Source organism: Mastacembelus armatus, chromosome 22 (assembly GCF_900324485.2).
Source record: "Mastacembelus armatus chromosome 22, fMasArm1.2, whole genome shotgun sequence".
Taxonomy (NCBI): domain Eukaryota; kingdom Metazoa; phylum Chordata; class Actinopteri; order Synbranchiformes; family Mastacembelidae; genus Mastacembelus; species Mastacembelus armatus.
The window spans coordinates 15,656,963-15,729,051 of NC_046654.1; the positions used below are offsets into that span (position 1 = coordinate 15,656,963).

A 72,089-nucleotide genomic window follows, 5' to 3' on the forward strand; every position below is an offset into this window, starting at 1 on the left:
GTTTGTGAATGAAAAAAAAATTCAAAGGGGGTGAACTTACAACGAATTGACTTGAACAAGATCAATAGGGGATTTGTGCAGTTTACAGTAACTCCAATAACTATTCAGATCTTCTGCTCTAGCATTTTGATCCTAAAAATGCTTTTCTGCCCTGTTAACAGTTCAGCTGCTGTACATTCATAGTTGGCAGTGAAACAAATCAGCTGTGTATACAGCCATTGAGACAGCTTCAATTTGAGATGTTAGTGCCTGAAATTTCACCTGTGAATGGAAGATAACCGATAACAATAACTTATATAATAATAACTGATAGGAAATCAAAAATTCTTATTTAATTTGTGATTACAATTTTTATTATTACAAATATGCCACAATAAATCATCTTTGTGTGAAAGTGGGAGCAGGTCACCACTTCACTTAAAGGGGCACAAACATGATAAAATAAAGAAAAAATAATGCTTCCTTCATTATGAAGGAAGCATTATTTTTTCTTTACAACTTGTTACAACTTGTTACAACTCATTCTGTATTCACCAGAATACATTGACACTTCTGTGACTTTTTTTAACCAGCCTCTATCTGGTGCCTTAAGTAAGAAAACATGAATATAATTAATAGCTTAGAAGCCATGATGATTATGAAACCCTAGTTAATCCACTGAATTAAATTATTAATTTTGCATTAAGGCATGCATGAGCTGTTGTTAATTTCTGTATAGTCTTGATAATTCATTAAGGATTACCTGCATGGATCCATGATAATCCAAGTACTCTTAATGTAAAGTGTTACCAATGGAGTTCAGTTTGTGATACAGTGACAATTCACATCAACTGTGCACCAATGAACTATTGATGAAATAGTCCACATACCCCTCCTCTCCTCATTTAACGAGCACTTCTGCTGCTTCTCACCAACTGCTTCTCCAATCGAAGCCTTTCACCAGTGGAGTCATATATACAGCAGTATTAGGCATGTATTAGTCAGTATTGCACCATACAATCTGGCAACACATTTCTTTACAGCACCAGCCCCTCAAATGTAAGGGGACAATTACACCAGAAGTGATGCTATTTTTACCCGCGGTTTGTACCCATGCTAATGTCGTTTCGACCTGTGACAGTGTGTTTCCCTGCGGTGATGACGTGCATGCCTGATGTTAACACTGTTGTAATGCAAACATACTGTACTGTACTGACTGTCTGAACTTCTGAGATTCAATCTCCTCCTCAAGTTTCCTTGATTGCATGGCATTCCCACTGCGTGAGTTTCCATCTCATATTTACAGATATTTTTCCTTACCTAGAGAGGCAAGTCAGGCCTGATAGAGATCACATTAGAATACTACTGTAGGTGTAAATAGAGTCAAGGAGAAATGTGCCCTGAAAGAGAACTTGGCTTCATTAAATTTAAATGTTCTCCATTTAATTTTATTTCTCCTTTTCTTTCTTCTCTTCTAAATAGACATCTTTGACTTGAAACCTTTAAACCTAATTTTTCATTGTTACTAGGGTTAAACACCATTTTACAGATCTCAGCACAATGGCCTGGATCAGCATATTGCCCAGCTGATGAAGGACCTTGTCAGTTGTAGTCAATGGACTGGAATACTCAAACTGTTTTTTCCTCTTCTGTATTTGTCTCATCTTGTCTTACCTTGTTACATCATCATTTTTCTTTTAAATATCCAATATATTCAGCTCAGAAGCACAATATTGTATATGTGACAATGTCGCTTTCATATACAGTCAAGCCCGAAATTATTCATACCCCTGGCAAATTCTGACTTAAAGTTACTTTTATTCACTTTTTCTTCAAATGTAAATAAAAAATGAGTAATAATTTTTTCCACAATGATGCCTCTTGTCCATCGTCGTATTTTCTTCTGGGAGAAGCCTGTGTCATTTCTAATCAAGAAAAAACTTGCTGGTTGAATAAAAGTAACTTTAAGTCAGAATTTGCCAGGGGTATGAATAATTTCAGGCTTGACTGTATAGGTTAGTTAATTTTCTTTATCTCTCTACTCCTTCCAGGAATATAATGGACTTTGTTTTACTGTGATTGCAGTTTGTTCCTTTTCTCTCCTGTTTTTACGAGGCTCATGCAGCTGTTTCGTTCCTTTCTGCTCAGCTCTTTCCCATTCTTTCGCTTAGGGAGACACATACAATAATAAGCTGGAACGTTCTCTTCCATTTCACTTGTTTTCAATGAGCAAGCTGGATTTTTTTTTTTTGCTCTGTGTTATGTAATTAGAGAGCAAACATGGGTGAACAGAAAAAGTGTGTGTGTCGGTGTGTGTGTTTGCTATTCAAGTAAATATTGGTAAATAATTGACAATAATTACACTTTTTTTTTTCCTTTTGGCTACTCCTGTTAGAGGTCACCACAGCAAATCAATTTATCCACACGATTGATTTAGCAGAAGTGGATGTCCTTCCTGAACCAACCCTCTCATTTACTCAGGGTTGGGACCAACATAAGACCACTCTAGCTTGTTCAACCTCAGTGACTAAGTCTAGAAGTTGCTGGTCTTCCAAGGCGGTCTCCCATCCAAATAATAACCAGACCATGCCCTGTTTAGCTTCTACGATGTGACCAGGATTGGGCACTCACAGGACAGTGTGGCCCCCAGATAATTAACACACATAATCCCTGTTAATATTTTGTGAGTCATTTTTTGCACCTGGGTACTAAAGGTGTAACTTATGGAGGTGTAAGCTGCACATCAAGACCAGATCTGCTTTTCAGGAATAGGATTTATTTGACTCAGGGAGATATTGATCCAACTGTACAATCCAGTTGAAGGCTCTAGTTTGTGCTGCTGAGTTTCTCATGTTCACTGAAGCCTCACTGGTATAAATAGGGTGGACAAAATAACAGAAACACCTGTTAATATAATGCAAAACAGTTCAACAGCACCACAACAGATTGAGGAAACCACCTATCAGATTTGAAGTTACTCATTTGAGATAACTAATTGGTTCTCTCAAATTAAACAGTAAAAGAAATTTGCACTTATTTCCTTGATCGTTAACAGTTTAATTAGATGTGAAAAATGAACTAAATGTGCAGTAAATGATTACAGATAGACTGGTAGATAAACTGTGTAATTAAAATAGTTTGAAGAGTTTTTCTGTTTAACTTAACTTTAAATTTAATATATTAAACAAATCAAGTTGTGTTGCATAAATCCATATAACCGTGATATTTTACTTAACGTCAAACATGTAACCATGGCCTTAACAAAAAAGAGAATTACTGAGTACTGCATTTGCTTTTAACAGCATACCAATTCATCTGCTGTATTGATTTTTGTTTTACCAAGGTCTAACTCAGTTTAAGTTGGTGTTGCTCAGGGAGTTCACCATCACCGGGGAAAAATACATACGAGAATTATCAATCACATTTGTTTTTATTGCTCTTTCAGGGTGTAATAACAACACAACTCTGTTCAAACTAAACCCATTTAAAGTACATACACTTCTAGCACAACAGCACAGACACTGGTAAGAATTAGAAATCAATACCACAATACTAACTTAAGTTAAAGGGCTGATGAATCTGGAAGAAACGGCAATGGAGCTTCATGCAGTCCAAAACCTGTTAAGGCCAGTCGAACTGTAAGGCAGGCTTTACAGTGGCATGGCCAAGAGTCACTTATTAAGCCTGTTTTGGTCTGCTGAGAGAAAACATTTGAGGTTCAGGTGGTTGCATCCCATACCTCAAAGGAGCAGATGACAGGATGATGAAGGGGCTTATCCTGTGTGTTTGCCCTACATCAGCCCAGGTCACAGGAGATTTTTGGTACCAAGTGTTGAACTGTGAGCATGTGAAAGATAAAAATCCAGTATTAAAGCTTCACCCCTGATAGCAGCAATATAACAGATCTCAGCTTTTCTCAGTGCACTGGACTAAAAGACACACATAAAAAGTTTAGAGTAAGCAATGCAGCAGTGATATAAATGCTCATGTAATGAAACACATGCTGGTATGTCCAAGTGGCTGACAAAATGCAAATGCTGTAGGTAGCTGAAACCAGTAGCTTCATTAAACAGTATATCGAGACATAAGTAGCATTATATAAAATGCCACGATGACGTGCTGAAATATACAATGATAAATGAACATCTAACAAGCATGAAAGAGAAATGTGATAAATAAGCCTATTAAATCTTATTTATATTCATTCCTTCATTCTTTCTATGCTCTTTACAGAAGTGTTTTTGGATTTTACGCCTCAGTGCAAGGGATCATTTGTTTTTGTCTTTCAAAATCATTGCAAATCACCATAAATGACTCAATTTTAAGATGTGCAAGCCCTACAGGTTTGGTTGGATTAGATTTAGGCACAAATACTGCAGATTATGGTTTGGGGTAAAAATAAGTTTATAATTAAGGTCAGGTAGGTTCCAGCAGATCATGGATGTAGATCCATGTAGATAATGGATGGATGGATGGATCTAATTAAGGTTAGGGGATCTTCATTATTATGATTACAATAGGGAACAAGTTGTTAATGTTACGAATGGATTGGGATCATGACTGAAACCCAAAACAAACAGTGATCTCTATAAATTCTGATTCTTTGATCATGACACAACCTTCTCCTCACATTGTTGACTGATGCTCAGTAATAACCGCTCCATGACTTTCTTTTAGCTCAGATTTCCTTTGTCAGCTCTTTGTCAGTTAACAGAAGCATGTTTTGTCTCAGGACACTTGGCTGACACAATAGATGGCGTTTTTCCTCAAACTGCTGGAGGTACAGATTAATGATTTTTTTTTTTAAATGGACAAAGTGTATAAATGAGCTAGTTGTCCACATGAATCAGATTAAGTACAAATGAAACAGGAGATTGCACCTGTTGTATCACCTTTATTCAGCAATGGTTAGCTTTAGAAGATGAGCAGATGATAAAGAGGAAATACAGTAAACACTGGGAAAAGTGCACTATGGAAAATCCTAACCCTATGCTAATGGTCTTAAGTGTACTGCAATACTCAAACACCAAGGTACACAAAGAGAGGGAGTGGAGAGACAAGAAAACAATTAAATGCAGGAGCAAGATAATGACTTGATGAAAATGCTGCACAGATCAATCGATAGACAAATGCCAGACACTTAAGCTTCACTAGTTATTTCTAGGAAAAACATTTAGGAAATGGAGGAAGACTGCAGAGGGGTAATGAGAAATTAAATTAATGCTGATGGACAGATACAGTATAGAAGGATACCGGTCGACGTCATGTGATCCTGCAAGTTTTGAAAAAAAAAGTACAAGAAACAAATGTGACATTAATGTGAGTAAATTGTTTTCTGATGCCAACTTCAGCCAGAATCTTTTGTTCATGGAACAGACAGGACAGAATGACAGTAGTTACTGTTCATGTGACAAACATGTTTCCAACATAATGCATTCCTCTAAAACAGCAGGAATAACTATTGTACAGCCCCAAAAATGGCAATTGTTGGTTAAGAATGTTGGCCTCACAGATAATTGCAGTTGCCACTGCAGTTGGTACAAGGTTAAGACCAGGCTTGTCAACCTCATGGTGAGAGTAGAAACAAAGTTAAGGGTCAGTTAGATTCTTTATGGAAATATGTGAGTTCATTTAGTACTGCTGGAGTCATCAAGATTCATCCTGTTGGCACGATAAATGCCTGCACCAAACTTCAAGGCAACTTTTCCAACAGTGGTTGAGACAATTTACCAAATTCCCAAAACATCAACCTCACGGTGGCACCAGAAATCAAAGCAGCAGATCACCAAAGTCACTGGGATTAGTTCTCTGAGCACCAGAATGTTTGTCCCAAATTTAATGAGATGAGAGATTTTTGCAATAGCTGGTGATCTACTGACTCACAAGCAGCACTGTGGAGCAGGCTCTTCTTAGATATACAATCTTTTATTTATTGATCTATTTGGTAGAAAGTTACTGAGAAAATAAATGGCACTGAGGAGAATAGAAGAAAGGGTGGAGAAAAGAACAATAAATGGTAAAATGTATATGAATACTTTGAAGTGTGAAAAGTGAGCTGAGGAGGAAAGAAAAGCAGCACACAAAGATACTAAAAGGAGGAAGAAGGCAGATAAAACAGGTGCCAAGCTAGTTAATTTTTCTATTTTAACAAAACCTCAACAGCACAGTCCTCATCATCAAACACAACGTATTTACCCATCACACTCTAATTTCTGTGTTTTAGAGATATGCTGATTTTGTAAATCTGGTGTTTCAGGCTTCTACTTCAGATTACACACAAAAGCAACATTGTGCATTTAAGTCCCTAACACACAGACACTGATACACAGACAAAATAAAATATGCTGAGAGAAAGAGAGCGCTGTCAATTCCCAGAAGGTTAGCTGTTGTTTTCCATAAGAGGATTAGTTATAGAGCAGATGGGACAGAGAGATGCAAAAATGACTGAAACAGGACCAACTGCAAAACAGTTATGAAGAGCAGACAATTTAATGCTGTGGCAAAATTGTATTTTCAGCTGTCATATTATTATGAACAGTGCTAAAGACAGAACCTAATTGACAGACAAATATGGATGTCCCACAATTGTTATACAAAGACAGTCTCTGCTTTAAGAAATTTGAAAAAAAAAAAAAAAAAACGTGTTGCTGTGTTTCCTGGGGATGGATGTCAGGACTGGGTTGTAAGTGGATGTTCACTGATGTTATAGACCTCCCCTTCTGTTTAGTTATGTGCCAGTTTGAAGTTGATGGCTCCTTTCACTCCTCTTTCAAAGTATCAGTCTTCTTTGGCCAAAATGTGTATATTGCTGTCTTCAAAGTAGTGTCTCTTGTCCTTCAGATGCAGGTCGACCGCTGAGTCTTGTCCCGAGGAGCTGGCTTTCATGTGTTGCATCATTCATTTATGAGCCATCTGTTTTATTTCTATGGTGTGGTCTTAGTATTCCTCACTGCAGCGAACAACATATACTAATGTTAAAATGTTGCATGATTTTCTTGAAGGTAAAATTTCAAATTCTGAAAAATGTAACCAGACGGTATAAAGACAGCAAAGGTGAGAAGAGGTGAAGAGGACTGGAGAAAAAGGTGGAGGCTGTAGGCCGTCAGAAATATGAAAACTAGATCAGACAACCTAATGTCAAAGGTCAGTGCTCAACAAGACATGAGGACGTTCAGCGCTGCAACTCACCCAACACTGGCACTGACACACACTCACACTTCCTCCCTGAAGCTGATTTGTTATTGCTGCCTCTCCAGGGTCACTGCTTGTGTTTGATTGGCTGCCACACCGTTATTTAGAGGAAGTTGAGTGTTGCTATGCCGACACCATTCAAGGCCAGAAACAGGAGGAAGAAGAGAGCGATATGTCAGAACTATTGATTCTTTCAGCATAACATTTGGCCAGTCGCTGACTTCTGAAGCACTAAGACCCTGCATGGGGAGAGCAGGGTTCCACTGTTAATCACATGATACCACATCTGCACATCTGTATGACTGAATAAAATTTTTAAACTGTAGGTAGCCTATGACTTTGTTTATGAAATGCTCCTCCATTGTGTCAGACACCAGAAACTGGCACAGCAAAATTTAGCACAAGAACACAAACATGTAAACAGTGTTGACAACAAAATAGCTGTATGCTGTTTTGAAAAGTTGCTAGTCACCAGATTAGATAACATATTAATTAGCTTATCCATCACATTGTAATTTTGTTCTCATGAATGTAAAACATTTCATTCTGTAAAGGGTTACTGAAAAGGGGAGCGCTCAGCCAGAATACTAACTTTTTAATTGTAAGTTAACATTCACATTCACAAAACGAGACGAGCCACTGCCTTGACCAGACACTGATAAAGCACATTCCATCAGCTGACAGTGTGTCTTCACGGTGCCCCCGGCTGCTTTTACTTTGGTACTTGAAATTAATTTCCTGTGAAAAAATGAAAACAAACAACAGCATCAGTAAGCTGCAGTTCTCTCCCCTTATCATGCCTGTTGGTGTGAAAAAAAAAACTCAAGTGAGGTGAAGCACTTGCCCCTGTTTGATCTGGCCATGTGTCTGCGAGGAAAATGAGGTCCATATTTGATAATAGGATTACTGAGAGTTTTGCTGGCTTAGGTCCTAACATCAAGCACTACAGGCTTCACCAGAGCATTTCAGTGGGTGTGTGATGCTACTCAAGCTCAAGTCTGGGCCTTGCTTCATCTCACCCAAAAGCAAGGAATTAGAAAAAGATTGTCAGTGTTGACCGACTGACAGACTGCAGTATTAAAAAGCTTGTGTTTTAACATAACAAATTTACTGACGATTTATGCAGAGGTAAAGCATATTTCCTGCCAAAAATATGTGCATGCATACATAGCAAAAAAAATATTGAGCTGCTCTCACAAAAAATTGACAGACTATGACTGTTTTATCATTAACCAGATTCACAAAGTTAAACAAGCAAACATCAAGGAATGATTCTACAGCAGTCAAATAAAACTGGCATTAAAACATTGAAAAAGCATAACAAATACATACTATGCTACTATAAAACAAACACAGATTTGCTTGATTATTTAAATTTTTGCTGTTTGTTGACAATAAAATGCATTTATTGTTTCAGCTATGAAGTGTGTTTTCAAAAAACTATGCCCTAGAGATTAAAATTCCTCTAACATTTTGTTTATTCACAATATACTATTACTATTTGGAGATCTTGTGCCAGGAGGAAATGCACACTGGAAACTCTTATGATTTACAGTAACCAGTAATTACAGTGGGCATGGACACTTGTCTGAAGCATCTCTTTATGGATTAAAGAGCTGAGTTGTTATCCCAAAGCTATTTGAAAAACAGGCTCTGATGGTAAGGTACCATTAGCAATCAGTCTTCTCTGTAAATTCCATTTGATTTAAGTCTTTAAAAAAACAAATATGTAACCTAATTGTGCTTTTATTTTGGTTTTGATCATTTTGTATTGAGTATACAGTGGTGCACAATGGGACTTTTTTCATGTTGCACAAAATAATCAGCATTACTGTAATCCCTCATTTTCTAATCCCTAATCCTGTTCTCTCAATCATATTTTTGATGCTGCCTGAAAAGCATGAACGAAGGACCGAGGGCTGCCTGTGCCAGCAAATATGCAGGCCAAACATTTTATTTACAGCGCTCAAAACAAATTGAGGCAAACAGGAAGGTAATAAGAACGTGTCACACACACTTACAGGCGCATGAACACACTCATCCCAGTGATTCAGTCAGGAGAGAGGCCATGCAAGTGGAATGGCTTGTGCAGAAATCAGTGAATGTGAATATATACAACCTTTACCTGGCCTTTAAACAGAAGAATAGGTATATATGCTTCTCATATTATTTCTTTCTCCTTTCAGACAATACACAGTGTTAGCAAACCTCAAATATTATTATTAAAGTTTACAATGACACTGATTCCGTTTATAGATATTGTGGACAGAGCTGCTCTGTCATAGACTGACAGCAGTTCAGCAGAGTCTTTTCAGTGATTCTGGATACAGCTGAAGGGAATGTATAGGCCTACCCCCCTCTGAGTATAGCAGACACATAGAATCTGCAGAATAAAGAGCACAGAGAGACACAGAATAAAGGCTTGATTGTAGAAAGTCTGCTGTAAACCCAAGACTGTGCAAAGGGCAGCCTATCTGGCCTGAAATCACAGAGGCTGGACAAAAGTCTCACCTGGTATTCTGCTGCAGCTCGCCTAACCCCTGGATCTCAGTAACTGTCTCAGTGTCCTAATTTTCTACCCAAACTCTTTCACATCTACAGCATTTTTTAAAATCCATTTGCACACCCAATTTACTGGCAGAGTTTTCTTCCTTTGGGCAGATTTTGACATATGTAAGCCTCAGATCTGAAAGGTTTAAAAACAGAATAGAGCTGTTTTTGGTATGGGTCGGTATACTCACACCGAGCTGATCCATGAGCAGCTGTGACGTGATTACAGCATAGCACATTTGCGTTAAAAAAAAGAAGCTGTTTACTTGATGACATGTTGTTGGTGTGTTGCTTTGACCAAGTCACAGTAAGAGCCTGTGACCTGCAGCTCTTCATCTAACAAGCTTCTGAGACTGTTTCAGTTTATGCTGTTTCTTCTTAGTACAGCATATGCTGGGCCAACTAGATCACAGTATGTCATGTTCTTCACGTGGGATGACCATTACTGAAGAAGTCTGCTAACAGAGCTCCTCTAACTCAGTACAAAGATGGCATGTTACATAGCTGTGTTACGTCACTTATGACAAGATAGGAGAGGACCCAAAGGCAGACTCAAACAGTGAATCACAGTTTATTTAAACAACAAAAAAATCACTGGCGATCAATCCAAAACACAAAATGCTCCAGGGCAGCTCGGGACACTTCCTCGCTGAGGTACGCAGGCAATGTGCGCCTTGTTGAGGACAGCGTGGCTCGAGGAAAGCAGGGTCAGGCTGACGTGCAGGGACCTGGAGAAGCAAAGAACAGCTAAGTATTCGGCTGATAAGATTCTCTTAAATGAGTGAAGCTGGCGAGATGCTACCACGTGTAGTTAACGGGAAGAACTGGCGATGATGGAGAGATGAACCAGAGCTTTTATTGTAGATGGTGAGTAATTGGATGTAGGTGATGCTCATCAGCAGCTACAGCTACTGCATAACACACACTGAGGTAGAAAGGGAATGGACACACACAAGGTAACTGGGAGGGCCGGAACTGCCGCCTCATGACAAGCTGCTTCAGAATAAAAGCCTTGTGGAAAACCTGAAGCATCACCAGCAGGAAATGTTCTGTTTCCATTAGCAGTCATTTAATACGGCTCATGCACAGCTTTGATATAGCTCTAGAGCAAATAGTATAATAAAGGAGATATGTCTGAGCAGCTACATAGAAGTGAAAGAGATTCAGGTAGAATTTACTGAAGTGCAGACAGAAAATGTGAATTCTCTCTAGTCACCAGCACAGCTACACATGTTGGGCCAAGACCCAGCTGCAGTCAATGGTGCTAACAGGACAGGCTATCCCCTGCTGTGAGGAGTGTAGTGGAAACGTGCATGGCTTGGCACGACTTGCTGCAGCTTGGCTGCCCAGATACCCCTAAGGCTAACCTGGGTAAATTGCAAATAGTCATGTGTCCCTCATTCTGACATAGACCTCGATGGTGACTTACAGTTTGCCTCCAGCTGCTTGAGTACATGCTGAAATGTGTGTTCTTGTTTTGTCTTCTTTTTTTGTGATAAACAAAGCTACAGTAAATATAGTCTGCTGATGAGACAGGGGCATATATATATATATATATATATATATATATATATATATATATATATATATATGTATTACATGTATTTTATACTCTTCTTAAAGATACAGTGACATGTTTTCCGCTATCATTTAAGGTAAGACTGGCAGAGAAAGAGATTGGGAAAGAGAGAAATAACAATTTTAATAAACTGGCTGTAGAAAACCCAGACACAAAAGGTCATTATGTATAATCTTTAGATAAATCCAAACCTAAACTGAGTTATATCATGTAAAGTAAAGGATATTAGTTCATAGTCAAAGAGGAAACCCCAGTGTGTATAAACACAAACGGTGTTCAGTTTTAGGTCCATGTGGTGTGTTTGCTGAGTATTAGTGACAGTTTCTCTGCCAAGATATGATTTTACTCTCCTCTGCTTTCTTCTTTTGTGTGTGCCTGCCTCTTATCCAGTCTCAGTCTTTCTTTGTCCAGTTGCCAGCAGCAGTAATTACATCACTGTTACTGCACTCATAAAGAACACAAGCACACAGATAAGCACACGCAGCTATTAAAACGATGACCTGGCTTAAAGCATCATACCGGTACCTTTCTTTTTTCATGCAGCTAATAGAGCCTATGAAGACTCTAACCTCTCTGCTGTATTTATCACACAGCTCCTACCGTCTGTTGCTGCAGGAGTGACTTACCACAGGCATGTCAGAGGCTCCCATTATTTTCAAAAATCCCTAAAACGGCTCAGACATACCGCAGCACTGTCCTAACATAACAAATTATGATGAACACAATGTGGATGACAACTTTCCTAATTTAGATTCATAGGCTTCCCTCTGAGTGAACCTGTGTTAGGGTTTTATCATCAGGTTGTGCTGGTGCACTGGGATCCTGTGAGGAAAAGTGGAGAATCATGTCTAGTTAGAGAGAGACAAATTTTATTCTTTTAAAATAAAAATAATTGAACTGAAGTTACTGTGGCATTCAGGTGTCATTGTAGAATAATAACCAGAGTTATCTGTATTATAGTGATGGATGATGTTATTCAAGGTTGCAGCGTTTCATGTCCCTGAGTTCTTCTAAATACACCTGTGTTTGACAATACTGGAATATAAAGACAAGTATTGCCCTTAAAGTCATTACCATAGATACATAATGTGTATTTTCCGAAAAAAGAAAAAAATTGTATATTTGTTATATAGATTTTCTGTGAAGTAAAGAAAGCAGGCAGTCACAGCTTGTAATGTTTTCATAATCCATAATGAGGATAAAATATCCATTGCATTCTTGACTACATATTGCAGTTTGTCAAAGATGACCTATATTCATATGTCAAGTTTCACTAACAATTGGACAATTGTCCATCTGTCTAATGTTAATTTCTTATACTTATACTTATGGGAGTATTGAACAAGATTACCTCAACAGAAACGGTATGCTTGAGGGAGCAGTTCAAAAAATAACCTATTTTCTACATGACTTTGCTGAGTGCTATAATCTACCATCATGCTATGCATTATTAAATCTGCATTAATTGATTTTTTTGCCACTGGGGGGTCAGTATAACAAGCTGACATACGGGCACATTAGCACCTTTGTTGAGGTGAATATGTTAGGAAACAAATTGCTTATTTACACATCCCACAGACATGGAGTAGTATTAGTATTCATAGGGAGTCATGTTTATGCTATGGATGTACTGTAAACAGTCAGTCTCCTTTTTTGTGCTGGTCTCCACCAACTACAGTGGGAATTGACTTTTATTGACTAAACTTCTGAGTTTGGTCAATCTGTTTTTTGGTACTTGGCAGGTGGCATTCAGTAGGTTTATATACTGAACATTGAAAAGTGAACAAAATATTAAAGGCTGGAGACCCAAAACAATGAGCTGAAAGATGCCAAAACACTGAGAATGCCATTAAACTGAGGGGGGATGCCTTTGTCCTTTGCCTGTAAAGTGAGATTATATCCGAAAGTCTGGTTGTTCCAGTCTACATCTTTAACTGCTCTTATTTTATATTCCTTATTTATTTTATAATCCAGGACTGGGTTAAGGGTTGGGATTAGGGTTATAGTCAGAGTCAGGGAAAGGGTTAAAAATATTTGATGTTACTATGGTTAAGCTAAGTTTTAAAAGCAGTGTTATAAAATGGTCTTTATATATCCACAATAATCAAAAGGCGTAATAAAAAGAACAAATCTGCAGGAAATCATTAAAGCAGTTAAACGTTTGTCATTTGCAACAATGTTCTGCTGCACAGTGAAACAATAAAGCACACAGAAGTCCAATACAAACAATTAGGCATTTATCTTTTGCTCCATTAACAACTACATCCCATCGAGTTACTATCGTCAACACACACTCAAAATACACACACAACAAAAACTGCTTTTTCGCTCTTCCACCTTCCCTCCACAACCTCCTGCCCTGGAAATGCTGGATTGATAAGATAAATGGCTCAACTCAACACACTTTGATCTTTGTAACACTTCCCTTCCTGTTCTTTCTTTCTGCCACAAATCTTCCTCTTGTAAACTCCCTCCTTTTTTCTCCTGCCATCCCTCACCTTAAACTTCCACACATCTGTTCTTCTATACTTTTTCTCCCTGTCTTCTATACTTTCCATCCCTTAGGTGTACTTCTCAGAAGTGCTGTATGCTGTCATTTCTGAGTTGTTCGCTACCACAGCTCTTCAAGGAAGTGTTTACTTCTGTCCACACCATATCTTCACACGTCTCGTTGTCAGTGAGAGAGCTGGGTAAAATATGAACTGCAGTCAGTGATGGTTGTGGTAGTGTTCATTTGGTTTGTACTCACTGGACAGCTTTGCTTGAAGAGTTCCTTTGTTTTATCTCCACCTTCCGTGAGTGGGTGGTGTGTTGATCACTGCTTTGTGCTCACATGTGGATACGGTTAAGTCAGTGGAGACAAAATATGCAGCCCGATGATTTACAAAGTGCGAGATAGCATACTGAGCATGCATAAATACCCTGAGGGACATATTTAAAACAACTTGAGTCTGTCTCAATGATGACTGATGCTCCACAGTGAGATAAAGTCACATCTGTATAAAAAAAACCCTTTTAAGGTTTTGCAGATGCAAATGTCTCACTCTGACATCTACATGCTGAGCCCTTGGTTTTGGCCCTTTAAAGTGTATGGTTAAGTGGTAATCTGCTAATATAACTGTAAATTCATGTATTGTCTTTGGCCGCTGCCCTTGTCTTTGACCAAATGTAACATGTCATGTTAAATGAAATGCACAGATATTTACTGTCATCCAACAGAATAATTCTCCCAAAAGCTCCTTTATATGAATTCAGTCTCCAGCCCACATGAAGTGGTTTATTGTGTTAATGTAAAATATGCACAGCAGTGATGGTTGTCAAGGCTTATTGGTTAGCACTATTACCTCACAGCACGAAGGTTCCTGGTTTGAAACCCAGCAGGGACCTTTCTGTGTGCATGTTCTCCCTGTGCTTGCGTGAGTTTTCTTCAGGCACTCTGGAGTGAGTGTGAGTGTGTGAGGTTGTTTGTCTCTATGTGGCCCTGTGATGGACTGGTGACCTGTCCAGGGTGGACCCCTGCCTTTCACCCAGAGAGAGCTGGGATGTTTTCCTTTAACTGGGACCACAATATTTCCTTGAACTTAACCAGTTTCTGTCTATACTACTAAACCATAAACCAAGTGTTTCAGTTTCAAATGTGTTTAACCTCTGATAGTGCGGTTGGATGTGGTCAGAAGAGAGCACTCTGGCACCTATAATGACACCCAACAGTGATGTCACAATATAGCGACATAGCCTGGAGTACACTGGTACATGTCAGTACAGTGGAAAGCTGGATAACAGGAAACAGTGGATATCAGGAAAAACATGGTGTTTAAATGCTAGCGACCATGCAGACATTTTGTCTGATAATACAGTCTGTGGATCTGGGTATTTGCTGGCAAGACTGCTAGGAATAAAATACAAGGATCATGAAAACCACACTTTTTTGCAATATTTCCAAAAAACATGTTCCAAAAATGTGTAAATTGCCACAGTGTTTTCACTTTCTGCTAACTTCCCACTTCTCCATCTCCTTTTCTGCCTCTGCACCAAGGTTAAAAAACATTTATTCCTCCTTTCATTTTGCCCTTCTTCCATCCGGGGACTCTCAGTTCTTTGGAATTCAGGGCCGTCCCCTGTCCTTAATACTATAAACATGTATTCATTTTTACACCTCTCTCCTTCTCCCTGTCAGTCTATCAGTGCACCCACCCTCCCCTCCTCAGATACGCTCTCTATTTAAACATCTTTCCACTTATCATTCATTCATCCATTTGCAGAGATGGATTGAAGAGTGCTGTCACAGTGCAGAGTGGAGTAAATTGGCAAATGCTGTCTGCACTGCTGGGGAGGAGGAAATGAGTGCGAAGAAGAACTGGGAGGAGAGGAAAGGAAATTGTAGCAGAATGGAGAGCTTTTGGAATGGAAAACGAGAGGCTGCTTCTATTTACCTTCACCCAGATTTTTAATCCTTCACTGCTGCTTTGCCATCAATTTTGTTCCTTCTATCCTGGGTATGTTTAGCCCCCAGTTCAGTACATTTACCCATGTTTCATCCCTCCGCCTCTTCCACACACTCATTCTTCATCTATCAAAACCACTCTTCCACTAATTCCCTTTGAGGTCGGAACATAAATGTTGTAAAAACCTGCCAGTGTTGTGGGATGATTTTCTAGAAACTCTTGATGATTTCAGTTGACTCATTCTGAGGCACTGGAGCTTGAGTTTAATACATACTGACACATGAAACTGCATAAGAAACAAAAGGAATTATCACATCTCAGTTGAAGTTTTTTTTTCACTTTGTATTTGAGAAAAAGACATCTCTCATTTTTCTACTCTGTCCTCCCCTCTCAAGCTTCTGTTTTCCCAGGGTGTCTGTGTTTATAAGTTTACCTCCATCTCAGCCCTCTAAACATCCACAACACTGAGGAAGCAGGCTCAGGCTAATTGTGTTTCCCAGCATCCAGTTTAGCAGCGGGGTCACAAAGTCAGTCAGTGACCCCAGTTTTCACACGAAACCTTCGTCATCTGCAGTCAGCCATAATGAGAAGTCTGATTCCTCCCAGTCAACATGAGGTGTTTTGAGCGAGAGCCCAAACTATTCACCACTGAGGGCTTACATGTCAACACAGTATTGAGCATTTAATTTACACATTTGCCAGATGGTCTAGACACCTCCAGAAAAAAAGTGTGAAGAGTAGCTAATTCTAAGTAACAACGAATGGTACTGTTACTGCTAAATATTAATAAATGCTTGTACAATATGAGGCTGTATGAGTTTTATAAGTGCAATTACAGCTGTTGTAAAATTTTTCAAGACCAATACATGCAATATAGTAAACAATTCTATATGTATCTTTTAACTGACAAAGATATTTATGACAAGTTCCACCTGTTCCACCTAGGTTATATGTGAAGGTGGCAGAAGGAGAAACATGCATGAGGTGAACGGGATCAGGTGCATAATGATGTTCTAAAGATATGAGGTTATTTTGGGCCACGTATCAACATGATCCAGCTGCAGCAGTAACTCATGTAGCCAAAGCGGAGTACTTTAAAACCCTTAGTACCAAATTTCCTCAACTCAGTCATATTTCAACACACAGACATTCATTTGTGAGTTTCTGAACAGTGTAAACTAAACTTTCCAGTTATATGATTATTAATGCCCATCAACTCACATAGAAATCACAGAAATAAAGCTTTATTTATTGCTTAGAATTTGCCAAGAATTTATTTAGTATTCTTCAGTAAAAACATAATTGATTACTAGTTGCTGTACTGGTGAGAGAACTAAAAAAAAGTGTGACTTATAGTCCAGAAAGAATGTGTGGTAAGAATGTGCATAAACATCCATCCATTATCTATCTGCTGGAGCCTATCCCAGCTCTCTCTGGGTGAAAGGCAGGGGTCCACCCTGGACAGGTCACCAGTCCATCACAGGGCCACATAGAGACAGACAACCTCACACACTCACACTCACTCCTATGGGCAATTTAGAGTCACCAATCAACCTAACATACATGTTTTTGGACTGTGGGAGGAAACCAGAGTACCTGGAGAAAACCCACACAAGCACAGGGAGAACATGCAAACTCCACACAGAAAGGCCTCTGATGGGTTTCAAACCAGGAACCTTCTTGCTGTGAGGCAACAATGCTAACCATCAAACCATCATGCTGCCCACACGTTACCATGTTTACCAAAATTCTGCATTTATTAATTTTCCTTAAGATACAATTTAAATGCATGATCTTTAGGAAAATGTTTTTTCCATTTTGACTTTTTTCACAACTCAAATACACAAAAGAAGTTTATTTGTAACACATTTTTGTACACAAAGGCAATTCAGAGTATTTTACATAACGCAAGAAAGAAAACATCACAAGCAAGTGCATTTTAAAAGAATAAATGAAAAATAAATGAGATAAAAATATAGATAAAATATGAGCTAAAATATATAAATAGAGAACTGTATAGACAAGGTAAATAAGAAATGGAATGCATGATCAAATTATAGACAAGTTAAAGGAACATTAGTTTAAGACAGTGGAAAAAAGAAGACCAAGTCTACAGTAAGTTCCATGGGGAGCTGGTTCCAGCTATGGGAGGCATAAGGGCTAAAACCCATTTCACCATGCTTAGTTTGTGCTCTGATGAAAAAGATCTCCTCAGATGTGGATCCTCAATACAATAACTCCTTTTGATTGAAATCATTGGGGAATCTTTCAAAGCTGTTTCTATCAACCCTTAGAGCAATTCATAACAGACGCAATCCATATGCCACTAGCTTTTCAACTCAACATATATAAGCAACAAGCCAGGTTTTGTCTGTATGCATCCGTAATGTTGGCACACGCTGTGTTGACAACATTAGAGTTGCTGCAGATGTGTTGGAAATTATACCTTGCACAGAACTACTCATTCTCCTGATTAATATGGATCTAAAGTGGCTTACGTCTTCACCCTACAACCACTTCTGCTTGCTACCATCCCAGAAAGTGTGGCTCATATGGGTTATACCAACCCCCCACCCGCCCCCGAAAGCCTCTCAAGTGTATTTGGCGCTCAGTTCTGTCTGATTTTTAACATTAGATGGTGCATGAGCAAGCCAGACATCCTCCGCACAGCATGGTGCTGCAGGAAGGTGTTTGTTCTGCTCTTTCACTCATTCATACTCTGTTTAAGACTTGAGCTGTGTGACTAATTGGTTGGCAAGTCAAACTTAGTAACGGCAATGCAGAAGTGTGTATTGTGTTTTCAGAGACACAGCAACACAGCAGAACAGCTTCAAGAGAACAGGATCTGCTACTGAGCCAGTCTCTTCTTTATACTGTCGTCCTCTTGTTGGCTACAGTGTCAACACACTCACGGAACTTTTTTAGTTTGACTGCTTAGGAATTAGGGAATAAGTGAGGTGGTAGAGCTGGTTTTTAGTTACAGGCAGCAAAATAAATAAAGGCTAAAAATACATATTTAAATGTGAGCTTGTTTACTGTGTGTAATTTCTGGGATTGAGTGTTATACTTTGATCTTTTCCCAACCAAGTTTTAAATGCAAAACTTGAAATTGTAGTGGAGTAATTTTTTTGTCAGTACTTGCTGGGAACCAATGTTAAGCCCTGAGCTTTTGCTGCAACTGACACATCACATTAAAACAGTGTTTTTTAACTCAGAAAACAATTGCAAGAAAAGTTTTTGGGAAAACTGGAGACCAATGATGTTTGTTTGTGTTTGCTACACTTTTGTATTTCTATTTAAATACACACACTGTGTGAACCTAAAATGTTTTAATGAGGAGGTGAGAAGGAAAACATAAGCTTGACAAAACACAATAAAAAAAAAAACATGTTTCAGAGTAACATCTACCCAAAAGTTGTGGGTTGTGTGTCCTGAAAAGGTTCTCAAGATGATGACATTTTCAGCAGCAGTGTGTTAGATGTGACATACAGTATGAAGCCAGACTGCAGCATCATTTCTGTCCCAGAAATTGCCCATAGGTGTCTAATGTTAGTCTGTCAATGTAGTCGTGTTCAAACAGAGATCATGGCAAACTGCTGTTGTACTGACTCTTTTGATTTGAACTAAACTCAAAAAGGCTGGCTCATTGTTGACCCTGTGTTCATTTTAGACAGTTGCCAGGATCCTGTTACCAGCGGCTTAATGCTTATTGTGAACTCCGACATAAAAAAAAACCAAAACAATGCATACTAATAACGCTGCCTTTTTCTGTCCACACAAACCCTCCAGTTTTCTTCATTCCATTTAAACAGGAGGTTGGGGGGGCACTACTGTACTTCTTGTAACAGATTTTTGTAGGTTCAACACAGACACCCCCCCCCATACTAATACTAAGAGAACAGGAAGGGGAGACACTGGTGCCTTGGGTACTGTAAAAACGGCCTGTGTGTCAGCCCTGTGATAGATTGGTGATGGTCCAGTGTCAGCTGCGAATGGCTCCAGCCCCACTTGACCCTCTGCAGGATAAAGGTAGAGATAATAGATGAATGTTTCCATTGCATTTTGCCGCGAGGTGTTTTTTTTTTATAGATATAACTTTACCACCTGAGGGAAACATACACAATATTTTGCCTTTTTTTTGTAATGTTAGACTGTTTTTCATACACTAATTGGTGTTAACAATAAACCTAGTGGAGTCATGGCAAATGAGCTTTTTTCCTTTGCCTCCTCTCTGCAGTAATTCAGCGTGTGTAAGGAGCATGATGTAAATGTCACGGTTTATGTCATTGTTTCGACAGTAATTGTAAGAAGCATTTCAACACAAGAGGCAGCATAGTAAACTACCTCACTGTCCTTTGTCATTTCATTTAAGTGGTGCCTTGAGAATTTTTTATGTGATGAAAATAAAACAATCCATCAAAGAAGAGGACATCCAGATTCATACATGGTCTGACTACACAAAGCCAGATGATCCCAAGTAATAAATGTGATTCTGCCTTAAATTCGCACCTGCTTACACCAGCTTTCCAATGCAGAAATGACACAAAGCTACACATAGTCACGGAGTCCTTGAGAATAAATAATGCCAGATCCACTCACACAACCTTCTGTAAAGGTTGTCTCGTAAACCCTTCATTTATTCTGAGGATGATTCAGTTGTTGTTTGTACTGTCTCTGTTTCAGAAACTGTACAAGAATGCAAAGAATATAGTTTTAATGATGTTTAAATAAAAGACACACAAAGGTTTCTGCAGATGTCTAATGCAGTTTTTTAAAGTTTTAAGTTTGAATGACTTGCTGACCTGACTTTTTCTTATAGCTGATTACTTCATTTGCTGTTTTCTTATTTTGGTACAGAGTTTGAACCTCATGCCCTGAGCTGGTAGCTTTTCGAATGGCTGCACAGAGAAAAACAAGATGTACAGCCTCATTTGTTCCCTGTGCGCTCCATTTGCTTAATACAAAATGATGCTGCTAACTTGACACTTTGCACTTATTTAATAAGATACCGTTCAAAAACTGAATGGTATCCTATTACCAACAGTATCTCATTATTTTCCTTTGAGCTGATGCCCACACACGTACATTCAAACTAAGTCACACATACACACTTTCTGCCTCTTGTACATGCTGACGTTCTCTTCCTGCCATACACAAACACCTCACTACAGTAGGGCCAGCACATGCTGACACACTCATTAAGCATTCCTTCTGGCTTCATGAGCAATGGCAGAAAGGCAAAATAATTTCAGTGTTGCACACACATATTTGCATTATTCTGCTCTCGAGAACAATCCATTTTCTCATATTATGTCCCTAATTCTAATCTTTCTTTTAGGCCTTCAGTTTGACATTTGATCCTATAAAAGAACAACAAAGACAAATTACTTTAGATGGACAACAACATGCAAACACAAGCACACACAAGGCAGAATAATTAGTGTGTGGATTATACATCACCACTGTCCCAGAAGGCATAGATAATACAGAACGGAAAATTTACTGCTAAAGCCACAGGACTCTGTGTGTGCGTGTGTGTGTGTGTGATAGTCCACAGTACCTGCTCAAATGGCCATATGGATGGGATATGAAGGTGTGGGTATACTGACACTGAGAAGACTATTTGATACTGTGGTATCCAGATCACACACACAAACACACTAGTAGTTCTATCTTTGTGAGGACACTGATGTAACCTCAACCATCACAATAAAATGCCTAAACTCAGTCCTTACCCGACCCTAACCTAAACCTAATTAGCTGTACCTTTTACTTGTCTCAGCACCAAAATTTGATTTGCAGTAAAGTTAAAAACCACATACATACAGTTTAAAAATTATAATAAAAGAAAACATCAAACAAAAACACTGACACAATGACATCCAGCCATCCCAGCTGACACTGAGGGAGAGGGACACACCAGGCAGGTCACCAGTCTGTCACAAGGCTAACACATTCACACTCACATTCACATCTATGGGCAGTTAACCTCACACACTCACACTCACTCCTATGGGCAATTTAGAGTCACCAATCAACCTGACATACATGTTTTTGGACTGTGGGAGGAAACCAGAGTACCTGGAGAAAACCCACACAAGCACAGGGAGGAGAGGGATAGAGGTTCAGCGACTCCTCGAGTAAATCGAGAAACTCGATTACAAAAAAATCCTCGAAACATTCTTTGCCTCGAGTATATGTTTAATTTTGATCACTTGAGTTATCAGACTTGCTACGCATAGGGATCATTGTTCCACACGGACCGTAATCACTGTTGTACAATGCATTTCAGTATCAAAAGTTGGCGCTCCTTGACATTCTCCGTTAACGTCAACATTGATGTGAGCCTGATTGCTAATAAAGATAAACTCAGCAGCGCTAGATGTATTTGTGCTTGTGTAATGTCTCGAGTCAGTATGGATGACTAGGTAAGTATAGCCTTTGTCTAAAAGTCCTGGAAACATGTTTAAAAATGCAAAAGTCTATTTTATCCGACTACTTGATTAATCGCTGAAATATTCAGTAAATTCTAGACTCCAAAAATAATCGATAGTTGCTGCCCTACAAAAACTTATGCATGTGGAGAGTTATATGATATTTGTACCGATGCACAGACAAATCCAGTCACAGATAATGTCAAGACCCAGTTGCATTAGAAAGAGCCACAGCTAAATTTATCCAAACTAGATCAGTGGTACAGGTTTGGTACTGTCCCATGGGACTGGGAACTACTGCTGCTAGTCATTAGACACAAAGGACATTTACTCCCCCTGGCATTTATTGGTCAGGACTGTACACATATTTTTTCAAGAGTTACTGAAGGAAGGAAAGAAACCTCTATTTGTACAGCTGATTCCTGACTTATGGCATGTCTGTACATCACACATGTTAGTTTGAAACATTTACACTCACACAGAGGACAGTTATATTCAGCTTGATAAAGCTCTGCAGTGCAGTTTGCATGTTAATGTTCACCAAAAGTGAATCCGATGCAAAAAAAAAAATGATTTGAGAAATTTGAGATTTCATTGAAAGGACTGAGGGATTTTACTGTTTTGTGACAAGGCCTTTAATACACAGGCTACTCTTTATTTGTGCAGACCAGAGAGCTTTGGGTGGGTGGAGCAGCTACAGATGGGACAGGCTACTAGGCTTTAAGTCTTCAGTAATGTGATGTGAAACTGAATATGTGGATATTTTTATGTTCGCTGTGGACCATGTAGCAAAGTGTTTAGTTAGCCAAGTTACTTCACTGAGCTTGACTTCAGTGAGCCTGCATATTTTTTTGCTCTTGTTCATCCTCTTTTTTTTTTTCATATTTTTCCATTTTGTTCATTTAGCCTGCCTTTCCAACAATCACTCACATTCTCTCAATTAATCCACAGGTTTCGTCTGTTTAGGGTCTTGTCTCCGAGGCCCTGCCGCCGCAAAGCTCCTGCCTCCACCAGATGACTCAAACTTCTGCTCGGGGCTTCATCATATGGCCTCCATTAGTGTGCTCTGCCAGGTTCTACTCCCCAGTCATAGATCATGTGAGTCTTCAACAAAATTTTATTCATTAGTTTTATGCCTTTGCCAGACCATGGCAGAATGTGTATTTATTAGCTGAAATGCAGTGTAATTGTCACAGATTATAACTTTAAGCTTCTGCTGATACACAAGCTATCACTTACTATGGAAAGCTGCTGCTAATTCCTGAAAATAAAAAAAAAATGAAAGCAACACTGACAGAGAAAGAGAGAGAGATACTGAAAGGGAAAAAAAAACGAAAAAGGATATTTTCCTCCAAAGCCTCTTACTATTAAGCAATTAGAGCTTAAAAAGGTATTAGAAGGTCAGTGAAGGAGGCGTGAATCAGGACATTACTGATGTACTTTTCAAGACGGAGTTGGGGGGGACTGTGGCTATGTGAGTCTACGTCTGTGGATGTCTAGGGTGCCCTTGTGAGAGAATTGTGGGGAGGTAATTTCTTTCCCCTCATCTTCTCGTATAACTCTCCTGTGACTCGGGTTTCTGTTTAAACATTCACCTGCGTCATCAGCTATTGAAATTTAAAACCTAGTAGAGAATGTAAATGTGATAGGAGGATGGTAATTCAGGCTTTAATCCCTCAGGAGTTTGGATTTGTATCTTACTCTTTTTTAATTAAATAACTTTATTTGAGTAAAACGTGACTTCATTACTAATAGTTGGACTCAAAAGGTCTTTAAACTGGGAGTCCACCTCTGCTGAGAAATACAGAATAAACCCTCAAATATTCTCTCAAAGGTCAGTAATGATTCACCACCAGTTCAGTCAGTTCAGTTTACTTCATTAAAACATCAATGTTTGATAATTGAAGTGAGAACATCCACCCATTGCTTGTCAGAATTGTTTCATGTCAAACAATCTTCAGTAATTTCATTTCAAAGTGAATCAATTTCCTGCTTTGATGTTAACAGATAGTGACTTCACCCATACTGGCTGTGGCCCCCAGCTCACACTGCTGCTGTAGGTGCTGGTCTGTGACCAGCGTGTCACTGCTCATTCATATTTCTGCGAATGTTTACAGCAGGAGGCCAAGGTGGACTTTGAGAATTCCCAGAAATTTGGAGTTAATTAGATGCGTTACCTTTGCTTGTGATGTGGTTATATATGAGGTCCGAACCTGGTCCAGTTAACACAGACTTTGTACAAACAAACAAACAAAAAGCTGGAAATATGAAATTATGAAATATGCATTAACCCACTCACTAACTCACTCTACTCCTCCGTCTATCCTCCTCTCCTGTCCTCCCCTCACTGACTCACTTGTCATTTGATCTTACAAACATAAATATACACAGCTTACTACAGATCCCTTAGGAGATCATGTTCTTAACAGTTCCTAATCAGAATCTGGATTTAATAGTAGTTTAGTATTTAAAATCACACCAAAATGACATATCTGTTCTATCAAAAGCCTGGTTTGTTTAGTTCTATTTTTTAGTTCTATTTGGGCTGATGTGACAGCTGTCAAACAGAGAACCAAACAATCAGACTCAGCTGCTGGTAAAGTTTGTGTGTGATATAGAAGAAAATAGATGAAACAGGATTTTGTAATAGCGGAAATGTGATTCTAGCACAATTTCAAAAGATATGTACTGTTAAATTCATCATCTAAACAAAGGACCTGTATAGGAAGCATACACACTTTCCATATTTTTGACTGTCCCTGGATCAGTGAATCTTCATAACTTCACAGAGCTCTTATTTTGTTCCTGCTTCTGATTTTTTAATGACTTATGTTGTCCAGTTACTATATGAATGATAAATGTCCATGTTCAGTAATTACCCTCTGAGCTTGAATGCTGGATGAACAGAGAATTTAATTTCCCAAGGTGGCTCCTTGTCGCAGTGACAGGGATGACAGTCGACAGTGCAGTGAAATGAATGTCTTACCTGTCGGTCCATATACCATCATGTGTAGACCTTTTATTAGGTTGAGAGTAAGTGTCAACATCCACATTGGAGACTGACAGACATGAACCTTGAGTAGAGGTAATTCAATGTTGGTTTCAGTCTCAACATGCCGAGTGTTCAAAGCCCCGTTATATAGAAGATGACCCGCCGTATCCTTTGACATGTACTCCGAACAGTGTGAATGTTTAAAGTGAAAGGTCTCTTTGCTGGAAGTGAGGACAATGAAGAGATATCTGAGACATGAGATATCACAGCTGCTGTTTTGTAATGAGCATCACTGATGCATCACTCTAGCATGTTGTACTTACATGAATTTGTACTGTACAGTCTCTGCTCTGAGAGCAGCACTACAAGCCTCACTCCAGCAGGCCGAAACTGCTGCACATACACAAACATTATGTATAGTTTGCTGTGTGGGTAACTGCTGATGGGGGGTTGGTGGTGTTTGAAAAAGGTTGATGTTTTTTCCTGGATTTCAACAAAGGATTGGAAGTGCATGAGACATTTTCCTTTTATTGTTACTTATTTTACATTTTATTCTTTTATTATTTATTATGAAAGTAAAATCTTGCATTGAAGAAAGGTTGATCTTTGTAAATGCTGTCAGTTATAGTTCTCTGAAAGAAAATCATAATCAGCTAAAATAAGTATCAGCAGGTCACACACAAAAAAATCAGAAATTGGAATCGGCCATGAAAATTTAAATCAGCCCACATCCCCCTCTCCTCTCCTCTCCTCTCCTCTCCTCTCTCTGTTCTTGTCTTCAATCCGCTCTCCTCCTCCTCTTCTTTCCTTTACTCTCACTGAAATGCTCACCCATCTAATTTATACCTGTTGGTGAAGGCCAGTGGCCAAAGGAAATCTACCAGCTTCTCTATTTCCAATTCTCTGTGAAGTCACCAAAGTGAAGACTATTTCTCCACCCTCTGTTAATCCCTTACACCAGTCTTTATGTTGTTCAGCATGATTTGCACATTTAAGTGATGCATAGTTTTATAGTTTCAATGTGTCCATGCTCACATTACCCATCAGCTCAATTTATAAAATTCACATAGCAAACACACTTGACAGTCAAGTCCTGCCTACTCCTCTCCGTGGACCAGCCATATTCCTCTCTGCCCTCACACTGCATTGGTACCATTGTCTGCCACTTACTTACTCCCTTCTGAGTTGTGAATGCAGTTTTTTTATAAATATGGTTCCGCACAAGTATCAGACAATAGTTCTTGAGGATTAGTGCTATTTAAGTGGAGTGGGTTCCAGCTCTTTTGTTACAGAGTGAGCTTATTGCTTTGGTGGAGTGTTGTATAAGTGTGTGAGAGCTGAAGGAGAACTGAAGTCCTGTCCCCTCCCTCTTATCTAGTTTTTGTTTCTCTTACATGATTGTGTTACTCAACAGATTTTTTCAGTGCGTTTTAAAAAGACTTTAATGTGTTCCTGGGGTTCTTGGTCCATTTTCTCCTATTGTTCTAGGCAGTAACATTTGAATAATCAATCATTTTAACACAGATTTAAAAAAAAAAAGAAAAGATTATTTTCATTAGTGTTTAAAAACAGCATATCCCATGAGTCTCACTGGCATAGTGTGAAAGTCTCAGGGGAGCATTTTTTACAATGTGTGTGCCGTCAGGAAAAATACAATGTTTGGAAATGAGATTCTCTGCTCTAAATTAACAGCCAGACTGAGTGTGGGTAGGCTTGCATTTTCCTTTTTTTTTTTTCTTTAGCTGATCAAATTACAAAAAGATGAATGAAAACGCATGCATTTTGCAGTGATCACAGCAGAAATAGATGCTGTGGCTATTATTGGTATTATTTCCAAAAGCAGATTCTGTGCAAAGTAAAGTTAAAAATAGGTGTACATGAAACACACATTTCACACTACCAGGTTTCATTTGAACCCTTTTTATTTTACACAACATAACAACACAGTACATGTTGTCTTTTTCTGTACAGGTGCCTTCCCGAGCTTGTGGACCAACACAGGCTAAAGCAGACCAATGTTAGTGAAAAGCTCACAAGGTTTGTATGTTCTTTTTTTTGTTTATTCTTCCCTTTAAAAAATATTGATTTCATAAGAGGTCCATTAAAGTCTTTTTCTCTTGGTTACTTTTGTCTCAGTTTGTGTCTGTCTGGGTGTCAACAAATAGCTGTACTCCTCAGTAGGTAAGAAAGGCTATGTGTGAAATCTTCCTCTTCTTTTGTTTGTCCTAATCCCTCGTTCGTGGAGCCGTGGTGGAGTCCTTAATCTGTTTATATTATCTGTTAGAGGGTCTGTTAGTGCAAAAGAAGGCACAGACTGCTATTCTCTTGCCACGGTATGGATGCACATTTTCTGTGGGCATGTGAACGTTAAGAGTGGTGTGCTTTTCAGTTCTTCACTGTTTGTTGGTTTTTTTTTTTTTTCATTATTCCACTGTTTTCCTGTAATAATTCCCGTTTTTGGGATTTTCAGAAGGTGAAATGACGTGGCGAGGCCATTGTCTTGTTTTTTGTTTTGTTTTTTTTTTTTTTGTGCTATAAAGTGGAACCAAAGAGATCAGTCTGAGACGTTACAAGACAAGGCAAGTTACCCACTCGCTGAATGACCCACTGCAAAACAGATGCTGTGAAAGTGGAAAAGAACCCTGTAAACTGAATGCAGACAGCTGTGGAAAAGAGTTATGAAAAAAAATGTTTGAAAATAGAAACAGGATGCTCAGAAAACACACACTCAGTCACAACTAACGTGAACACACACAATGCACGTTCTACACACCAAAAACATGTCACAAACGCTCACACATACCTTTACCCTCAGTCACACACCTATAAACAAATTCAGCCTAACACACACAGTCTCAGACATAACCTCATACAAAAGATAAACAATAATGAATTGACCAGTGTTTATTTTATGTCTCATTCCAGTTCAAACAGTGCTTTCTAAGATCCAGTCTGAATCACATCGTCCTTTGTCCGAGTCTCCATCCCCATTGTTAGGGAGCAGCATCCCGCTCATTGACTGGCTCCTTTTGTTTCGCATTATGCGCCCTAATTTGGGCGCTCCTCCTCCCTGATAGGATGAGTGAGTCTTAGAGCCTCCTTCACTGAGCGAGTACCTCCTCCTTGCCCTGCTCCTTCCTCCCTCCTCCGCAGGGAGAGTCTGGTACTTGGTTGAGGAGGAGGCAGAAGTGCGGGGAGCCCGGCGCAGAATCGGTGTCTCTCTGAATCGGATGGAGGGGACGGGGCTTGCAAGAGGGCTGGAGAAAGGGGAAGGGGCGAAGGGAGGAGGGATTTGATTGAGAGAGGTGGAGTTGTTGCGATTGGTGTTGAGGTTGTCCAGAGGAGTGGAAGAAGGGAGGAGAGCAGAGGAGGCGATGGATGAGGTTGCGGAAGGAGGGCGAGGGGAGTTGTAGGCGGAATTTTCTTTAGCAGCTGAGATGTTCGAACAAGCCGAGCCTGGCTTACCTGGGGCGGGCTTTCGCTTCGGCTTGGGTAGTGACCCAGTGCTGGTGGTGGGCGACGAGATGCCAGGCTGAGCTCTCTCTTCGACGGCTTTCTCCTGTTCCTCAGCTCCAGCTGATGGGCTTTTGGCCGCCCAAGTTTGGCTGAGAACAGACATAGTCGTGGAGCAGTCAGGCAGGGAAGAGTCGGATGACTGAGTCATCGGATCCTTGCCCCCACCTCCCCCTCCTACTGCCCCGCTCCTTTTCTTTGTGCCCCCTGACAGGTCGTCTAATCCGATTGAGCCATGTTTAGAGGCACTGGGAGTCACAGTGCATCCCTGTGACTGCTGCCCATTGGTCTGAGAGTGAACGTTGGTCATCGACATTGAAACACCTTTGCCACCCTCGCCAGGGTTACACACCTGAGGCAAAAACAGAGGGGAAGAGGGAAGTTTTGAGCCTTTTCTCCACAGTTCATGTAACATAGGGCTTGAAATATGGCAACAAATATTATATTGTACTGATTATTTTGTATCATGAGATAAATGAAATCAGTATATGTTCAACCTTAAAATTTCCTTCAGAAGATAAAGACATTTAATTCATAGAGCTTCTTGTGTCAGTATTGTGAAATATTGGTTTAGAATTAGTTTTGATTCTGTTATGTAACTGGTTATTCTATGGTCAAGGCATGTACAATTCAATTTCAGTTTACTAAGGCACACATCCAGGTCACCGAGGAAGAGCAGTCGAGTGCAGGTAATTGTGCAGCTTCACAGAACTCCTTTTTGGCCAGACATCTGCTGGGAGTTTTGTACCAGCACTCCCATGATCCATGGATTTGTAGGGACTGATGGGTGTTAAAAAACATTTCTCTCAATCCTGAATGTGACTGGGACTACTATCTATGTGAGCTAAGGTTAATGCTGCACCAATCTTTACTGGAAAACATTAAATTTGTATCTTCACGTTAGTAGGATCATTTATATGACCAAAACTTTGTGCTCACAGAAAAAAAAACAGGTTCATAAGAATTATAGCTAATGTTCACACCAGTTAAACAGACAAAAGGTCATGAAAACACATTGTAAACTGATATTACCGTATTTGACAGCCCAGTTCCAGTCTCATCCATGATTGAGAGAAACTTACTCATTTAAGAATTACAACCATTTTTATATAAAGGCTCAAAAGTAATTGGACAGAGTAACATAAAAAAATGCTGATAATTATTGTTCATACATGGATGCATTTGGATCCTTTAAAGTCAATGACTAACTGAAGTCTGGAAGCCAAATGCTGATTTTCCTCCCTAGAGATATTTTGCCAGGACTTGCATCCATGTATAAAAAATAACAATTATGAGCATTTCTGTTTGATCCATTAAGCATGTGGGTCTAAAAATGACTGTAGTTCATAAATGATTAGTGATACTTTTGTTAAACCCTTTGAATTAAAGCTGAAGGTCTACATTTCAACCACATCTCGACTACTTCCTTTCACTTCATTGAGAAGGTGTATAGAGGCAAAGTTACAAAAAGTATGTCACTGTCCAAATACTTATGGACCTAACTGTATTTCTGCCTATACCAGGTATATCAGGTATTTTTTTACTATGAAAAGAAAAAAAAAATTAAAAGTTAGTTATTGTTCATGCTAGGTCTAAATGATATAAGGAGGCCAAAATGATTACATTTTAACTTCTTAACCAGTTGCCTAATACTGTTATTAATGTGCTTTTTATGTGATTTAACAGTCCATTTTACATTCCATTCCATTAAAATGAAAGACTAATTCATGTATTTAAGGATGGTATAGGGTCTACTAAGACACCACTTTGACTCTGGTTAACAGCACTAAAATTCATGAATGTGTGACTGAATTTGATGTAGACCAAAGTAGTATATGGTCGCCATGTGAATAATATCAGTCTTAATACATAATAAAACAGCTCTTTCCTCTTAGTCTCTCTCCTTTCTGCCCAGACAGTGACAGAGAGAGAGACCCACCTTGTACCGTATCATCAGGATGATGATGAAAACGAGCACCGAGGCCACAATTATCCCTCCAATGATGATGATCATCGTTCCACCGAGGAACTGAGACTGCATAAAATGACACCTCATGTACTCTGACTCTGTGGTGAACTGTACACAGCCAACCACACGTGTTGCTGTCAGTGAGGTGATGACATCATCGTAGATTGCCAGGACGCAGAGGTCGTACTGAGTCCCCGCGGCCAGGTTGTTGACCAGGAAGTTCTTGCTTGATGGGGGGATCATTCTGTGGAGGAAACGATGGACAGAAAGGGAGGGGAGACAAAGAATGCAAATGTTTATTCAATGGAGACTCACTCATGAAAAACAGTGTATGATGTGGAATATATCGAAATGTACTTCTAAAGTTTTGGTTTGGATTTCCATTTGGCATCAAAACATATTCATTTATATGCTCTAAAGTAAGGCATATTAGTGGTGCCTGTATAAAAAGTCACTTATGTCAGCCAATATGTTCAAGGAAAATCCTACTGAATTTTTGTAATTATTTCCTGGGTCAAAATGTTAAAGCTGCAGTAACTTGTTTGGGGGCAGCAAAAAGGCTGTAGAGATTATCACCCTTTAGTTGATACAATGAATGTTTTAAATAGTTGCCTATTGGGTCAGTACATTAAGCAATAAGCTGAAAGACACTGAAATACATTGTGGTGCTGAGGAAAGCTGCAGTCAGTTCTAAACTTAATATAAAAAGCCATCAGAATGGGTAAAGAATCACTGCTCTCAGCTCTGTTGTCCAGCTGGATGCTTAATCCTCAAAAACCCCAAATCATCTCTTAATGAAATCATTTATAATTTAATAAAATTATTAATACAAGGATGTTTTGAGCAGACTGTTTCACCTAGCAAACTGGGTTAAACAGGCACATTATTATGACAAAATCTTCAATTGTTTTCCGGTGTCAATAAAACTTAAAATACATTTTTTATTAATGTAGAAATTTTTGAAAAATACAAAGGCATGATTTAAAGGTTGACTTAAAGCTGATTATTCTTCACTGGACACTGGTCACAATTATTAGACTAAATTTGCACATTTGTCCTTCACTTTCTTTAAAACAGCTTGTCAGCTTTCCTGGATTTCCTCATTAAAATGCTAATGAAATTCCTCATTAAAACCAAAGAGAGCAGCTAGATCACAGTTCACAGCCTTGTGTGCACTGAGAGGAGCAGAGGCCTATTTTGGCCAGGTCAAGCATCTGGTTTAGAGTTGGAGTTAAGTGAAGGTTAGGAGACATGTTAAGGTTTAATGGCTAGTATTAAGAGCTAGAGAATGAATATAGTGGTAGGTCATTAGTGTGCTCTCAGTGGAACAACAGTAAAAGAGTGCACATGTGTATGAGAGCACCTATACGACACCATGAATACTAATAGGACTGTCTCAATGCTGGCTGACCATAAGTGTTTCCCCTTTGCTTCTCTTGTCATCACTATGATGGTGAGCCATGGTCACACACACCTACTCGCAATGGCATTATTTCTATGGTGAGGCACATTATGTGACACTGAAGGGGCAGGTCAATGATGGGAGCAAATGGCACTGGCACCTGCAAGCTCAGGTACAAGCAGCTACATTTGTATATCCTTACTTACACAGACAGAGATTAATTTCCCAGTTATTGCTGTGGCCATGTACTTCATTTGTGTGTATGAATGTACATGCCTGCACTTACAGATTCATCTTTTTCTTGTAGGCTTAAAAGGTGTCATGCTCTCAACTAGAGACCAACTGCTGTACTGACTAATTAATATGCCTCTGGAATACAGTATGTGTGTGCATAACAGAGACAGTAAAAAGGTAAGGTCTAATCACTGGTTTGTTGAAACATATTGACCATGAATGCCTTCACCTTTATATATTTTTAATGATTTAACTCTTATAGATACTAGACATACATTTATACAGGCAGATGATACATGCATGCACACGCTGCACACATAACCTAATGGTAAGGCCTAATAAATGCCTTACTATTACACTAAATACCTATCAATTGCATACCCACAGCAAACTGGAAGCTATTCTTGAACTACTTGGAGGCCAGTGCTGTTTTTGGTGTCTTATGAAAGGTAACACTAAAATTTTTCCCCAACAGATAAAATCCCTGTAAGTGCTACTCGCCATTAGTAAGAGAGGTATAAATCACTAAGTCTAAGGGTTTTTTTCCACCTCAATAATTTTTTGCAAAATAGTTAACTGCCTATGACTGTAGCTGGGCTTTTTTTGGCTGAAAAAATAATTGGGCCAAATAGCATAAAACTGTACCTAGTCCATGTTCAAAACTAATAAAGATGTTAATAAAGTTATGGGTATGTGTAGGCCATTCTCATACTCGGATATGGCAAATACTCACATGCTAAAACATGAAAAACATATCGGATGTTGACAGATGTATCCCTCCCATTACCTGAGGAGTCGTGGATTTTTCTATAATTTTATGCTGAAATACACATGATAACAATATTAGATAAATAAATAAATGATGTTTTAATGATATCTATTTAACATGTCAGTCCCAAATCACCCTAAGGTGTCACCTGTCACTGCGTTACATAACTAAGCGTAAATAGTGTGGAAATACACCTCGGCTATATTAGTACATCAACAAATTCCTCTTCAGGTCAGCAGATTGCTATCTCTTTTATATCTTGATTAATACTCTATAGCTCTGCACGAATAATTCTGTAAATATGGTTGATCCATCTTGTTTAGAATATCTGGATATTAGTAAGTTTTGTTTACAGTGAAAGCAGACAGTTGGCACAAAATACAGTAACAAGTCAAGTTAATAACTTGCTATTGTGTCTCTTCCAAAAAGACAGAATGTGTTTTGGATGAAAATGTTTGAATGGACACTAATTATGTGCATTGCTTCAGGGTCTGTTTGCTGTTTTGCCACATAGCCACATGAATAAATTACATTCTCTCTTTTCTACACCTCAGAAACCTTTGCTTCCAATAAACCATTAACAACATGACTCCTCCTGGCCACACCAAATTAGACTGTCTCTCAGCAAAATCTATCCAATGTTACACTCCAGCTGGTGAAACGTGCATCGCATAGTTAACTTTCATTGCCAACGTGTAAATGAAGCTGTCATCATTTATATTTCACAGATGCAAGTAACAGTCAAGATATTGACAATGTGTTATGCCTATTTGGACCCTGTTCTGCTGCACAGTGAATTAACAAAATACATTTTTATGCAAGTCAGTGAGTTTTCTTTCTTTACTGTGTTAGCCATTAGCATTGTGAACTCATCCAAACGAACTCATTCATTGTGGCTAATTTCTTTGTGTCTGAGCTGGGTCTTGCTGCCAGTGTTTGAAGCCCTACAGTGGGCAGATGATTGCCTTGTGCCGAGACTATTACACTAATCTATCTACTCTACTCTGCCAAGCCCTCAGCCCAGGGCGCCTCTGTGTGTGTGTGTGTGTGTGTTTGTGTGTGTGTGTGTGTGTGTGTGTGTGTGTGTGTGCGTGCGTGTGTGTGTGTTTCATTACACTTTCATTACACAACAGAAAATGTCTATGTGCATGTAGTTATGTTTATATGTGTCCACAGTAGATATGTGTGTGCATGCACGTACGTGAATTCAATTACAGTAATCTCCTCTCATTGCAACCTCCTTTACCCAGTGGCTGTCACTGTGTCAGGCCTTCTAACAACTTTCAACACTTATGCAGCACTACGTGCTGGTCAAATCCAGATTGTGCATGAATGTGCACAGATGTGAGCACCAAGAAGGCCTCCAACGTAAATGGTATGCATTGTTCATTCCTACCATAGAGTATGGCTCATAGGCATCATGTTTACCAGACCTCTGACACCAGGGACGGCAGTGATATGCTCTATTCCACCAGCAATGGTACCAAGCCTTTGGACACCATAATAAAGAGGCAGTTATGATCACGGTTTCATTAGGGCCTAACATAAAAAAAACAACATAGTTTTGGCTAAAATAACATTTGTTGTTGTGGTTACGGTGATAACCACACAGTAAAGGATGTAGAATGGTCATGGAAAAAAGAAAAGATCCATGACAGTATACACAGCAAATACTGCTGCACAACATCCAGGCTTTACTGAAGAACTTCTTTTAGATCAGACTAAATGTACTGGACACACAACAATCAAAATGAATTCTGCTACCTGACACTGAGCTCCTGGCGTGCATTAACTGGGCCTCAGATAACTATCTTAACTGGAGAGCCCCCAGACAGCAACTTGGTCGAATGTTTCCAACTTCACGTTGCAGTGTACATCACAACTGTCACATTGGCCATGCAAAGCCACAGCACCTCTCATTTCATTCTTCACTGACAAGGAAATGCATTTATTTTTTAATTTGTGTAGTCACCATACACATGTAACTTCTTTACGTTCAACGCCAAGTGCAGCGCCACCCGGTGGTGTAACCAAACACTACAGCAAATCTCGCCACTGAGTGAATATCCTTTATTGATTAAATTTACTGCACTTCATTGAAAACTGAGTAACCAATGAGATCCCCAGACTGTCACTCTATTTACTTGAATGGCAACTTCTTCTCATGTGTCGTAATTATAACATTCACTAGATGGTAATGATTGTTGCAATAACCTGCAGACACAAATGACATACATTTCTGACAGGAGAATGGTCTCGTTAGTATGTGTGTATGTGCTTTTGTGTGTATTAATCAACTCTGGCTTTTCTCACTCCAGCCAGGACAAAGCCAGGAGGCCAATGTGATCTCCATTAGTCGCTCTCAGCTTTTTGTCCCACGACAAATGCTTGCCTCCATGTACAGAACAGTGAACTATGATACCAGATTGTTCCATTTCAGGCCATTTCACTTGATTAAATATTGGACAAAGCCTACAGGCCACACACACACATTATTCCAAGAGGAAAAAAGGCATTCATGACAATGATTCAACACACAACACTAGGGCTTCCAGGTCGAGCTGGAGCAGTGAGATAAGGGGCCAGGGCATCTAATAACTCAGCTGTAGTCTTCAGCCAGTGGCTTTCCTAGCAGTAGAGCACAGTCAGACCATGTGTGACACACTGTGTGGGGGGTGTATTCCCTGTGTTTTAAAATGATATTCACTGCTGTGGGCTAGCTCATTAGTGGTTTCATTTAACTGCAGGGGAACATTATTCTTGCATTTTATAAGGGCAGTGCAAGTTGTCCAGTATTCAGCAATTTTTGGTGATCTGGATTTAATTTTCTTGTATTATGTTATATTTTACATTATTAACTGTATAACAACTATTATTACACCTGGCTTTACTTATCAATATCTTTACATCAAGTTCTTATTTGTGATTTTAATTGACTAAATCAGTAGCTAATCACACTGATTGAAAGTTAGGATCAATGCCACTTTCACATCAGTAAATATAAAGTTAGACTTATGTAGCTTAGTGTAGTATAAAGAGGGGGAACAGCAGGAAACAGCTAGCCTGATTTAGACAAATTAAATCCACCTACAGTACCCACACATCTGAAACGCTGTATTTAATGTCTTACACCTGGTTTGATTTACACAAAAAGAGAATTGCAAAAAACATAATGTGTAATAAGTTTGAAGAAAAATGGGAAATTAGAAAATATTGCCTGTATTCCAAAAGTCAGAGCTGACAGTGTGAGAGCTGACAACTGAACTGTTGTTTTATGTTGCAACATGAGCAGGAGCCGTAATAAATTGTAAGTTTAAAATCTGTATTTTTTTTCATATAATTGCAATTGGCAGATAATTGATTAAGGGCTATTTTGGAAGCAAATTATATCAATAATCTGCAAGTCCATGATGATTCGGCAAATTGGTAATGAAGACGCCAGGAAAGATCCTTAATGGACCTTATGATGAGATTGCTTTGTCAATTGCTGTTTACAATGTCAAGAATTAGCTCTGAACCTCAGCTTTTAAACCCACGTTGGTAATAAGTCCTTAATGTATTTGGAAGAACATCTGATCGATGTGAATAGCAACTAAATGGATCTTGTGGTGAGATTGTTTTCTGAACAATGTTTAATTTGCTTGGAGCAACATTTTCAAAATTTAATATTTACCATTGTTCCAAAATATAACACAACAAAATTGATAAGTCTATTTGCATCCCTTAAATTTCTCTGTAAAGTTAAAAGCAGAAAGTAAATTAGCGTAAAATCGTAATATCACTGGGCTCCTACAGTATATTACATTACCACTATACCCACTCTTATTAGAACTGTTTGAGCAGTAAAACATTGTAAAATTGCAGAGCAGTTTTGTTAAAAAAGGGGGATGGATGAAAATGTGGGTCACAGATATCTAAAAGTAGGTTGTCCAATTATTACAGAAAATGGTATTCACTGCTTCTGGGTAAAGCCTCCTATAATACTGCAATGCTAGTCTTAATTAAATAGCCTGAAAAATGAAAAACTTTGTGATAAGCTAACAAAATAGCATGCAAAAGCAGTTATGGGTTTTTAAAAACTTTTCTTTACACTGCATTCATGGAAACATGGTTTCTTCTGTTATATCATGCAACACTAAATGATAAATTCCTGTTCCAGGGTAATTTTCTAACAAACAATGCAACACAACAACACAGCACACACACTGTAAGGCATATGCATACAATCAAACCAGTTAGGAACTACTGATTCCTTATCCCAAAGTGCAGAGGATTAATGGTAGTTCAACTCCTGCTGACCTAATGCTAATATGTGTTGCACAGGTCATGGCACAGCGCCATGCTAATAGGTCCGAGTCTCGTAGGCAGACAGAAAACACCGCTGAAGCAAGTTTCTTATCTTTACCATGCGTAATGCTTCTGGTGCCAAAGCTAATGAATAACAAGCACCACCTTGTAGTCAGAGGTAGCAGAGGGATTTTGTGCCCAGGCTGGATGGGCCATTCTAACACCTACTAGAGAATGGACGGATGGGTAAACCTCGTTCAAATGCAGTCTCAAGTAAAATAGTTATTGCGTTTGCTGAAAAAGTAAATACCTGTCACATAGCTAGTGTGTTACTAAACTTTTCTTAATGTAGGAATGAACTAGTCACACTTCCCCAGAAGATTACATTACTAATTTCCAACAATGAACAGTTAATAAATGACTATTTTAATTACAGTCATAATAGTGCAGTTACCAATAAAACACATTAGCACATTGTTTAAATGCAACAGTGTAGCAACATTATCTAAAAACTCTAATTATTTGTCTTCCCTTCTAAAATAATATAATCCTTCAAGGTTATGTAGCATACAGTGTGATTTGGGGGTTTTTTATGACATGATAATGTAATGAGTTACATCTTCTTGAATACAACTCTGGATAAAAGATAAAGATCTAATGGAACAAATTCCAATTTTGAAAATAATTTAATGACTATTAGATTATGCTTTAAGGTTACATTCCTAGGTCAAACTATGTTTTAGAGACTGAAATCTGCAGCGAAAAGACATTTACTTCCACAGAAAAGTGAAGTCATTAAAGCTGTTCTAGTCCACTTTTTTTCTGTTAATAATGGATGAATTAAACAGCATCAGTTGGAGTGTCACACACAAAGAAATGTATCACTTAACTCTGCATTTCCACTGTAGAGAATTTTTGTGTCTCAAAATTCCTTGTTCTGGTTTTATATCCTGCTACTTTGCTCAGTCTCGGAGCTCTCATCATAAACTATAAACTGCCGGGCCATGACAAGGCAAGACAAAGTTAGCACCCTACCGGTCAAGGTAACTAATCAACTAAATTCATCATCATAAATCAGTAGTATACTATAATCTGGGATCTTCTCTTAAATAAAAGCTACCAGGTGGGCCCAGGCTGTTATTTTCGTCAATTCCTAATTCACAGCAGCAAGAGGAAGACGACCCCAGACTGAGCAAGTCTGTGTAAACAAGCGCAGCAAACTACATGTCCAAGTGCCATGGACACTGTCCCAGATGTGATGCAGAAGTTGCAGCACAATGTGCAGCTGGGTGTAGACCTCCATCTTCCAGTGCTACTCCATCCATCCTGTTTATTTAGCTGAGTCATCTACATCCCTACTTAATGCTGTGGCTCCTTCCTTAACTTTTCTTGTCCATTCTTTATTCTTCTTAACTCAGTTGTTTTTACGCTCCAGTACAGTACAGCATCACCTTCTTTTTCATTATTCATTATACTTTTATTCATTCATTATACTATTTTCTTTTCCTGTTATCATTTTTTGTCTTCTCCTGTTAACCAGATTATTTTTTATTCTTCTAATCATTCATCTTTCCACTTTCTCTCTAGTTTATCTCTTCCTTCTTACATCTTAAATTATCTTTTTATTGTTTATTCTACTGAAAACTTATTACTAACTTACTTTTTCTCTTCCTCCTGTACTTCCACTCAATTATGTCCTCATACTCATCTCTTTTTCCCTTTTCTTTTTCCTTTTGTTTCTTATCCCTTTACTTCCTGCCATGCTTAATGTTTCCTTCATTTCTTTCTTTCTCTCAACTTCTCTTTGGTATATGTTCTTCCCCTCCATCCTTTCTCTTCCATTTCATTATTTCATTTTCCTTCCCTCTTTTGTCACTACTTCCATTTAGAATAATCCTCACTGCTGTAGTAGTAGTCCACATTTAAAACCCCATAGACTACTTACAATAATAACACCATTATGTTAGGCCTGTGATATGTTTATGGTACCATAAAATCAAAATTGGAACATTACGTCGGGATAAAGGTGGATGTTTTTTCATGCCTTAAACACAGCTGAGCTAGGTGTTATACCCGGGCCACAGGGAAGAGGCTAGGATAAGCTACATCCTGAGAAAGAGAAAGAGGACAAGCAGGCCTCTTTAAAAGCATGGATTCATCCCCCACCCCCTGTTGTGCAGTCTCATAAAAAAGCTTCCCACACAATTTGCTTGATGTGTAGTTTTTTTGGTAAATGGCAACCAGCCCCTGTAGCTTGATGGATTTGCTGGAGTGGAAAACAACTGCTGAAAGAACATAGAGGGAAAAAAAGCAAAACAAAACAACAGGCAGAACAGATGAGAACTCTATATAGGAAAGAGGGACAATGTCTTGTTTGTGTGATTTTAAATAAGGTATTGAATGTCAAAGTAGAGTGTCGTGGATTCAGTAGTCTACTGCCGAAACTACATTCTTCATAATCTTTATACGAATCATTTTCAGTCACTGTATGTATGGGAAACATCATATCATCACTTCATTTTCATTGACACATATAGACAGACAAACATCAAACCTGCAGAGAATTTAGACTCGACAACCAACTAACCTGCATGTGTTTGGACTATTGGAGGAAGCTACAGTTCATGGAGGAAATCTGTGCATGTGTGAAGGGTGTAAAGGTGTATTTGTGTGTTTATCTAATAAAATATCCTATTAATCCAAATAAAGGCATCTGCTAAACCAAATACTGATACCTTATTAGTGGATTATTATTGGCCTATAAAGCATTAAAGGTGCAATGTGTAAAATGTGAAAGATTTGAAAAGAACAGCACCTAGTTGCACCCCACCTCATCCACTTCCCTGGTGTGACGAAGGGTACGGTGGCTGTCACCTTTAAAAAAATTCCCTGTTCAGTGTTTGGTTTGTCTGTTCTGGGCTACTTTAAAAACATGGCGGCACAACATGGCTGCCTCTGTGAAAGGAGACCCGTTCTGTTTCTAGATTTAAAAGGCTCATTCTGGTTGGTATTTACTGATGACTACACACCAATGGCATCATATTTATGAATACTATATTCAATTACTGCTAATAGATCACTCAAAATATTACATATTGAACTTTTAATTAGGGCTATAAGTGACTAAACATCTGAATAAGACTATTTTACACAATGCAAATAGTTAAAATAAAATAGTTAAAGCCTGCAAAGACAGGTCTCTCTCAATATGACCCTGAAATCAGGGCAAACATCTTAAGCTTAGGTAAAAGGTGTGTGGCTTATAGCTAAAGATTTAAGAAGGAAGAAAAATCGGATACAAGGGAAATGAGTGGCAAAAGGAAGGGAAAACAAAGCAATAGTTAGCATGTAATACAAGCTCCATATTTACAGCTTTTGCCAAAACCTAGAGGTCTCTGTAACTGTAATAAGTATTGTAGAGATTACTATGTTGAGGAAACTACAATTTTCTTGTTTCATCACAATGTTGGGTTGACTGAAAGGTTATATTGAAAAATCTTCAGAAAATATCTGAAAACTTTAAAAATTTAACTTTTTCGTGGCCACAATGGGTGAAGGAATTTTGTACACACAACTGTCTTAACAGAACACAAGTTGCACAAGCTTGCCAGCAAACATCATAGCTAATGTTATTGTCTATGGCAGGTAAGAAAAAAAATGAAGACCTTTTCAACCTGCTTTTTAATGCCTTGAGTCAGTGTTATTTAAACTTAATTAAACTGTTACTTTTGTGATTCTCCCAGGGTTCAGACTGTCAAGAAAAAAGTCAACTTTGAATTGAACCTATCCATTTTCTATTGTGCTTATTCTGTAGAAGTTTAGTTAGGGGACTGCAGCTGACCTTGTGTGAGAAGCACTCACACTGACACTCACAAACACTCACATTTACACCTATAGGCAATTTAGAGTCACCAATTAACCTAACCCTAAACAACATTTTGTGTTTGATAAAATGTCTTTTATGCACATATTTGCCTTATAAAAAGAAAAGTCAAACAGACATGCTCACTGATAATGGAAAGTAGCAACTCTAGCTCGTTAGCATCCACAGCTCCTCTGAAATTTGTTGTGTTTGATCCTCTGCACACAGTTACTATGCCACGTGACTCGTTGCCCTGATTGGTTAAAATTACTTAGCGTTAGCCGGTGACTGACAGATGGCTTACCTAGTCGCCTGCCAAGTAATTGTTTGAAAGTGTCTGCCCTTTTCAAACAGTGTCTTACTGTGCCCTCCAAGTTTGTTCTGTGTAACAAACCATCTGTCATGTCAGGCTAACTTAAAATGCTCCCAGCATTAAAAAGTGCACAACCACCATAAAAGGCGATATAATGTGCTTAAAACTTGCTTAACTGGGATATTCTGTTAACTCTGTTTAGCAGCTGTGTTATATTTTTGACAACTACTGAGTTTATACAACCCCCTAAATGTTTATGTGTAACCAGATTTTTTGGATGTTAACTGTAAAAACTGAATTTGCATTCACTCTATAGTTTTACCAACTCAGACACTCAACTTAAATATGAACTTAATCTTCACATGCTGCAACTTTTGTGAGCTGTTAAAAAAAAAATTGCTGGTTGCTGGACTTTTCAAACAGTGATGTTGTTTAGCCATACACTAGCCTTCCTAATAACAATCACAAGAATCAAACTGATGTTGGTGTTTTACTCCTGTCACTCGCTGGGCATCATGCCTGCCTCCAGAAAAGAAATACAATGCTTAAGTAGGAGGGCTGGTGTTAAAACACCAGCACTGTATCAGTAAACATTAGCCCATCTCAAGTGTCCTTGAGCAAGATACTGAATCCCTGTGAGATCCAGGAGTGCTGTTCTGCAGCTGACCCTGACCTTCCTGTGAATGGAGCTGTGTGGGTGGGGTTTTTCTACAGGGATCAATGCAGAATCAAGTATTACAACTATTACATTTCAGAGAAGCAGGGCATCGTATGTCTATGAGGTTGAGATAGCCATAAGGATGTGGCTGCAAAAGCTTAGAACTGTCACTCACTTACCCATCTGTTTTTTGCAGAAAGCTCAATTCACAGTATGGAAGAAAAATACAGAACCACTCCTACACCCAACTGCATTGTGTTGTCAAAGGAGGAGTAAAAAGCAGAAATGTCAATATGTGGCAAATCGATAAGCTCTCACTGAACCTGAAAAGTAAGTGCTCTATCTATGACAAAAGGACCAGTCTTCCCTTCTCATTCTCTTTCCCTCCTACTATCACCATCTTTCTTTTCTGTCATCCCCCAACATTTTCTGCTTTTTGCTTTTTCACACTTTTCTATTGTCTTTCTCCCTGTCTGTCCCTCTTAACTTTCTTCTCTGTGTTTGGGTAATGAAAAAGCAAAATCAATGGTTTGCTACTTCATGCTAGCAGAGGTGCTGAATGGAAATCAATCTGCTGTCTAACGATAAGAGAAAGAGATACACAAATGACATCAGTGCTTGATATTGGGGAAAAAAGAGTAAGGGAAAACCAGAAAAAGAAGATAAGATGAAAGAGGCAGAAGGAGGAGAGGAAGAAGTGTAAGGAAGACTTAAAGGCAGACAGAAATGATTGGGGCGGGTGATAAAGAGTTGTCCAATCACTCATTCTCCATGACCCAACAGGAAGTTGTTTGTCATTGTGGCCTTCATGCAGCCAAAATTACTACTTTTCTATAATCATTTTAAAGTCTTAGGACAAAAGTATAACTGCGGTTTTTGTGAAAGAAAGAGTAACTAAGAAACCTGACTATCTTGATGTGAAAGGCTATGACAGTATCTTTAAGACAGGCAGCTATAATTCCCACTGGCGCCATATCTTGATGATGGATCCCCTGGATGGGGTTAAGTGCATCATGAATTATTTACAGAGATTATGAATAATATGCAAGGTGGATAATACTAGTAGATTCTTATATGAATGATTTTTGTCATTAATTTATGTTGTAGTCACAGAGAGATAAAGAATGTAATAGGCCAATTCTTACATTAACCTTAGCTAAAGTAAAAATCTTCAGAGAGGAAGTTCTTAACAGTTTAGGGTATTGTCAATATTGTGACGCAGATGGTCAAACCCAATGCTCCTCCAGCTCTTGACGATGATGATGTGTTATGATGAAATATGTATGGGGATTAGCTGCAATATGAAAGGCAGATAACACTGGCAGATTTCCCTATGGAGGCTCTGCATGTTGTTTAATTCCCTCTCTTCTATTTCAACAGAGTAAATATTTAGCTCAAATAACAATCATTCCCTGAGAGATTGATCTAATCTGTGCAATCCTGAGCAAACGTCAAAAGTCAAGAAAGACAAGCAGAGCTCTCCCTGTCAAGGCCGTTGGTGAGTCTGGTGAGTCAGCAGGCTGGAGTGAGCTTTGTTGTTGTGCCAGGTTTGACTAAGGATCACAGGCTTTCTCATGTCTATTTGCCTGTCTGTCTTCGCTGTCCATTCATGTCTGTGTTTGTCTAATTTGCCCTGATATGAACTTTCTGTCTACCCTGTCATGTACTAAACAATGACAAATAGCCTATACATATGCTCTCATTAAAATAACAGACTGTACCACATTAACATAAATTCTGTTTTTCACAAAAAGATCTAGTAAAAAGGTCAGCTGTATGCAGCTGTGTCTTCTGCAGATTTTTAAACTTACACTCTACTTGCAAACCTGCAATATGTAACACATATTCATCCTGAATAATACATCAAATTGATTATTAAATTAAAACATTTAAATTGACTAACTATTTTTTTCATTGTCTTTCTGTATCTGGCATATGTGCTGTATGTGCTGTTCTTTTATGTCTGTAATCTAAATGCATTTATTGAACAGAATTGTATTATAACGATCTAGTATTGCATTTGCTTTGTTCAAGTACTTTGCTTAATTGAAGGTGCAATGTGTAAAATGTTAAAGCTTTAGGGGCATTTACTGGTGAGATTGAAGAATACAACCTTCTGAACACCCCTCACACTGCACCTCACCAATGTCCAGTACTCGATTCCCTGTCTAGAGCCAGTGTTTAGTTTGTCCATTCTGGGCTACTGTAGAAACATGCCGGTGCAATTTGGCTGCCTCCAGACCTGCTCTCTATATAGCTTTAAAAGCGATAGCGATATTAATTCTGGCATTGAAATGTACTGTCCTCATCATTAGTGATTAGTGACTAGTGAATAGTGAATAGTTCAGTAAAATTTTAAGGTATCTGTACTTAACTATACCATATTCTGCTACTTCAAACTGTGACTTCACTACATTTCGGAGAGAAATATTGTCCTTTTAGTTCACCACATTTATTTTACAGCTTTAGTTACTTTTCAGAATGACATCAATAACAGAAATACAGTACAATCAATCATAGAATTTCCTCAGTAGGAAATTCACAAACTATCTAGCAGTACAATTCTGCTCATATTGGCCTTTTTTTTAATATGAGTGAATGTGCAGAACATGTGTCTGCCTTTTTAAACTCATAAACAACCACAGTTGCTGAAAATATTATCTGAGCAATTTACTTATAAATAAAAGTTTCTTCATGATCATTTACAGTACCAATCAAAAGTTTGGACACACTTTTTCATTCAAATCAATAGTAAAGTATGTCCAAACTTGTAGTGTATATCTTGTCCAAAATATCTAGTATGATAACTGTATACTGTATGGAAAGCAACTCAAATTTTAAGCATCAGCTCTACCTTTACCAGCTGTAACATTAAACTACTGAACAGAATAATGCATCAATAAGTATGATCCAATAATATACAATATATTACTGTGAAATGTATGTGCCATTAAGTACTTCTACTTTTGGTACTTCAGTTGCATTTGACTGCTAACACTTTTGTTCTTTTACTAAAGTAAAATTTGTAATGCAGATTTTTACTTGTGACAAAGTATTACACTGTGGTAATTATACTTTTATTCTAAGTAAAGGATATCAGTACTTCTTCCACCCCTGGTAATACCCCTGTAGCATCCTTATCATACCCTTGAAGCATTCTTGTAAAACCACTGTAGCACCTTCATAGTGTTCTTCTACTGCCCTTGTAGCTCCCTTGCAGTGCCATATTTGCTTTGCATTTAAATTCAATCATGTCTGTATTCTTTTTCTTATTTCCTGCGATCACTATTTCCAACAGGATCATTAAAGTTGCATCTAATCTACTGTAATCTAATCTTTGGGTCATTACTTGGGTAATTCTCTACCCCCACATTGAAGATATCATGATTCAATTTCCATTGTGTAAATTGTGTCACTCTACTGTGATGAACATCAAGGTGAGATAGAGATGGTCAGGCTTACCTGTACACCAGCGAGTCATCCTGGCTCCCATTGTACTGTATCTGGAACATCCTAATGCCTGGAATATTCCTTTGAAAGTTGAATTTGATCAGTGCAGTTGATGATGTTGCCTCAGCCGTCACCACCTTCTTATCCACCCCGCCCTTCACATCTCCTGTCACATTGCTCCCGTTGGCCCCACCTCGTGTTGATGTGGAAATGTCAGATGATCCTGGGTCAGGCTCCTGGATGTTGTTGGTGTTGTTGGAGATGTGTGGGAGTTTTATAATGACCAGGTCTACTGTTTGATGGGCTTCACCAGCAGGGTTCGAGGAGATGCAGGTGAAAGAGCCGGTGTCTTTAACAGTACTGATGAGAATGTCTAGAGTCCCGTTGGCATAGACCAACGTTCTGGAAGAGTTAGATACCAGTTTGCCCTCAGGAGAGATCCAGTGGATGGCTGGCTCTGGGTCACCCCTTGCCTTACACCTTATAAGAGTGAAAGAGGTAGAGTGGAACATATTAGAAGGAAGACAAAATGGGGTCAACTGTACAGTAAAAGTAGAGCGCTGCTTGATGGGTGTTTCTAAAGTCTCTCTACCTTCCCTCTGGGACTTAAAGTAGTTGGTGGAATAGCACATTCGTTTAAAAAAGAATATGGTTTAAAATAAAGCCTTTGAATTACAGCAGATTTTTGTTGTATGTAGGCTACATATTGGTTGCCAGAAAATACCACAGAGTTGCAATAAAGGTTTGGAAACCTTATGACAAATGAGACATGGTCTGTGTAACAGGGAATGAGCCATGCAAGCAAATACATAGGAACTCAAGAAAAATATGCCATCTAGTCATACCTGTGGCTTTCTTGCAATGCGATTTTGTATTTGCATGACTGATTGATTGAAATAGCAATAATAAAGTGCTTAATGTCATCAGAGTTATAAGCAATCAAAAGTAAAGAGCAGATGCCAGGGTCATTGTGACCCTTTTCTTTTTCTGTAATTTCAATACAGTGTTGAATTTTAATAGAATTATGAGACAGGGGGAATGTTTTTCTCAGGGGGTCTTTCTGCATTCTCTATATGTGGATGCCAATAGCCATGTATTTCAGAAATCCATAGTAGTACCCATTTATGAAATGGCTAAATAAAGGCTAGTTAAACTATTATTATAGGGAGGGAAAGACTATTATTGTCATTACCAGAAGATGAAAAATTCATTATATAAGACTTTCCTCACTTTTTAGTTGTTTGCATTAAAATGGGTTTAGCAAAAGACAACATTTTACATGAGTTATCTCTCTATTAATCTCTATTTACTGTACACTTTATGTATGGAGCTAAAAACAAGACACAATAAGGGTAAAAGAATAATGGCATCCCACTGAAATTTCTCCCTCCTTTACTCATTTTCATCACATTTCCATATTTGAAAACATAACATCTATCATGATTGGAAGTGTGTGACCAATATATATGCAAATCAAGTAATCATCATCTCTCAGACCTGTTGTTGCCTTGATTTAGTTTTGTCCTCCTTAAAATTTTAGCATGATGTCCCTGTCCTGTGCTTCAGTGAACAGTAGGGCATTTAATCTATTCTTTAGCGGCTTCTAAACATAATACGGAGCTAGGGTAAATAAATTAGTGTGTCTGTGTTTGTACGTGAGCGTGGATCAGACTGTGCAGACTGATTACAAAATAATGAGGAAATTTGTCTGTTGATTTTCATTGACTGCATGTTTTCATACTATTTTCATGTGTTTCAGATAAGAATTGATAATGACACCTGAGTGCAACTCTCTGCCCTTCAAGCACCCTCATCTCATGGGAGTATCTGGTGATGAGAGGGGGTTCACACAAGAACTCTTCCTCAGGGATGGACCAGAAGTATCGGCCAGAGAGATGTTGGGGTGAGGCGCATGTCTCCAGGTCGTCTTCTCTGTTCAGTCTTCGCAGCCACAGTAACTCACAATTACAGTGGAGTGGGTTCCCACCAAATGACAGTGCAAAAGAAGAGGGGGTTAGGACCCCTGATGTAGCAAGGACCTGGTAGTGTGAAAAAATAACTGCATTCAATAAAACTGAAAATATTTCATTGTCCAGTAAAACTACAAATTCAATTCCACACTGGGAGCCAGTAGAAATCAGCCAGTTTCAACCTAGGATGTTGAGTGTGTGGCATTTTGCACTTTTTCCCATTAACAGATAAAGGTTTAAAAAAAAATGTATGTTCCCTTTTGCTAATGGGTAACCTGCTGCTTTCTGTACAAATCACCAGGATGATGAAGCATGAAATGTGTTTAAATGAAGTAAGGATATACTAGAAGACCATTTAAATTTGCTTTAATCTAGATTACAGTGTTTGGTAATAATAATAATTTTGAAGTTGCCCATTTCACTAACATTCATATAGTGGCCAATGGGTAAATGTTGGCATAAATTTGCTTTACTTCTTGCCATGTAAACTAGAAGCAGTGGTTTGGTGAATTAAATGCAATTTTAAACTGTAAATAGGATGTGAACATTTAAAATAGTTGAAAAGAATAAGAGAATCATTTCCATCATTAATTCAAAGAGCCATATGTTATCACTCCATTAAGTGGCTGTTATCAGTTGTTGTCCTATCTATAATTATACATCATTAGTGTCTCTGTATATTACTGTAACCATGATGACAGAGATCTCATATACAAAAAAATTCTATAAAATGCCTAGCTGCTTGATTTTAGCATCATCTGTTAATTTAATATTGCCATACAATATACCTGTGCTCGTTGAAAAAGGGGGTCTGGTGGTAGCTTTTGGAGTTTGTTGGACGTCACGTCCAGTCGGTTGAGTTTCTGTAGAAGGGAAAAGGTTCCCTCTGGAATGAAGTCCAACATGTTGTGGTCTAAACTCAGTGTATGGAGGCTTGTCATTTTCTGCAGCAATGACAGAGAAAAATAGAGATTTATTTTTATCCTTTTGCTTTCCAAAGGATGAGACCATCAACAACAGGTTGATATAGTATTAAGAGAATCTGACCTGGATGGCCTCCCATGGAATAGAGTCCAGGTTATTGTAACTCAGGTCCAGTTCTTCTAGCGCCAACAGGTCGTTGAACGCTCCCTGGTGGATAAGCACCAGCTGGTTGTTGTTCAGAATCAGGTGGTGGAGCTTTGACATCCCACTGAACGTATCATTGCCTATCCTCGTTAGCCGGTTACTGTGATGGAGGATTGAAGAAAAAGAAAAAAACATTTTTGGAAATAAAGTTCAACACTAAAAACTTCTCAAGTGGATGGTGTATAATAGGCCGATCTTGATTCATGTCATTCTGTACCTGTTGAGATGTAGGGCTCTGAGGTTTTCCAGATCAGCAAAGGCATAAGGTGTGATGTAGGAGATGGTGTTTCTAGATAATGTTAGGTCCACCAGCCGTGTCATGTTTGCAAAATCTTTCCTCTTTACACTATGGACGCAGATAACAAGAGTTAAATTATACAACAGACATATGTACGGTATCTCATCTATAATAGGGTCTCCATAACTAGCTTCAAGCCATTGCTTGCTCTAGTTATGGGTAAAACCAAAATTCCATTAAGACAGAATTTTGTTTAATGAAGCTATCAGAGTCAGTCCACATATGAAAATAAATGGCTGAATTTTTCCTTTAAAATATGATGGGGCAAATTTGTCTTTTAATAATGTTCAAATGCACTGTATACTTGACATCTTTTAAAAGAAAACTCAAAATTCAGCCTTGAGCTGCTCCATTGACTATGAACTGAATATGAAGTACTCCAGTACTCTTTCTTAACACCTTAATTAATATAATTCATTCTGATGCCAGAGGATAATCTGTAAATATCCAAACAAAAAGCACCCTTAGTGATGCAACTCTGTCCTAACATTCAGTGTCTGAATTCAGTGTCAGTGGTAGTAATATCACATTAAAATAATAGAGTAGTAAAAACAGAAGTAGTATCTGCAGTATTGCAGCAGTGTTATATTGAAACTGTTAATCTTGATGGTGTAACAGTTACCTTGTGACAAAGTTGTCAGCCAGCCGTAGCTCTACTGTATGCCTGTCAATGTTTGGTGGTACAAAAAGTAGACCTTTCTTGGCACAGAGGGTTGCCAGGTTGGGTGACAGGATCTGACATACGCAGCGTTTTGGGCAGATCTGTGCCCGTACTGCTATGGCAACTACCAGCATCACGCACAGCAAAAGCCTTTCCATGGTTACCACCCCACCTCGACACAGCACCTGAAAAATCAGTCAAAAAGAAAAAAGTTAATAATACATTCAATTTTTTTTCCAATTAGGATTAAGAATCTATTATATATTATATATTATCATATAGGCCAAGAAAAAAGGGATAACCAGATATTTATCCATTTATTAACACAGGTTTTTAATATTTTCCCAATGTTTTATGAAGTCTTCCTTATTCAGTGCAAAGAAAGTTCTGAGTGTTTTAAACTGTGCTGAGTGTTGCATAATGTTAAAGCTACCAGATATAACTTTGTCATGCTATGCTGAACCTCTATATAACCTTTCTCCTGTATCATTTAAACTGTATGACTCTATCCAGAGTCATATTGAAAGTTCAGATATTTTAAGTAGGCGGTACAGTATAGTATGGACAAGGATGACTTGCACTTTGCAAAGGTCAGTTGTCAGTGTTCAGTGATGTAGTATTCATTGAAAATGACTTTTTTAATGAATAAAAACATTCATTACACTTTGCAAATGTAGTTAATCTGATTCTGGTGAACTTAAAAATCTTAATGATCAGACATGACCAGATGAACCCAAAGGGCTCTGAGTTGAATCACCACAAACTTTTAGGCAACTCTAATCAAACACAGACACACACACACACACACGCACACACACACAAACACACACACACACACATCATTAGCAAGCAGCACTTCTTGTGGTTAATTAAGAAAGGTGTTAGAGACACAGACAGGGTAAAGCATGAAGAGAGAAAATGCTCATTAATGACAACCTTGACTGGGGATTGAAGGACATGGGAGAAGCAGGCATAAAGGATCACAGTGCAAACACAGACACACCAACACACACACACACTAGCACATACTTACACATTAAAGCAATGTTCCAACGCCTACTTCATGCTGTGATTTGCCAGCCAGAAACTGAACTGCTTCCTTTCATTCTTGACACAATTTTTCTGTTTTCTTGTGAACAGTTGTATCCATATTTAAATGACATAATTTCCCCACCCCCATACCTTAAACCCCCTGATGGCAGCGTTTCACTCTCATTAGATATAGCAGCCTTGATTACCAATGTGGCTGTACTTTTTAGTACAATCTGAATGTAACACCTTTTATAACAGGTTAAAGGGAAAGAATGAAAAGAATACTATATATCAGTCTCTGTACTCAGAGTCTTTATTAGACTGCATGCATAACTGGTTTACTACACAGGCCCACCTGTACATGGCCAAGGGCCTAAAAAGTCAAGAGCATCTGCAAAATGCCACTGCAAGAAACCCAAGAAGACTGAAAAACAGCCAGAGATGTGAAATGACCACAAAGACAAGCAAAACAAACACAAAAATTGCTAAATAGTCATTAACGCAACTAAGGAGAGATACAAAGTTACTATAAAGAGACCTGCAAATTACCATAAAGAGATGAGAACAGTTAAGTGTTGTAATTGGTGTCAGACGACTGGGCTGTTCAACATGTGGAACTCCTGCTACAATGACAATCACAGAGAAGTGTTTTAAAGCCAATGCAGTAGTAATTGACACATTTCCTGTCGTTATCTATATTGAGTCAGAGTGACTAAACCGCTGCAGGTTGCTAAGTTGCCATACATTACTATTATATTAAATCAATACACAAGTCTGACTCAGAGGTCATTCACCTTTGTCTAGTTGTGCGGTCTTCTCTCTATATAGCTCTTTCATATTTCTGTGTAATTACGGCGCTGAAATCTGCTGAGATGTCAATCCTGTTTTTCTTTCCTGCTCTATTTCAGTGCAGAAAAAGAAAGGTGGAAAGAGCAGCAGCTAAATAGAGCGTTGGATGACTCGTGCTTCACACCGATAGAGAAAACACAAGAGAGGTAAAGAGAGAAAGAGCTCATGACCCTTGCGACATGAAAGCAGATATCAGCTCATTAATTACACTGAGAAATGAGTGTAATAAGACTGAATGAGTGAGAGGGACAGAAAATGAGGAGGAAACGAGGGAGAATTATCAGAGAGGGAGAGAAAAAAGAGATCAGAGAATGAGCTAATTAAAATGAGTGCTGAGGTGTGAAAGGAAATGGGGGAGAGGGAAGAATTTCATTTAGCAAGAGGAGACGAGGTGGGATAGACGATGCCGGTGTCATGCTGTCATGCTTATTACGTGACACACAAAGCATGTGTACCTGCACTGCTTAGGAGAAGACACACAGGCCATATGTCACACCCGCACTGGCATGAAAACTATACCAGAACTCAGCTTAATTTCACACAAGCTCTTCTCTACAGTGAACTTAAATGAGTCTGTGTAGTTCACTGTGACATGTAACACCACTGGGATCAAATGTAATGGAGAATTAACCAAAGGGATTATGGGAAAGGAAGAGAAATTAAGCTGTTTGTAGTGGTGTGTAAAATACGATTGTTTCACACATGTGCAGCATGCTTTATCCACTTCTTTGAAAGCCTTCCACACTGACACCACAGCTCCCCTGAAGGTCTTCCATAAAGCCAGTTTCACCACTCGCTTTCACACTGATGAACAATTGGCTTTCCGGACAGCTGAAATGGATTCTCCACACGCTGATCTTAGGCTGCATTCAGATCTCATGGGGGCTATCAGCAGAACAACTTGGCAGTTAAAAGTGACAGCTTGGAAGTATTCAAACATTCAGACTCTTCTAAAGCCACCAAGAAGCCATGATTGAAGATTTCTATAGACGGTGTTGCAGGTCCAATTAGCAAGTGATATGTTTGACGAAATGCAGTATGTAACAAGCCATTCATTTCAGTACTAAGTAAAAAATACAAGTTTATTGCCAAATTCTCCCGTGCTCAAACGCTTGTTTGACCCATTGGGTATGTAGGGATTTCTCTGTTTGACTCAGGTCAATAGTTGCCTTGTCATTAAATTAGCTATGGTTTTAGGTGTAAAAGCAGCCATCTGAAGTTATCTCAAACCTGTGTTGTCTAGAACAAAATCACATAATCTCTTAGACCCTCTTCCTGCGGTTGAAACTGCTTCTGTGATTCTGTGTAAACCCTGTCGCTGTGCAGTTAAAATCACCTAAATGCCAAAGAAAATATTCATATCTGAAATTTAAGATGGAGTTCAAACACTTTGTCACGTATGACCTTTATGTGTCAAACTAACGTCATTGTGTAATCACAGTGCACAGTGTCTTATCTGTCTCAATCACGTTTGTCTTAGAACACAGCGTTTATTTCATCAGTAATGAGGCTAGAAAAGATAACACTAATGTCCACTGTAATTTGATTTTAAGATACTATATTTGACAGCTTATTGAGATTGAGCAGATTATAAGGAGACAGTTATTGCTGCAGGGACAACACATTGATATATGAGTTACATTTAACTTTGACTGATCTTTTTTGTGGTAATAAAAGCTATTACACTATATGTAATAAAACATGGCCTGAAAATGATTCCAGTCATATTTCCTCCATACTTATTGATATGGTCGGCTGACCCAGAAAATTAGAAAGCTGAAACTAATTGTCATTACTATCTTTTTTTACGAGGCCATGTATAACATTGTTATATGGCCTTCCTCTGAAGACTGGCCCTATATTGTTATAGGTAACATTTAGCAATCAAGACCTTGGAAACATCTTGGACATGTTCCAACCCACCTGTACCTGTTCTAAACTGCAGTTTAGCTTCTCAAATGCTAAGTGACACAGCAGCTCATGCTTAACAAGCAGGAGCTCAGTGGTAGGTCAAGTAATTACGAAGTGTTTAAATCCACTGGACTTTCAAATTCTAGTTTAGTTTGAATAATGCAAAGATATCAAGACTACCCAACCTGTTTCCTTCCTGTTCTCTTGTTTCAAATCTTTACCATAGAAGGGCTTTTTTCTGCATTGAGGACTTTTACTTTTCATAAATTTAGTTGATTTAGTAGTGAGTATACTTATATGTTTCATTTCACGACTTTTATATGAACTGGATTGTTTGCAGTGTGGTATTTGTACTTTTAGTGAAGTATACTTGAATGCTTTCTCCACCACTGATGAACAGGCTTTTTTATTATGGTATTTTATTGTGACTGATTGTTTGAACTGTATTTTTAAGATTGAGCGCCTGTGGCCACCATTATTTCCACATGACACGGATGGGGCATTACCAAAAAAAAAAAAAAAAAAAAACTCCTAAACTCTATTCCAAAACTCATCCTAAAGTGTCATCCAGTGGTTCGCAGGGCTCTTTGTTGAGGAGTGTCAGGTAGTTTACTATGGTACTTGTGTTGTTAAAATAGATTAGCCATGTCAGAGTTAGGAAAACACTTCATATGTTGAAGGGTTCTCCAACAGCCTCAGAGGACCCATCTCTTGGTCAGGAGAGCAGTGTTGTTTACTGCAACATACTACTGTTGAAAGAGCTTCCAAATCTATGCAGAACTACAGCATCAAGAGATTTCAGAGTGACATAGAAAATTAGATCGTTACTGAACTCGAGAAATACAGGAGCTTATGCCGAATTTGCCATCATTTGTCAAATTCCTGCTGGCTGCAGCAGAATATAGTAATATGACCTTATTCTAATGCATACCTCAGTCATTTCATTTGACACAGGCAATTATACTGTTGCATTCCAGTCAGCAATTATGGAACTCAGCATGAAAAAATGTTATATAATGTAGGACTGTTGATTGTGGTTGTATTGTACAGGTACATGTGCAGATCAATGTGCATATTCCTCTCTTTTAATTTATCCTAAATATTTACACATTACTTATCAGCTTCACATTTGACATCATATGGTTAAAATCCATAACAAACAATAGTAACCAGATCACTAAAGTTTAAAGTACCAAAATAAATAAATAAATATAAATACGTGTTTCTTAAGCCTAGTAATATTATATACAATACAATACAAATAACACTGTCATAACTTATTTAAATTTAGATCACCAACACCAACATATCTTTCATGTTGACATTGCTCTAAGAAATCCACAAATTTAACTGTAAATCTTTTTCATTTTAACTACACTTTGTTTGAAGTCTATGTGAGAATGGCCGCCAGCTACTGTAGATATCAAAATATCCTTTGAAAGGGCGGGCAATTCAAGACTCACCACCTCCATGGAGTAGGTCTTGTGGAGCTTTAGATCATATCACATGATCTCCATGGACAGATGGAGTTGTCTAGTTGTCTTGTTTTACTTGTTTACTTTCTCATTTGTAGTGGAAAATATGGAAGTATTCAACCAAAGAAAATCCATAGCACATGGTATGATTTGCTCTGGAACAGCTATTAAATGATCTTTGTGATGAAATATTTCTCAGTGGCTGTTTCAGTACTCCAGGACATTCTTGGAACTATATACTGTGAGTATTTAATACACGGCTGAAGACAGCAACTTGTGACACAGTAGCAAAAAAAAAATAAATAAATAAATTAAATAATAAGATGTCTTTGAAGCACAGCACATATTAAGAAAGGAATTTGAGACAATCAAAACAAAGCCTGTTCAAAATGTAAATACATTTAGTCTGTGTTTTCCAAACTCAGCACACAGATTTAGCTTTCCGAAACCCTTTTAGCTGCTGTTCTTTCAATTTCTCGGGTGAATTAATGGTTTACATTGTCTTTGCCTTCAAGTATGTACCTTGGTTGTTTGTACCAGCATCTAATGCATTACAAAAAAGCAGCAATCCTCCATCCCACTGCCTTCCTGCGCTTTTGTTTCTGGTCTTTGGCTTTGTTTCTCTGTGTGTCCACTAGAATAAACTTTATGCTTAAGCTAATAGCTTTGCCCACCTGAACAACAGGGGTCAGCAGCTGCCTAAATACAACACAATTAGTCTATATATTATGATATATTAGTGCACTTTGAGACTCCTGCACTAAGAAAAGCCAAACACAACACACACCACATGCACAGGCTACTGGAGAAACCTTAAATGTACCTCTATGAATGTCCCTATAATCTGTGACTTCAGTGACTTTTTAAACTGGCCTTCGTTTAGCACCAGTGTAGCATTTTATTGTGTTTCTGCCTTATTTTATTTATTCTTACTTTGATGTTCTTGTGGCATTTTATTTTGGTCTTGTACTTTATATAAGTAAAATGTACTTATTTAACTGTAATATAGGGCTATTGGATATACCCTTGCATTTTCACAGCATAGATCCATTTTTCATTTTTACCAATGCAAAAGTAAAACTTTTAGGATAATGACATACTGAAATATTTAGCAAAAGTAGAGCCTTCTGGTCTAATGTTAGCTAGGGTGAATGTAATTTTCACCAAATGCAAGAGCGAGAGGAAGTTATGACACAATAACTAGCCGGGCCTTTGTCCCACTGCTTCTGAAATCAATGCAATTTTTTATTCAGGATTTTTCAGCAGAAAAAACTGAACCAAGCCGTTGCTTTACTTTCCCAGACAAATCAGCATCGAATATAAGAGCTGCTATGAGGAATTTTAACAAAGCAACACTGACAACAATTATTTTGTCAGTGCAATGCTCAATAAAGAAAATACAAGTATTGACATTAAAGTGTTTGAGTAATGCAAGGACAATGCTCTCTAAAGCAAAAGTAAAGTGTATGTTCAACTTACTAGTTGTAATTTCTGCTGTCTAAAAATGTCTAAAGCGTTTAGTCCTCTTGGTTCTGGTGCTATTACAGACATGTTTGAACTAGCTGTGATCCCTTGACTCACTCAGGGACTCGTCTCGCTGTGATGTGGCCATTAGCTGAAAGTTTGCAGTAGTACCATGCACAAAGGAAAAAGAAGGAAATATTACAGGGTGAACATGCTATTTGTGCTAGTTTTTTTTTAATCATAGTAAGTGCTTTAACACCATTTGCCCGGTCACTCATTCACACACACACTCACAAACCAATGGAATAGCCACTGGAAGCAATGCAAGGTTCAGTGTCTTGCCCAGTGACACTTCGACATGCAGATTGGAGAAGTCTGGATGGAAGTTTTGGAAGAGGTCCCGCCAAACCTCCTGTGTTTAGTTATAGTCGATAACCCACAGTGGACAATGACTGTTTAGGCACTGGGTTACCAATCAGTCAATTCCAATACATACACTTTATTCATATTGACTTGCAATTAAATTTACATGCTTTCATTGTATCAAGGCTGAGAAGTTCTTCCCTCCATCACTATCTCACCCTCATAATGGAAGTGGATATAATGGATGAAATCAAAGCAACAAAAATCAGACACAGCCAGCTGGGTGATTTATTGTGGTACGAGTGCTGCCAGAAATGTGAGAAGATGACCGCCAAGGTCAGTCTCAGAGCAGTGGAATGAGCGAACACACAGATGGACCCATACACATGCTCAAGACCTTGCACACAAACTCAATATATGATGCTGTACACACACACGAGTATATACTAGCTGTGTATACATGCACCATCTGAGTATCGATTTGAGATGTAATTATAAACCACATACGCATTTTGTGTACGACTTGGAAGGAAAGAGAATCAGTGAAAGAAGAAAAGACAAAATGGACGATGTGTAATAGGAGATCTTGGCAGCGAGAGCCTCACGATAGTACTTTAAGTGCCTGATTCATGGTCATGTTGTGTAATATCTGGTCTACAATGCTATTTCCACACCATTACATCATAGCACTATTTTTCAAAACATGCCAGAGTGCATCCATCACTGGCTATCAGATGATACTGTGTTCACGAAAACATTTTCTTATGCCATAACGTTGCTGTCACTATCCCTCAAAATGCATATGAGTGCACAGATCAGTGCTGCTAAAGAGTATCTGGTTTACAATGGCTTCTCAGCTCATTGTTTTTTGAAGGATCAAGGGCTGGTGGTGCTATTAAAATACATAACCTATCTTTTAAGATATAAAGCATTTCATATATGATGTGGCTACAATATAATTTACAGCATGGAGCTCTTTCAACATCATGATACCAGAAAAGTTATGCTCCAGTAATGTCAGAGGAAAATACACTACGAGTCAAAGGTTTGGACACACTTTACCATTGAATTGAATGAGAAACTGTGTCCGAACTTTTGACTGGTACTGTATGTCATAACAGCTGTGCTTTTGTTTTCTGCTACTTATTATGCCTGCTAGATGTCACTGGGTGGATTGGTAAAACTGGCAAAAGCAAATGGGACAAAGTGCCATGAAAACAGACCTGACAAATAAATCATAGATAAAACCTGGCCCATCAATTAATCATTTAGTTTATAAAATGTCTAAAATGCAGTCCAAGATAACATCCTCAAATGTTATCAGCTGGAACTGTTTGGCCAAAAGTCATTGCTTTAAAGATGACTGAAATCATAACATTTCCACTTAGTCATAAAGCCACCAAACCACCTGTAAACCTCCTCATAGACAACAATGGTATTGTTCTTGCAGTCTGCATTGAAATATACAATGATTTTAATGCTGCCCTGTTTAATGCATGATATAATAACATAAACATACCAAAAAAAATAAAATCTATAGAATGTGACCTGAAAACCTTTGCCATTAGAATCAGAATCAGAATCAGAATGAGCTTTATTGCCAAGTGAGTGTGCACACACACACACACAAGGAATTTGTTTTGGTACAGGGGGGGGTACTCCAGTGCAAACAGACATAAATACAAATGCTACAAAGGGTCAAACAGTAAACATAAATGCTACAGAAATGCTACAAAAAACTAAAAGACTAAGAGAAAAATGCACAGATAACCTGAGAAACAGGATGAAAGGGGAACTAATTGGTGTGCAAAGAGCAAGAAGGTGCAAGTGTCATAGTGCAGGTGGTGGAAGGGAATGGTGGAGAGCTACGAGTTTAAGAGTTGGATGGCCTGAGGGAAGAAGCTTCCTTTGTGCCGGGCTGTCTTGATGTTTGGAGCTCTGAAGCGCCGGCCAGACGGTAAGAGCTGGAAGAGGTGGTGACTCGGGTGGGTGGCATCCAGAGTGATTTTCCGAGCTCTTTTTCTCACTCTGGAGGTGAACAGGACTTGGAGGGTGGGTAGGGTAACACCGATGATCTTCTCAGCGGTCCGGACTGTCCTCTGAAGTCTTCGGATGTCTGATTTAGAGGCAGAACTAAACCAGACAGTGATGGAGGAGCACAGGACCGACTCGATGACCGCTGAGTAGAACTGGGTCAGCAGCGTCTGTGGAAGGTTGAACTTCTTCAGCTGGCGCAGGAAGTACAACCTCTGCTGGGCCTTCTTCGTGATGGAGGCGATGTGGAAGTTCCACTTCAGGTCCTGAGAGATGGTGGTGCCCAGGAACCTGAATGACTCCACTAGTGCCACAGTGCTGTTCATAATGGTGAGAGGGGGGTGGGTGGGGGCATTTCTCCTGAAGTCCACAACCATCTCCACTGTTTTGAGCGTGTTTAGCTCCAAGTTGTTGTGACTGCACCAGCGAGCCAGCTGCTCCACCTCCTGTCTGTATGCAGACTCTTCACCGTCCTGGATGAGACCAATGACAGTGGTGTCATCTGCAAACTTCAGGAGTTTCACAGAGGAGTCGCAGGAGGTGCAGTCGTTTGTGTAGAGGGAGAAGAGCAGTGGGGAGAGAACACACCCCTGGGGGGCGCCGGTGCTGGTGATGCGGGAGCCAGAAGTAAATTTCCCCATCCTCACTAGCTGTTGCCTATCCGTCAGGAAGCTTGTAATCCACTGACAGGTGGAGTCAGGAACAGAGAGCTGGGAGAGTTTATTCTGGAGGAGTGATGGGATGATGGTGTTGAATGCTGAGCTGAAGTCCACAAACAGAATCCTTACATAAGTCCCTGGTTTGTCCAGATGTTGCAGGATGTAGTGCAGCCCCATATTGACTGCATCATCCACGGACCGATTGGATCGGTAGGCAAACTGCAGGGGGTCCAGGAAGGGTCCAGTGACGTTCTTCAGATGGGCCAACACCAGTCTTTCAAAGGACTTCATGACCACGGATGTCAGAGCCACTGGTCTGTAGTCGTTGAGTCCTGTGATTTTTGGCTTCTTGGGGATGGGAATGATGGTGGAGCGTTTGAAGCATGCAGGGACTTCACACAGCTCCAGTGATCTGTTGAAGATCAGAGAGAAGATGGGAGCCAGCTGGTCAGCACAGGTTCTGAGGCATGATGGTGAAACCCCATCTGGTCCTGGTGCTTTCCTTCTCTTCTGCTTCCTGAAGAGCCGACACACATCGTCCACACTGGTCTGAAGTATCAGAGCGGGGGAGAGGGGGTTGATGGATGGAGGTGTTAATGGTTGCTCTGGAGGACAATCAGAGCGGGTGGGGGGTGATTCAAATCTGCAATAAAACTCATTCAGATCGTTCACCAGCGTTTGATTGCCTATTGAGGAGGAGGATGGAGTCCTATAGTTGGTTATTGTCCTCAGGCCTCTCCACACTGAAGCAGAGTCGTTAGCTGTAAACTGGTTTTCCAGCTTTTTGGAGTAGCTCCTCTTAGCTGCTCTGATCTCCTTATTCAGTGTGTTCCTGGCCTGATTATACAAGACCCGATCACCACTTCTGTAGGCATCTCCTTTGGCTTTACGAAGCTGTCTGAGTTTTCCAGAGAACCATGGTTTGTCGTTGTTGTATGTTAAGAAGGTCCGGGTGGGAATGCACATGTCCTCACAGAAACTGATGTAAGATGTAACAGAGTCCGTGAGTTCATCCAGGTTTGTGGCAGCAGCTTGAAAAACACTCCAGTCAGTGCATTCAAAGCAGGCCTGTAGCTCCTGCTCTGTTTCCCTGGTCCATCTCTTGACAGTTCTCACTACAGGCTTAGCAGATTTAAGCTTTTGCCTGTATGTTGGTATGAGGTGGACCAGACAGTGGTCAGAGAGTCCTAAAGCTGCTCTGGGGACGGCGTGATATGCATCCTTTATTGTGGTGTAGCAGTGGTCCAGAGTATTCCCCTCTCTGGTGGGGCACTTGATGTGCTGCCTGAATTTTGGCAGTTCGTGGCTCAAGTGTGCTTTATTAAAGTCTCCGAGGATGATAAAAACAGAGTCCGGGTGTTGCTGCTCCGTGTTTGCGATCTCCTCAGCCAGCTGATGCAGCGCGTCGCACACGCGCGCTTGCGGGGGAATGTAAACACTGACCAGAACGCACGAGGAAAACTCCCGCGGTGGGTAGAAGGGTTTACAGTTAATGAAAAGTGCTTCCAGGTCAGGACAGCAGATCTTCTTCAACACTGTTGCATCTGTACACCACCTCTCATTGATGTAAAAGCATGTCCCACCACCGCGCGATTTCCCCGTTGCGTCTGAGTTGCGGTCCGCTCTGATCAGCTGGAATCCGGGCAGATGGAGCGCGCTGTCCGGTATGGCTCCATTAAGCCAGGTCTCCGTGAAACACAGAGCAGCAGAGTTCGAAAAGTCCTTGTTTATCCGGATAAGCAGGTGTATTTCGTCCATCTTGTTGGGTAGCGAGCGGAGATTCGCCAGGTGTATGCTGGGCAGCGCTGTCCTGAGGCCACGCTGACGAAGTTTCACCAGCGCACCAGCGCGCTTCCCGCGTTTGCGCTTTCTGAGAAGCGCAGCTGCTCCGCCAGCTAAAACGCTCCACAAAACGTCCGAATGTGCAAAAATTGGAGGAAAAATATCCTGGGAGTGCTGCCGAATGCTTAGCAGTTCAGCCCGAGTGAAACTTAATAAGTTACAGAAACAAAGTGCAGGACAAACTAACAAAAATAACAAAACAACTGGAGAGCTCCAGACCGAGGCAGCCATCCGCGGCGCCATCTTGAATCTAATGAACTACATAGAATGAACTACATAGAAACTACATTTTCTAATGGCAGACATGAACAATGTTACATATACAGTCACTATATTTAAATGCACATTTAACATTTCTAATGTATAACTGGTAAGAAATATGCATTATTTACAACCTGAAGTACAGCTCTAGGGCAGTGACCTGACCATCTGAAATGCTCACTTAAAGTTACAAGGCTGTACGTCTGCTGGACGTGTGTTTTAACTGGCTGTAGAAAACACATGCATGATAACACATACATGATAAAAAGTTGGTTTGGCATTTAGGATTTACTTGAAAATCCTAAACAAGAAACAACAGGCCTAAGGGTGCTTTCAAATGGAAAGTGTTATAGCAAAGACAAGTCATCCATTCATTTGTGATACCTGATTTTCTTACTCAGGGATGCAGGGGTCCACATGAATTAAAAAAGTTATATTTTGAGCAGAGAATGTGAGGGTATCTCAAGCAAAAAGAAGGGCATCTGGAGAAGCAGGTACTGAAAGAGTGCCTGCTGCATGTTAACATCGCACACAAATACATCATCACACTTTGCGCACATGAATTTAGTTTGTGTTGTTAAAGAAAAGAGATTTGCATTGGCTATCGGTGGCTAAAAAGAGCAAAAACAGCAAAAACACACTCCAGTGGTCAAATTTGCCAGAACACAGAACGATAAAGATCGAACCTGCTGTCACAGCCGTGTACATGCTGCATTTTGCACAACCGAGTTTCAAAACATCAAGAGAGGAAATATTAGGTGTTATAATAAAATCAGGTACTGTGTGACCAACTTAATGAGCCCATTTACTTATTAAACCGATAATGTGTGGAGTGTGTGGATGATGCCTTCAGTCCAAACAAAGCTCCCAAGGTTTGTTTGAAAGTAAGCTGCCTCTCAGCAAGGTCTCAGTGTGATTATGGTGCCATCATACACCCAAACAAACTACTTCAGTGTTAAAATAATGACTACAAACCACATAGGTGAGAAAATATCTTAAGAAGTGTTGGATGTACAGTACAACTGTGTCTATTATAACACTCCTCATACTGTAACTAACATAGAATATAGCATCTCAAAATATGAAACACAATAAGGGCCTTCTTGGAGTCACAAGTGCTGATTTTCTTTACTGTAGTATGTGTTCACCCTCTCAGAAGCCTAGAAGTGTTTGATGTTAATAAAATAACACCATTTATTTCAGTCTGTCATCCCTACTGCCACATCGCATTGATACATTCCCCTGCCACAAGCATAAAGAAGAGGGTGAGATATGTTCCATTGGTGTGCAAAAAAAAATAGTCCCATTAATCTATGCTGTCATTACAACTACACTTTATTCTCATAAACATTTACAGTAGAGGTGGTGTACATTTTTTAAACAATACTCCAATATCTGACTGTCTCATTCATGCAAGAAAATCCCCACATGCACAGACACACACGTTCAAACCCTCACCAACCTCAAGATATTTAACTTAGATACACACACTGTTATGTTGGTTATATTCAAACCAAGCTGTTATTGCCTTTCATTTCCATATGCAATAAAATTTAATTTGCAGACCTCGATTTGCTTTGAATTGCTGCTCCACATGAGCACAATAGTGTTTGCAAATGGTGTGCACAATTTCAAGTAGTAAATATAGTATTTAACAGTTTGTTGACCTGCGAATGACTTTAAACAGTAACAGACTGTTCTACTTCCCACATATTGTGTTTGATAAAAATACTGTGTACTAAATGTATTTGTGCTAAACACTAGGCTGTTTGTCCATACGGGAACAAAGTGAGTGTACAATTACTACCAAAGTAAACAAAACTATAAGAGATGATAGTTTTCATCAGTATGAATATGTCCGAATCAGAAAATAGGTGTAGGTCTCAAGCAGAAATATCGAAGTTAGGAATTTGTGAAATTCACAAAAAGATGACAAAATAGTTAAAAGTAATGTCAAATAAATTGGCTAAACTTGGATCACTGAAAATAAAATAATAAAAATACTATAAGACTACTACAGAAGGGGTTTACAGTCATAATGGGCTCTCTAGGGTGAAAAATTAATTATGAATTGGGAAGGGGCAATGAATATTTTATTTAAGCTAGCTAAATTGGTTCAGGCTGTCTTATATTAGAATATATGAGACAGATTGGGGTAGTAATGAACTGAACTACAGTAGTGGGAAAAAAGACATCAAGTAAGACTGACAGAGACTGAAAGGAGAAAAGAAAAAGGGAGACACGTCTCCTTTCACATGCCCAGAGAATTTTGAGCAAACTGTTGAAATGTTATAAAATATAAATACTCTTTATTGTCACAGATACACAGCAACATTAACACTGGAGTCATGTTTCTGGTCACTTGATGAATATAATGTCAGTGTTCATTGTTTTCATTCTCTTTTTCATCTTAACCAATTCCTGAATGACATATCTGGCTCCTTAGCTGCCAAATGCTTCACTTCATTTACAGGCTAATGACTAATCGTGTCTGTTTGTCTCTTGATGCTGAGCAGGAAGTTTACAGTGGGTTTTAGATGTTCTCTTAAAAACAACTGTCTGCTGGAACACCGTGAGAGCGGTCAAGGTAACCAGATCACTAAAGTTGTTTTGACAGCTAAACAATGAGCTGGAACTCTCTCTAAAATTCTGTAAAGCTGAGTGGAGCTGCAGATTTGGGTGATAAGTCTCAGTAGGTTCAATGATAAAGCTACGTCGTTGGTACTTTTTGTATATTTTTGCAGTTCACACATTGTAGTGCACAAATCCAGACTGCTTGCATACCCATTGCTGACAGTCAAACTCTTTCTCTCCTAGTGGCCATGTGGAGGCACTGCAGTGTCTAAAGATGTCCTGTGGCATCATTCGCTTGCCTCCACGCTGCAATCCTGCAGAACTGTGTGGGGAGCTTAACATCTGACACTCTGTGACACTCTTTGAGTAACAAACCTACAGCGTGCATTGCTGTTGATAAGCGTTTGAAAGTCATAATTAATTAGCCATTTGTGTATGTCGGCACAGTTATGTTACACTGGAAATGTGTCTGTTATGCTAATAAATCACATTTGATTTGAATGGCTGAAGAAAGAGAGCGGGAAAGAGGGAGATAGGGCTAGGTGGGAGGATGATGAACACTTCCTATCATCATCCTTGAGGCAAGAGGAGGCTGCCTGCTTACATAAGAATACATAGAAAACCCACCACACATACACATCCACACACACACACACACACACACACACACACACACACACACACACACACACACACACACACACACACAAACACGTACGCACACACAAAGTCCTTGTTTTTGTTTGTTTATATGCTGATCTGTAAAATGGGCTTGGCCTACAGAGCAAAGCCTTGTGGGAGGGCATAGCAAACATATTATGGCATAAGCTTGTAATGACACATTGTTAGCTTACACGTGTGTTAGTGTGTGGTGTCGGAAAAACTGTAATACTGTACTGCACAGGTGACTTGACAGTAGAGATACTTGGAAGTGTGTGAAGAAGTGATTGATTGCAGCCAAAATGATAAGTAATAAGCAGCCGTCTTTCACCTACCAAAGAATTAAAAATACAACAGTAAAGTTCTCACTGATGAACCAGAGCACAGCACATATCAGTGAAAACATAGTCCTAACAGGAGGAGCGGTTTCTTTTTCTGAGAAGTCCTCCCAATTGAAAGTGTCATGCCTTCACCTCAAATCTCAGTTATTGACTTTTTTCTTTGCAGGTCCAGAAGCAGTCAAACAGCTACACATACAAGACAATCCCCAACAGCCGCTGCAGTTCTAAACGTTCTAAATGTTGAATGTTGAATGTGAATTACTCAAGTGTTTTTGTCTAATCAGATTTCCACTTGAAAGAAGATCAAACCAGACATTTAATTTGCACAGTTGATGACAACGGTCAGGTTATTTTAGATTATACCAAAGGTAGCAACTAATGAATATATAATTCTTTGTACACAGAAAACACATCAAATGTAATTATTCTGAGATAGATTCCAAAATATGTAGGATACTTAGTTGCGTAAAGTGCTGTGCCAACATCATAAACCACATTATCCTTAAAAGCCTTCATCACATTTCTCTCATTCATTTGATTTTCATATAGTGCCCCATTATTTAATGCATACTGCACTCATACATTACATTTTATGGGCAATATCATCACAGATGTGTTGGATCCATTCTAAATTCATCCTGCAGTATGACAATGACTCCATACACATAGCCAGAGTCATAAGAAACTATCTTTACTGAGAGGCCTGCAACAGATGGTAAAGAGCTGGGATCTTAACATCATGGAGTCAGTCTGGGATTACACAAAGAGACATAAGATACTGAGACAGCCTAAATCCCAAAAGAACTGGGACAGGTTCTCCAAGATGTTCAGAACAACCTACTTGTCAAGAACCCTAAAAAACAATGTGCAAGAATACTGTGGAGAATAGGTACTGCGTAGATTTTTTTCTGTTAACTGCACTTTGTATGGAGTTTTGATAAATAGGGTTGACATATCAGCGCTGCGCCCAGTGAAAATTACCGCCTTGGATGAGTTATATAACAGGGACCATCATGTTGTCATTACATGTTATTTTTCACAGTTAAAGGATAATGGTGACAACAATTAACTAGATAATTAGCACATAGTGGTTATCATGCAGTTACTTTACCATGGCACTATTGGAACAGTGGACTACCATTATCAGGACGCACATTAGGTTGGTTATGTTTGGTCTTTGTGTGTGTTTTTACATGTGTTATAGTAACATTTTTTTTCTGTAAATGATATTACTTCGTTTCCTGCTACTTTTCTCATAATGTGTAGTAGCCATTACCCTAAACATTAACTAAAAATCTTAAATGTCTTAAGATTAAAAATACCTTAACCTCTACATCAGCATTCATTACAATGCAATCACTGACAGTAACAGTCTGTTTACTTAATGCCTTGTTTTCCAACCTTAACAAGGAACCTGATGAATGTGCCTCCTCATTTGCATATGATTGAGTAATTGCCACCATTATTTTTGAATATATAGTAATCGCTTTGCAATTAATGGGGAGTAATTTACCTTAAATCCTCAGGGGCAGACAGTTCAGTCAATAATGAGAAGTTAACAGGAAGCCTGATTGTCCATAATGTCTGGTTATGAGTATTTGACTTCACTCTATTTCACTTCACAGGACTAACTCATTTACTCTTCCCTTTTTACTTGACATCTCACAAAAGGTGCTTCATGCTGGCCTGTTTTTATTTCATGTTTTTACCTTGCATGTACTTTTTACAGAAGGAAAATAATAATGCCCCAACCTTTACACTCCCTAGATTTAGCTGAAGCCAATGCCAGTGTTAGTGTAATTCGTTCAGCTTTTTATCTGACAGCACTCGCCATCCTCATTCTGATAGTATGTATAAATTACCCCTAAATGCCTAGATGTGATAAATAGGTGCCTCTTATCCCCTTATATGAGGCTAACAAGCTTCAAAACCTGTAGGAAGAACTTCAGAGTAGATGTTACATTACATTTTTAACTGTTTTATTATTTTTAATATATCAACGTTTATCATGACCACGGATGCTCTGTGTTATGTGACATTTGATGGAAATTCAGCAACTTTTGAAATAAAAAAATAAGAAACTCTAATCAAACACACACACACAGCTGGGTCAGTTAAAGTTTACTTTCTTAAACTTACCTCCATTTGGTAAATTGAATTATAAACAGCAGTAAACTGACAGAGAAGCAAACCATTGGCTGTGCCTCAGGCTTTATTTTGAAACTGAATGACTTCAGGTATTAAACATTTCTGTCTGTCCTTTACAACACCTGTGATTTATGCATTTTTGATAGCTGGCATGGCTTCCAGACAGCTGTGTGCGTCAGTTACTATTGTGAATTTGGGCTTCTAATCAGCATCATGGAAAGTCAGTATAATAGCCTCTTGACAGACACTCACTGTATGCCTTTGAAAAATAAATTTGAGAAATACTCCTAATATATTCTGCATTTGGTTGTTAAGAGAGACTTATTATATCTTTCCCCGTGTGAATCCAGCTAGAAGATGTATTTTTGATATAGTCAGGTATAAAAAAGACCATGGTAACTGCTGGTCTCAAGCCAGCCCACTGAGATGTTTGCTTCCTGAAAATAAGCTCTCTTGACCTCGTCTTTTTCAACCGAGGCACTCAATAAGAAATGAGATACAGAGAGCGAAAGGGGAGAGGGACAAATGGACAGAAAGAGGCAGGTAGAACTGAGGCGTGCAAGCGGTCTGTCACGGGGGTAGTGTTGTTTCTGTGGGGCTTATATAAATAATTTACACTGATCCAAATATGAGCACACTCTTTCATTATTTACATGCTACACATTTAATACACTATCGCAAACACACAAATGCCATATTTAATGTGCTTGGTAAAAGAAAAATCTCACCTGAAAAGATGTATCTTAATTTTTTTAAAGAAATATGAAGCAGAGAGAAAGAACAGAAAGGAAAAAGAGCAGCAGGTTATATTAGGATATACTAGAGGAAGACCAAAGAGGGGGTTCATGGATGTAGTGAAGGAGGACATGAGGATAGTTGGTGTGGGTGAGGAGGATACAGAGGATAGGGTTAAATGGAGGCAGATGATTCGCTGTGGTGACCCCTGAAGGGAGCAGCCAAAAAGGAAAAGAAGATACTAGGCAGCTCCCGTTGCCAGTGTTTGCTGAAATGTATGGATGTGAGGCAGAGCGCTGCTAGAAAAAGAGCATTAAAACATGGAGATTAATAAAGTTCTTCAAACTTCACAAAAGGTAGCATATTAAAAATCCTGTTAAAAAGATTAAATCACCTGCAGGACCACAAAATACAGTTTGCAGTTTTTTTTTTGTTTTTTTTTTTTCAGATTTTCTTATAAACTTTCTTATATCTGAAATGCCTGAAAACTAGATTTGAATGCATCATGTGATTTTCTGACAGAAATATCATACTGCCTGAAAAAACTGAAAATGAAGCCATCACATGTGAGATTTCACCTGTTTTAAAGGCAGGTTTTTCATGTCATATTGTATATCTAAAATGACATACACTTACAGTACATTGTGAACTAATCAGGTTAAATCAATCAGCAAAGTGTCCTATCTATTTTGCTTTTATATCAGCTCCTCATATATTATATGTATGCTAAAGTGTAAAACCACTTTTTTCAAGAAATCCATTTCTCATTGCAGGTCATGTAAGTCAATCAATTTTAATGAACACAAATGATTCACTTGCAAATCTTGGAATTGGAGAAAGGATTCAAATCTGCAGTTTCATATAGGCTAAAGCCATCAAATAACTTTATTCCTAGTTCAGTTTGAGTCATTCTCTCTTTAATTGCATTTGGGTTAGGTGACAGATGTGAGTTGGAAGTCAGAGTTAAAGTTAGAAGGAAAGTGAAATAAGGAAGTGTATCCAGTTAACTGGATCATTTGATGTAATAGTTTTCACACACATGGACAGTTAAAACTTTGATGTAGTATTATTTCATCTTTATTGAGTGTGTCTCCTGCATATGCATGTGTGTATGCATGCGCTATCTTGCCTTTAATGTATGAGAGACTGATCAGTCACTACTGGCTAATCACCGTAGTATCTAGGTTAAATACAGATCACCACCATGGGTGTATTTCTGTATGTGCTTATTTGCATGTGTGTACCCATACAAACATACACAAATAACCAATGCAATAACTAGGCTAAATACAGCTTGTGTCCATGTGTTAGTGTATTGTTTGTGTGCACGTGTGTGTATTAGCCATTGCTGAAAAATACCTGCTCAATGTGGGTGCGATTACTTCATAATACATGGGAGTGTGACTAATCTATATTTATCCTTCGTTGCATGTCACTTCACAGTCATAGAATCATTCACTGGCTACAGACGATGCATGTATGTGTGTGCCTGATGTTACTGACAATGTGGGGACAAAAACCTATTTACACACTCAGATTGTGAAGACTCTTAAGAGTTTTAGGGTGACGACCAAGCTACAAGTGGTGGTTATGGATGAGGTGAGGATGAGTCTCCAGAAAATTAATGAAAGTAAAAGCCCCCCACGAAGAATGACAACAAAGGTGTTTGTGTGAATATGTGAAACATAAAAAGCTAAGGAATTATGCTCACCCTGTGATAGCTAAAAAATGTTACGGTTTGATCTCTAAATATGCATGATTAATTATGCTACAAATCCCATTATAACATGAACAATTAGTCATTTCAGTCATCCCCATAATTATTGTAAGTGAGGTTTTTACCACTAGTGGTACTGTGGGGTAATGTTCACTTGAATCTAATTCATAAAAGGCTTTCAGCAAATTACAAAATAGGGAAATAATAGCATCTCTGCCACTAAAGGCACCTTCCCCAGTTAAAAATGTAACTTTTTCGATTTCCTTTGTAAATATGTCTAATTGACATGTTCAAAACATTAATACTGTTAGAAGTTATTTTGTTTTTTTCATCAAGGCAAAACTTTTTTAATATCCACTGTACTGACATGAGGCTGGTCCCCTAAAGTCACATTTAGAGTACTACTACTACTGCTACTACTAATTAGTAGCTGTAGTGTAGATGTATGGTGCATGCATCTCCCTACATTGTGTGTCTGAAAACTGGTAAACGGAGTCACCTGCCCTACAAAAGAATTCAAACACTTGATAAAAAGTGAGTATTAAGAAGCTATTTTCATGGTCTATAAATTTAAGATAACCGCTTTTGTATTATAACAGCCATTCTGTGCAAAGAACCGGTGTTTCAATTCTAAATCTGTGATCCAAGCTACTTGAACAGCCATAACTGAAGCTAAACAGACTGCTCATACCATATAGTAGCAGGGAAGAGCTCTCCATGGTTCTGAATGTGCAAATGATGCTAAGCATAGGGATGTCAGACCGCTGTATTTTCCACTGAGGGTGAAATGTATGTATCTTCTTCCATTCAAACAAGCACATGAGAATAAAGTGCCCTCTGTTATGTGATACCATAAAAATAATCATTAGTTGCAGCCTAAAATAGAATAACTACAAAAACAGTTTTCACCTAAACCCACTACAGCAATGCTGCAAGATCATTGCAGGAAAATATTAATAATCTAATGATATAGTATATGCTGGTAAGTGCAATCAGAATGTGTCAGCATGTCATTATGAGCATTTTCCTGATAACCCTTAGATGTGCAGTACCTTTACAGAGGGGAACTGTTACTTAAGCAAATGATGTGAATACTGAAATGGATAATTAACCATCTGCAAGATCATAGTGTATAACAGAGCCTGCTTTCCTACAATACCCCCATACACTTTTTAGAGACCATAAGAGCAGGATGACATTACGTACAAAATATATAAGATATATGGTGAGAGTCCATATGCTTATGTGAGACAGCAGCTATTGCCACTTACATTAGAGAGTGTGAGATAAAGCTGTTAATGTTTAAAAGTGGCTGATTCTTGGTACAAGCTCCTCTTGGGGCTTCTTTGAAAGTGCAGTGGAAGATTCTTGATGTTAGTTGCCAGCCTCTTAATTATTTACTTTGTTGTTCTCACAAAGGCTGACCTTGTATGCCTCTGGGTCTTTTTTAGTTTTAACCCCAGAGTTTCACATTGAGTTTGTTCTACAACCACCAGCCTCTATGATGCCAAGGATCTCATTGCTGGTTGTTCCAAAGAGAACAGCGGTAGTTCGGGTCAAGATTTTCTCTATTTTTGGAAAAAATTGCCAGGAATCATGTAGGCTAGAATCTATACTGACATGTCCAAGAACAAAGTTGGAACTTAAATATCTATGGCCATGATTTGGAAAAGTAATTTGCATTTGCAAGGAAGTTTGTCACAATAAATGTAAAATATGGGTATTGTGAGATTAGGAAGTAGGAAGGGTAGAGTTACGGATTTTATGTTCCAGATCCACAAATCTGCTGCATGGTTGTGGTCCTGTCTCCTACTGCAATAGAATGAAGACAGGACTTTAAATTACTTAGACTGGTGGTTGTAGCTGTGCACACAGAGGGCCAGTCTGTCTTTGTAATTACTGTAGTAGGTACAGTATGTTCTGCATCACAACTACACCAAAATCAGGCTGGAATCTTTCTAAAAGAGGCAGTTCCTTGACCTACTGATGAATTTTAATATCGACCTGTTGATGCTGACACAGAAGAGGCAAAACATGATGGACAATAACAAGCAGGGAAGTCTGAAACACACGCAGCAGAGCCCAGAAACATGATCTCCCAGCATGCTATAGTCTCTGTACTGTTGGCATGGCAGAACATCAGAACCGTGTTGGTAAATTTGTTCTATCAAACTGATGAAAAAAGGGTAGTAGATAGACCACATACAGTAATACCTATGCAGTCTTGCAGTTTTTTTTTTTTTCTGACCACCCTATGCAGGTAAGCGGTTTTGAAACAAAACAGTGTAATAGTAACTCCAATTTACTCCTGAAAGCCTGACATACAATAGGGCTCTTACC

The 72,089-nt window shown here is 38.8% G+C and overlaps 1 protein-coding gene across 1 annotated transcript; it reads right to left on the reverse strand.

Moving 5' to 3' along the window:
- Positions 1 to 28,096: 28,096 nt before the first annotated feature.
- lrfn5a (leucine rich repeat and fibronectin type III domain containing 5a) lies at positions 28,097 to 49,845 on the reverse strand. The gene is made up of 8 exons (XM_026303630.1): positions 49,646 to 49,845; positions 48,943 to 49,071; positions 48,645 to 48,825; positions 48,386 to 48,541; positions 47,407 to 47,666; positions 45,640 to 46,107; positions 30,623 to 30,896; positions 28,097 to 29,035 (listed from the first exon to the last, which is right to left on the reverse strand). Exons 1-8 carry the CDS (start codon positions 49,840 to 49,842, stop codon positions 28,097 to 28,099), a joined length of 2,604 nt encoding a protein of 867 aa, XP_026159415.1. The 5' UTR covers positions 49,843 to 49,845.
- Positions 49,846 to 72,089: the final 22,244 nt, after the last annotated feature.

Excerpts from the sequence above, each read along its gene's own strand:
- lrfn5a (XM_026303630.1), bottom strand. The coding sequence starts at position 49,842 with ATGGAAAGGCTTTTGCTGTGCGTGATGCTGGTAGTTGCCATAGCAGTA. Across the intron at positions 49,072-49,645 it reads GCTGACAACTTTGTCACAAG|TGTAAAGAGGAAAGATTTTG; the intron begins GTAACTGTTACA and ends CTGCGTCCATAG. Across the intron at positions 48,542-48,644 it reads TTCCATGGGAGGCCATCCAG|AAAATGACAAGCCTCCATAC; the intron begins GTCAGATTCTCT and ends TCATTGCTGCAG.